A 72,089-nucleotide genomic window follows, 5' to 3' on the forward strand; every position below is an offset into this window, starting at 1 on the left:
TCATTTGCATTTCCTATTATTCACCCAATCAACAATACTTTCACAACCATAACCTTCTGACTTGATTTACGTCAATTTGGCCATGATATCGATCCTCAAAACTCTATCAAAAAATACATGTCATTGAATGCGAATGGGCAACTCGTCGAGCCATTGATGTCACTATTTTTGTATGATGGTGAGTTTGACTCCATGAAAACACCTTTCTCCTCACCTGTTATTCATTCAACCAACACAAGATAAACCCCTAATAGATCAAATCTCGTGCCAAAATGACACTAAAGCCTAACTCTTTTTTAAAAAATCCTCCTGAACAAAGGGATTTATTGTGCAAAATAAAATATGAGCAGGACATGATGGGAAAATACTAGAATTTTGAGGAAGATTCTAGAATGAAGTAGAGTTATGTTTTTAATATTTTTTTGAGTTAAAAACAAATTTACCTTGGAAAAAATTGATATTAATCAATAAGAAATTAGACTAATGTGCACAAATATATTTAACAAATAAAAAACCTCAAACTTTAGAATGTTATATTTATTTTGTTGTAAAAATTAATAGGCAAGGTCTAATGAAAACATAAGTTCCTTAGCATGACTAATAAAGGACAATACATTTTGTACTATATGAAATATGATAGCATATATGTACAATACTACTAATTATGTACAATTATAAAATGTGTGCATCTAATATATAATACAACATATAGGTTAATAATATTCACGATGGTGGAGAGGAAGGGTTCAGGTTTTATGCGGAACAATTGACAATTGCCACAGTTACAGAGTAGGGTCAAGCAAAAAAACAATGGGGGAGGCATTCAGAAAGCATGATGGATACCGTTACAGAAATTGTTATAAGATTAGATGGCCCTATAATCGCAAGAGAAATGATGGGAATGACTTTGAATTGAGGGAAAATACTGCAACGAACGTATCTAAGGAAGTGGGCATTTTACTAGCTGAGAGTGGGCAACATGGGAGCTTTGGGTTTTGCAAATGGGGTTGCAAGCTTTGGGTTTAACTATGGAGGAAACTCCGTAGTTAAGCACGCTCAGGCTGGAGTAGTACTGGGATGGGTGACCTCCCAGGAAGTCCCGGTGCTTCACCCCTGTGAGCATCACCTAGATCCAATGAGTGCTAAGTGTTCCATTTATTCTCATGAGAGATGGATTCATGTTGAATCACTACTCATGAAACATGGGTCATCGAGTTTGACTCAAAATCACACAGTTAAATCCTGATATTCATATCACAATTTGACTAGCTATGAAAATTATCTCCTACTTATCAACATGGGAGCTACCGGAATGGGTGAGTAATGGCACACCCGATGAATAGGTTTGTGTCTTACAATCTAGGAGGGAGGCTTGATTTTGGGCCTATAGCTCAAAATTTCTAGAGACCAAAGTTTGTAAAGGACTAGGAATAGATGACGAAGATGGTGTCTTCTCAGATAAGTTGTAACGTAGTCTTCATGGAGGTAAATGGAAAAATGTGGATGTAAAAGGTAAGTTTTCTCAAAAGTCATGCTTTTTCTAAAATGTGGTGGGGAGTGGCTTGTTGTTTGAAAAATAAAGACATACTGTGATAAAAAAATGGGGGACGGTAGGGAGTTTTAAAACCCTGGAAAATGGGTTTTATCTAATTACGGTTGTATCAGAAGAAGATAGAGATTACATTTTAAATAGTGGTTCGTATAAGCTAGAAGGGAAATGTTTTTTTATGATCCCATAAAATAGGAGATAAAGGCTTACCCGATATGGCATAGGAATACTAGGAATACTGGAATGAATAGTTCTATACAATGATTGGTGATAAACTAGGGATTTGTGTTAGAGTTGTAGAAACGGTGGATGGGGTGACCTTTCAAATGTTCCCCCACATTTGTATTCAATGGCAGTCTTGTCACCTGTTACCAGAGATGATAAATTTGATAACTAAGGATGGTGTATGGTAGCAAGATCTATCAATAGAAGGAGGCTTGATATTTTGCATAGAATGCTTGAGTGAAGAATATGAACTTGAGAATTCTGAAAGTGGAGGAAAAGAGAAGGAGCTGGAGGAAAATAGACTAATGCGGAGGGTTCTATCCTTAACTTAAATTCATTCAAAACAAATGGAGATAACATGCAAGGGTCATTTAATAAGAGTCACTGAGTGGGATTGTGCTTCTCTGAATTGAGTAAAACTAAGAGATTCCTATGTAGATTGAGAGAGGGGGCTTTTTTGGAGCAGATACACTACGGAAGAGGCACAAAAAAAAAAATTAACCAGAAGTATGGGTGGGAAGATAAGCTTGGATTCAGTAGAGGATCTAAATATGGAGCCAAACTTGGAGGAAGCTCTAAATGTAGGAACGTGGATTTTAGCTAAGGCCCTGGAAATTATAGTGAAGCCTTCTGAACAAGGTAAACATGAAAACCAAAAAGATTATCTTGTGAATCAAAATCTAGTCACAAGATTGCATAGTGAACCTTTAAATGGTGATCAATGGTCAAGTAGAATGGAGAAGCCTAATAAAGAGGGTCATAGAGAGGTAGAAAACGGAGTAAATTTAGCAAGGGGTATCTTTAGAAATTATTGTAATGAGGTGGAGGATGGGGTAAAGGATATCCAAATATCCCCTATTAGAAATTTGGACAGCTCCTTTGCATCAGCTCGAGATTTAGGAAGGAATTTGGTTGAATTAGATTCAATTTTTGAGACAAAGGAGGAGCCTAATGAGGATTTTTTTATTGTTGGAGGATGAGATTGTGTTGTATGAAAAAATAAGTTTAACACAAATAGAAACAAAAGTGACAAAGGTGAAGGTTGGGAAAAAAAGAAGTGTGGACGTAAATCAAACCATACTCTGGTTATGCAGGTTGGAAGTGTGACAGGTTAAAGAAAATTACTATCAAGAAGAGGTTATGTCTCTTCCTAGAAAAAATGAAGTTCCTTTTGTGGAATGTCAAGGGCTACAATGTCCCTGACAAGATTTGCTTGATCAAGCGATGTTTTGATCAAGTGAGGTTGGACGTGGTTTTGTTACAAGAAATAAAAATCAAGGAGGATATTTTAAATATGAACAGGTATTTTAGTACATGGAAATGTTCTTATATGGAGTTTCAAGGGGCTTCAGGAGGTTTGGGTGTGTTGTGGAAAGAGGAAGCAGCTATTGTGGATATGATTTAGCAAGACCAAATTTTGCAATGGTTGAGGATTGTTTCAAAACAGCTAGGTGCCTCTTTTTTTCTATTCAATATTTATCGTTCAATGAGTGATAGATTAAAAAAAGAGATTTGGAAGACTCTATTGGGTTAGTTGAATGTTATTGGTGTATTAGGCAAGGACTTTAATGCAATTTTGAATCCTAGTGAAAAGGATGGGGGGAGAAGATGGGTAATGTGTAGTCAACAAGATTTTCATAACTTTGTGATAGACAATGATCAATTTGACATTCCTTTCAAATGAGGTGAGTTCACATGGACCAACATAAGGGCAAATTTTGTTAATATAGCAAAGAAACTTGATCATTTCCTTTTAGTTGTGGATTGGACTAGCCATTATTGGATGTGGGAGGTTGAGATTTTGCCTACCCATGGGTCAGATCAATTTCCTATAAGTTTGAGACTTCAGGAGGATTCCTCCCTGGACAAATGTCTCTTCAAGTTTGAGGCAGTGTGGTTAAGAGAAGGAGGTTTTAAGGAGTTGGTTAAGCAATGGCGGATGATGGGCTCAGTTGAGGAAGGTAATAAGGCTTTCCTCTTCTTTAAGAAATTGTAGCTTTTGAAGGAGAAACTTAAGATTTGGAATAGAGAACACTTGCAGAATATTTTTAATCAGAAATTGAAATTAGAGGAATCTTTGAAGCATGGATTTTGAACAAGAAAAATTGCTAAGGAATATGTTGAAGTTTTGACTAGGGAGGAGATCATTTAGAGACAAAAGTCAAGAAGTGTGGCTAGATGATGGGGATCATAATACAAAAAATTCCCATAATTCAGTCAAAGTTAGAATAACTCATAATAAGATTTTATCTATTCTTGATGAATGAGGTAGAGAGTTGAATATAAAGAAGATAAATGATGAGGTTGTTGACTTTTCAAAAGAAAGGGCAAATGTTGGTTTTATGCACAATAGAGGTGGACATAGTCTTAAGATTGATCAAAAATTGCATTAATCGGGATCAAAACAGGATGCTGGTAGCAAAGATTTCTTTAGATGAAGTTAAAAAGGCATTATGGGGCTTGGGAAAGAATAAGGCTCTGAGTCCTAATGGTTTTCCAGCCTTGTTCTTTCAAACTATTTGGGACAGTGTAGGTTGTGAAATTTGGGAAGTAGTGGAAGAATCTCATAAGGGTGGATTTGTTCTAAAAGATCAAAATAACACTTATATAGCTTTGGTGCCAAAGAAAGATGATGTTTCCAACTTTGAGGATTTATGGCGTATTTCTCTATGCAATATGGTGTATAGAATTATTTCAAAAGTGATAGCAAATAGGTTGAAGATAGTCTTGGATTTAGTCATCTCTAATGAACAGAGTGGGTTTTCACCAGATGGATCCATATATGAAGGGGTTATCATTGCACATGAAATGATTCACTCAATCAAGATTAGGAAATTGGGAAAAATAATGGTAAAGCAGATATAAAAAGAGCATATCATGAGGTGGATAGAGCCTTTCTAGTGAAGGTTTTAATTGTGTTTGGTTCAGCATTGGGTGAAATGTGTGGAAAGTTGCATATCAACTCCACATTTTTCAATATTAGTGAATGGGAATCTATAAGGTTTTTTGCACTAGAAAAAGGCATCTGTCAAGGTATCCTCTTTCCCCGTTTGTTTTGAGCATTATGGTTGAGGTTTTGGGTAGGTTGATGGCAAGAAAGAGAGATGAAGGTTTATGGAAAGGGGTTAAAGTGGCATAAAATTTTGATGTGATATCCCATCTACAATTTGTAGATGACACCTTTTTAGCAAGGGAAACCTCAAAAAGAGAAGCTTGAGTCATGAAGGATATGTTGGATCTGTATGGGCTAATGTCGAGGTAGAAGATTAATTGATAAAAATCTGAGATATTATTTGTTAATACCCTATAAGGAAACAACGAGATATATGTATAATTCTTAATAAAAGTGGAGGTTATTGACCTAGTAAGTACTTAGGAATACCCTTATTTCAAGGAAAGAACATGGCAGAATTTTGGAATGGCCTAGATGAGAAGGGTGTGAGGAGGATGGGGAGTTGGAAAGGCAGGTGCATTTTGATGCTTATGTTTCTAGTCTCAGCAATTCTGATTTTTTCAATGATATCTCTATAGATTATGAAAAAGGTGATTAAGGTTGTGGAGCACAAAATGCGGAAATTCTTTTGAAGTGGTGCAAGCAAGGAAGATAAATTACCTTTACTAGCATGGGAGAAAATTTGTAAAGAAAAGGATCAAGGTGGGGTTGGCTTAAGAGATTGGAACATGATGAATGAGGCTTTTGGAGCCAAGTTGATATAGAGCATGTATAATTGCACAGATCAATTATGGGTAAAAATCTCAAGGGAAAAGTATTTGGATTTGGAAGAAGATGAAAGGATTATGACAATTAGAAATCCCCCAGTGGGATTAGCTATTTGGAATTTTAAGATGTCTTGTAGCATTTAACAACAGACTACATTTCATGGAGGGTGGGTAGTGGCCAAAAGGCCAATTTCTGGATGGACTCGTGGAATGGGTATCTTGTTTTGAATGATAACCCACAATTTCAAGATCTCAAGGAGATCTTGTGTAACAAGTGGGGGGAGAGTGGTGGATTATTTGGAGAGTGTGGATAGCTCTTTAGGTAGGATATGGAAATGGAAAAGTTGGGATGTAGAATGGCTCTCTACTTAATAGGAGGAGTATTTAAGAGATTTTTTCATCATGAGGGAGGTTTGCCTAGGGAATAGGGAGGATAAAGTTTTTTGGTGTGCTTCATAATTTTGTTAGCATAAAGATTGTCTACCAAAGAAAAGTTCCTTTGCATGGTTGGCTTTACAAAGTAGAATTTTGGCAGGGGAGCATAGGAAATGATTGGGGTTTCAAGATCCAACTAGATGTGTTATTATGAGGAGCATGAGGAATCCGCGGACCACCTTCTATTGAATTGTAAGCGGCAACAAAATGTTAGAATATGGTGAGGGGGAAATTGGGGTGGCAGGGCCCTTAGCTACCTAATTTGAAGGAAATTTTTCTTAGTTGGCCTAAGACAGGAGGAAAATCAGTTCTATCTAGTGGGTGGTGGGTGGTAACTTCAATAGTTATTTGGGAGATTTGGAATGAAAGAAATAGACTAATTTTTAGAAAGCAGTCTAAATTATTGTAAAGGTTGTTATGCCAAATTGATCACTTGATAGAAGAAATAATGGGGGCAGCTACCTTCCAAGGATGTTCATCTAAGGTGGCCTTTACAAAGGAGGATAGTAAGATTCAAAAACTTTGGCCAGGGATAAGGATTAAAATTTGAATAATCTTTCAAGTTGGACAACAAAGTTAGTTATGTAAGGAAGAGGTTGGTGTGTGTCAAAAAAGGAAGAGGTTGGTGTATGTCAGAAAAGGATTGGGTAAAGGTCTATTTTGATGGGGCTAATAAAGGGAATCCTAGTCCATCTAGGGTGGTTGTAATTGTGCACAATCATGATGGAGAAACCTTAGTTTTTGGGACAAAAAGATTAGCTAGTGTAACAAATAATTTAGGTGAAGTGAAAGCAGCACTAATGGCGGTGGATTGTGCAAAGCAATTAGGTATAAACAAACTGCATTTACATGGTGATTCTATGGTGGTGGTGGAATCTATTAGACATCAAAAGAGTTTGGTGTGGCATCTGGACAACTACATTTTAAGATTTTGAGAGTGCTTGGATGACTTTGAAGATTTTAATGTAAGTCATGTTTGAAGGGAAGGAAATTAGGAAGTAGGTGTTTTATCTTAGTGGGTGGTTGGCTTTAGGGTAGGGGAGTTGCAATTTTAAATCATAAGGGATCTAGTTATTGATGATTTTGATCGTTAAAGTTTGGTAGGGTAATGGTTTAATGTATTAATTTTCTTAGAAAAGAAATAATCGTGTCTAGTAACATAGATGATGTTTTAAAAATAACAATTCTATTGGAAAATGATTTTGTGTTAGAGCCGACGGCGGTAATCATTAATTGATATGAAATTTTTGTGGGACGAGTGTAAGGAATGCTAGGCCATAAAGTTTCGAAATGGTTATACAATCGACAGAATGGTTGTGTATAGTAATTTATAAATCATTTATAAATTATAATACAATGAGATTGCTAATTTTAATTTCATATTAAATAATAAATCAATGTCAATAAATAGTCATTTTGTCTACTGCGTAGACGCTTCCGTAAATTTTTGTCTTCTTAAAAAGCATGTGGAGTCAAGAGTTGGCAAAGCTTTTTGTTTGAGTGTTTTGGAAGATTTTAGGTGGTGAAGAGTAAGTGTGAAAGTGTAGGAAAATGGAGGCAACCTTCACATTTCGAATGAAGAAACAAGAGAAGACTCTTTATGGGCCAATTGCAAATCACATGTTGAAGCTTTTGTTGAAATGTTTGTCTTCTTGTATGATTCGTGTTGTGCAGAGAATGCTTGGTAGTCTATTCCAAGAGGCGACCCAGCATTGGTAAAATAATGCATACATAGTACCTATGATTGTGGCATGGGGGTTGGAGTTAAATCAGGACATTCCTATGGTGATATGGGTAATGACTTCTATATTCCCTAGTGACTTAATTGTGGGTTTGGAGTCTTTGTTGGAGTGGGCATTCCGTGGTTATGGGTTTAATTACAATGAGTGCTTTGAAAGTGTGTAAGTGGGCAAGGAAATAGGTCGTTATTCATTTTTGTGGTGGCCAAAATGAGTTGACCAGTGAGCCTACAAACTACAAATTGCAAAGGAATGGAAGAAGTTGAATGAGGAGATTAGGATGTTTTAGAATACAGATGCCAAGCGTGTGGTTGGGTTCCTGATTACACACCTATGGGAATAAGCATTCGGCTCTACCTTGGCGTTATAGGATGGTGGTTCAAGTTTTTTACCTGTACACTTAGCAAGTGAAGGTAGCTTTTTGGTGGCAATGTTCCTTTTTGGAATATGTAAGGGGGGTCAAAGTAGATTGTGTTGAACATGGACTTGATGAAAGCAGGAATTTTGAATAGGAATTTTGAAGACAGTTGGAAACAGCGAAAAAATTTGCACAATGAATTTCCTATCAATTTAATAGTCATGTTTTTGTAAAGCTGAGAATAAGGCTTGAAATGATATATGAAAGACTATGGATGGATGTAGTGGGACGAGTGATGTTAAGTTTGTTGTCACAAGGTTCAACCTATCCCTACCACTGCAACTATACTAAAGAACTAGAAGATGCAAGTTATAAGAAAAACTTAACATACACAATACTATAAACTTCTAATAACATGCAAGTTATCAGAAAATATTATAACTAGCAATCGCACCTTAGTGTGCAATAGGTACGTCGTAGAGGTAGGGAAGATCATTTAAGTATTTCTCTTTTTTCAAGTATCTTCCTGCCATACTCTTTATATCTCATTATCTCTTTATCAGTATATCTTACCATCTATATCTCTTCATCGCCATCTCTCCCTCTCTATGTCACCCTCTATATCTCCCTACATCTATTTCTATCTTTACCTCTCAATATATCTCTATCTCTCTATATAGTTTTCTCCCATCCTCACACTATATTCATCTATATCTCTATCTTCTTCTCTCCCTCCATATCAAGATGCATTTCCCTATCTTTATCCATCCACTCTTTGCATCATCCCTTCCCTTTACTTTTAAATCCCTTTATCTTTGTATTTCTTTCCCCATCTCTCCCCCAATATCTATCTCTATCTATATCTTGTTATCTATCCTTCTCTATCCCTATAGGTCTCCCCCTTTCTACATTTTTCTATATTACTTTCTACCTCTCTCATTCTCTCTTCTTTATATGTTTATATTTTCCATCTATACTCACTCCCACTATCCAACTCTTTCTCCCTTTCATATCACTCTTATTCTCAATCTCTATCTCCTTACTCTCTCTTGCTCTTCCCTCTACACCTCCTGCTCTTTCTACCACTATATCTCACTATCTCTCTCCCCTCTCTCTCTCTCTCTCTCTCACACACACACACACACACACACACTCTATACCATCTTTCTTTGTCCCTATAACCCTATCTCTCTATCTCCCTTTATATATATCACTTCTCATCTCTATTTTCATCTTTTGCTCTCTACTACCTCTCTTCAACCCTTACCCCTCTCTTTATCATTCTTTTCTTCTCTCCATATCCCTCTCTTTTATATCCATTCATATTCTTACCTACCAAATATATCTATTTATTATACATGTCATTGTTACAACATAATAAACATCTTACACCCACTATATAATTATATTATATAAAACCGAATTCAAAGATTCATTAGAAAAAGAATTCAGAAAGATAACCCTAAATCACAACGACAAATTATTACAATGAACTCTAGGCAAACAAAATGAAGAGAAATCTCCAAATGCTCAAATTGTGAAAATATCTAATAGAAATCCTAAAACCTAATAATGTCTCAAATGACAAATCACATGAAAATTACATGTAGATACACTTTTTCTCTGCTAGGCAAAATAAAAGTAAGCAAATGCAACAAACCCAATATCAATATCATCATAAAGATAATAATCGATATTACCTTCATGAACTGGAAGTAGCTCCCGATGAAATCCCTTTTTAGCTTTCATTTGGTTCAAATCTTAACCCGCCTAGTTGAAAAGCATCTAGAAGTATCCATCATGTCTTGCAATATTCTCCTTCAATACACAGAAACCTCAGGTTTCAGACCTTTTTTGACTCAGTTGAAAAATTCCACTAAATTGGTATCTATAAGATGGTCAATACACCATTGGATCCATATATAATCATATCTGCCTTTTTCAGGAATATAAATAAAAATTCACGGCCCTTTGTGCCTCTATTTTGGAATGGTTGTCAATCTTCAAGTTTTCTCGAGGACTCAGAAAGTGTGAAAGTGGCTCAACCAGGTCAACCTCGTGAAATGAATGAGAAGAAGATGCATGTTGATAGGAGGTTATGCGGATCACTAGAATTAAAATCGATGGCATGTGATCTTCAGTATCAGGAAATTATGAAGCTCACGACCGTTCATTTACACTGATCGGCCCCCTGATATATCCTCTGGACATTTGCTAGCCACTTCTGCTGGTTTAGCAGCTTCTAGTGCATTCTTGCGCTATTTCCACATAAGAAATTGTCCATTGGAAACGTTTGTGGTAGGTGTTACAAAGCGAGTTCCATTCTCATTGGATCCTTTAACAACATCCTGTGGCAACCCCATTCTTGTGTTTTAATTCTAGAGACACAACGCCAACTCCACAATCGATGACACTTAGATGGGCTTCATCTCATCTCTTCGTATTTTGGGGAGAAGGAAGAAATGTGTTGGTTTTGCACGTCCTTGTGATGAACGTGTCCATAGTCTCGCAAAATGTCATCTACAGCGGCTTCCACATTTACTCCTTTCTTATATCAATCTTATTTTACATTTTCTCCTCCGGTCTCCTCTTGCCACATTTTCTGCACACCGAAGAGTGTTCTGTCATCTGAATCCAATTCCGTCCCTTCCCCTTCCAATTCCATTGCAATACGACACATCACAATGAACTCTAGAGTATGGACATTACCGACTTCTCTCGAGTGTCTGGACATCTCGTTTAATTGTCATAGCGAGGACCCCTCTTGATTTTGCTTCTCCAGTGGATATCATGAATAGTAATCAACAAGTTGTCTTGACAGCTGCCAATCCACACTTCTCTATAAAAAAATATCGTGAACAGCAATAATTTGATCGGGCTAGATGATTTCAATGGTCGTCTACGCTTATCGAAGGCTTTGATTCATTGATCCTCCATGTGAATATTTTCCGGTACTCCAATCCATGATTTGGGTTCATCACTTTTTAACTACAATTGAAGCCTTTGAAGATATGCCATTTTGATTACTGATCTTCCTCTGGTTCCATGCTTGTCATCGGTTTTATGACCATATTGGATTTTTGAACAATTCATAATGTGTCTCTTTCCACCAGGACTGAGCTCGTGCTTGGTTGCGTGACTATCATAGTGAACAGCTACACACAGATCTTGCAATTCACGTATTATTTGATTATGAATGGCATCGTGTTGCATCATTGGATGGCCAAATTGTGTTGACATTTTGTCAAACAGTCTACCTCTGTCCTTTTAGGGACTATTTCTCAGATTGATCTATACACATATTCTAATCCATGGATGATAGACTCAATGTAACAGTATTCAATTGGGAATTGTGATAGTTGAGAACTATCCTTTCCCGAGACATGTAGCTCCTTTTTTGCGATAGTGCCCACCCACAGCTTTATTTGACTTTAGCAAGTGAGAGTCATACATTCACACGTTTAAAACTATGGGATACCCTTGTGGAGCTTCAGATATAAAGCAAACATCCAATAGAATCTGATCAGATAATCGACTGGATTATTATTATTTTTGAACAGTCATATGTCAAATCAAATCAATCAATGCTTAACAATACTTCAATGGTAGTCATTTTGTCTCGAAGATTCTCCACCGTTGGATGAAAATTTTGGCTCCTCACCTTCATATAAGGGAATGCCTTCAGCGTAAACATACACGATTATATAAACTTCTAATAACATACAAAGTTATTAAAAAAAACCTGATAGCATACTTTTTAGTCCTAAAGACCTGCAAGTTATGTCACTCATTTCTATTATTACTTCTCCAACTTGTCTCCATTTCTTTGAAGTGCAAAACAATACAAGAGCCTATTAATATAAGAATTTGATGTTCTTGTTGATTCGGAGGTCTTTATATTGGGCATGTCGGGATCCCTATTAGAGGCACCGGCCATATGCACTTAATCAATGTATAAAAAACTTTCAAACCTCTTCGGAGTACCAATAAACTGAAAACACAATAGCAAATACTTCACCTCTTGTATGTATTTCATCCCTAATTCTAGTTTTTACTATGAGGTTTTAAATGGTGGTATTTAATATAAGAATTTGATGTTCTTGTTGATTCGGAGGTCTTTATATTGGGCATGTCGGGATCCCTATTAGGGGCACCGGCCATATGCACTTAATCAATGTATAAAAAACTTTCAAACCTCTTCGGAGTACCAATAAACTGAAAACACAATAGCAAATACTTCACCTCTTGTATGTATTTCATCCCTAATTCTAGTTTTTACTATGAGGTTTTAAATGGTGGTATTTAATATAAGAATTTGATGTTCTTGTTGATTCGGAGGTCTTTATATTGGGCATGTCGGGATCCCTATTAGGGGCACCGGCCATATGCACTTAATCAATGTATAAAAAACTTTCAAACCTCTTCGGAGTACCAATAAACTGAAAACACAATAGCAAATACTTCACCTCTTGTATGTATTTCATCCCTAATTCTAGTTTTTACTATGAGGTTTTAAATGGTGGTATTTAATATAAGAATTTGATGTTCTTGTTGATTCGGAGGTCTTTATATTGGGCATGTCGGGATCCCTATTAGGGGCACCGGCCATATGCACTTAATCAATGTATAAAAAACTTTCAAACCTCTTCGGAGTACCAATAAACTGAAAACACAATAGCAAATACTTCACCTCTTGTATGTATTTCATCCCTAATTCTAGTTTTTACTATGAGGTTTTAAATGGTGGTATTTAATTAAATAAATAGCCGCCATAAGACCACACCAACTTGAAGTTTAAAACTATGTCAACTTTATAATTAAAGAATACTTAAAACAAAGAGTTTTCTAATAGTCATAATGTTAGAATATAATTAAAACGAAGTAGTCTTCTAATAGTCATAATGTTAGAATTTAGAAGTGAAGGTTTGGAGTAGCACGGCCTTTCAAAGAACGGTTCAATGCTTCAAATAAATGTGAAGAATGTCAAGCCTGTCTCCAATTAACATTTTGGAAAATTCTTCTGGGTACATATAAATTAGGATTAGTTTCAATCAATAATAATATATTCTTCATAAAGTTTTTTAGGGGTTTTGTATTGATTTATTTTAGACAGTTCGTACACACAGAAAGCCAAGAAAAACTAAACTACGTCCCAACAAGGAAAAAGCTAAAATAAAGAAGTACCAACAATATTCAGGAGTTCTGTGAAATACAATAACAGCGAAGGAGGTTCACTCTACAATGGGTGGCGAACCTATCTCTCTTTGAAATTCATTCGTTAAAATGTGTGCCACAGACAGTTGTAAAGCAGCAGAGCATATCTTTTAAACAAGCTTTGCTGATTGGACTGGCTCTATTTATTGATCTTTCTTGATTGCCTTCAATTGTTGAGCTAGGTCCTTAATCACCACGGGAGAATCCTGACTTTAATGTCTGCTCAATTCCCACCTAAACAGACTGTTTGGTAGGAAATTGAGGAACAAAGCTATGATCTCAGCAGCATGTTCACTGACATCACGCCCTAATTTAGGATGGGAAGGTATTTATTTTAAACAAAACCATAAACAGACATCCATGCTCCATTTTGTCCTTGCAAAGCTGTTCAGTATATAACTTAGAATGACAGTTCACACGACAATGAGAATAATTGTTCGATTTAAGATAGTTATCATCGCATAGAACTTACAGAAGCATTAAACTATTTAAACTGAATTTCAAATAAGGAAAAGCTATCCATGCAATTCTCTAAGCACACGTTGGCTGTACATAAATGTATTTCCTGTTCAGAAAATCACCAAAGGTGTGAGGATTAATAATTACACCAGCATGTTCTCCAATACATAAGATATGTTTACACTATAAACCAAATATAACAAATACTTCAACAGCAGATTTTTATCATGAAATTCAAATGAGCTTTCTAGCTGTTCCCATGATTCATGTCAGTCCTAGTAGCCCTAAAGGAGTTTATGGATTTGCATACTCTTCAGATGGCTATGTCGTTGACTGATGCTATCATTCGACATGACACACACTTAGTGTTGTACTCAGTTTGGGGTAGTGCTTCAATGCTTGTACATAGTTTGTACAAGTCCTATTGGACATTTATCCAACTTGGTCATGCTCTCATGATCCTTTCGATTGTAGAATAAAAATCAATCATTTTGAGACATTATAAGAAGTAAATGTTAAAATCCAAGGAAAACTCTCCATTGGAAGGCAATGAAGATCATCTCATGAAATTTGTCACGGACGTCAAGGCCCCCAACAAAAGACATTTAGCAGAGCATGATATTAAAAAAAGATGGTTGATATTATCATGTTTCAAAAGTCTAAGCACAGCATTGAGGAGGGAGAAAAGGTTATTAAATGTTGCAGATAATGGACTCATAGGGGCCATCTCAAGGAAAATATTGAATAAAGAACTGCTCAAACAAGTAGATCACTCATCATCTGTTTTTTAATGTTTTTCAAACAATCTATCTCAAAGAAAGTTTTGGAAACCCCAACAGTCAACCTAGCGGATAATGAATTATACAACATAAGTACAACAATCAGAACCTCTTTAGGTGAACACAAATGTTTATTCCAATTTCAAAAGAGTTATCAATGGCAGTCATCTCAAGTAATAACAGAGTACAAACAGAAATAACAAGTCACTGCATGATCTACTTTTAACTTTCTCAAACAAAATCTGTGTCAAATTTGACATTGAAAAAACGAAGGTACACATACTCAAAGATGGTTAATTTGTAATCCGCCAGTCAAGAATTACATTTAAATAAAGACAACAATCTGCACCCCTGTTGGGGAACCCATTACATAAATAAGTTTGGTCTAGATGCCTTGAAGGTTGTTTTCAACTTTCTTGTTGGTGGCCTAATTTTGCGGTGCACCAAAGGGAACTTGATTTCAGGATCATGAAATTGCTTTGTGTTCTCTCGCTTGCAAAGCTTTGCAGGAATAGTCGCTGTCTTGATAATCTGAATGCAGGGTTGTCGCACTCTGTGACGAGAAGCCATCTCATCATACATTTGCTCAACAGCACCATTCAAAGTGGTGTCTCGATATTCCTTGTACATATTATGATAGCCAGTTCTACTCTGGTAGCGAAGCCAAATACCATAATTCTTGATGGTAGTTGGATTTTTCTCATAAATCTACATATAAAAGATGGACACAATAATAACAGTACTCATAAACTGTTACAGCGTAATAATTTATACCCACAAATTCAATTCAGGAGAATGTGTACCTCATTAATAGCAAGCATTTGTCCATTGCTTTTCTTCACTTTCTTCAGCTTCCTCAGAAAGTACCTTGAGCAAAATAAGTTTCTTTAGTTTTAAAAAGTAAGATTCCTATAAAAAGACTGCACAAATCGAAAACTATAGATTAGAACTAAGGGGAAACTAAAAGCATAAAAAAATTGATCCAAACAAGCGATTGGCTTCTTTAGCTATGTATTTGGGGAGGACTTCAACAGAACAGAAATGGACATACAGAAAACCTTATCATGGGCTTCTGCCTTTGATCACTTCAACTGCATTGCACTAGTGATACTTACCAGAACTTGGACTTAGCACGAACATCATTTGTAGCCCACAGTTTCATCCTGTAGATCTTAGGATTTTCATCAACTGAAGTTGGCAGTGCCCGGCCAACAACCTGATACTGATGGAACTGCCCACAGAAACACAAAAAAGAAAAAAGGAGTCAAAGTCCCGGAATCAAATTATTTGCTCTCAATTTCGGCGCAAGAAGCTGGTTGATAAAAGGTCAACCATTAGCATATATTAATATGTTACAGAAACAGAAATTCATATAGCCTTAATACTTCACAATTAGTGAGTATACGTCCAAAATGAAAATGAAAGGAGTTTGTAGAATGTTACTTATCCTTTGATGTAGCCTTTTTTTTGCCTCACGGAAGACAACGGCAATAAAAACTAATGAAAAGAGATATTGCTCTAGACTATACATTGCATTTTAGACTGACTTATTTCAATAATGCACAGCCATGTAGAAAATAAAAACCACAGAATTTATAATGGTACACCGTACAACCACTGCAGAGGTCATTTTTAAAGTGACCAAAAAAAACACTCTGAACACCAAAATAAATTATTGTATGGTGCTGACAAATCAAAGAGGCCTTTCAGCTCTCAACAAACAGGTGAAGAGGGCTCCAGCAATAAGAAGCCATTTAAAATAAAACACAATTTCATTAAGCATAATACCTGGCACAATGCAGCACCAGTCCACACACGAGCATTACATGAATTTAAGTATAAGAATTAAAATTTAAATTTAAATTTAAAATATAAAAGAATAAAACTAAAACCTAACATAATTAAAATTTAGTTAACGGAATAAAGGCATGAAATAAAAAGTTGCAAGTCTCTCAAAAGAGAGACATAAAAAAGAGAACTTCATTTGAAAGGTAGAGAGAGGAAGGAAGAGGAAAAGCAAGTTGTGAACCAAGTAAGAACTAATGGAAGAGGAAAAATAAATGAGGATAAAATAAGGAAGTGACTCTTTCAAAGGGCAAAGATACAAAGGGTTGTGACTCTTTAAAAAAGTGACAGATATGAAGGGTGAGAATCTTTCGAAGGAAAAAAAATGATGAGCAATTGCCTCTCTAATTGTGAAAGGTTGTGACCATTCCAAAGGAAAGCCATGATGAAGAGGTGTCTATCCCCTACATTGGAAGATATAAAGGCAAGAAGATACCAATTGAGGAAGACATCCAAGAAAGAGCAATTTGGGGAATACATTATTCTCAAAGGCAACAATGAAAAGTGGTGACTCAATTCTTATGAAAGTTGGGTGACACTTTGACCAATAAAGGAGATTTCATTACAAGCACTGAAGAACTTATGCATCAATCATAAATCCCTCAAAAAATTAAGCAAACAATCAAACAGCAAGATCAACCAGACAATCATCAAATCCACATCAATCTTCACTTCATCTTGGGATCAAGATACAATTCAGCAATCAAGCATCACTCTATCAAATCAAACATTTGTTCAATCATCATCTACCACTATCTCAAACTATCTAATAGCATCATATCATCTACAATTACTTGATCATTATTCGCCAATACCTTAAATCATGAAATCAAAGTCATTCATTCAATCAATCAATCATTAACAGCAAATCAAATGAATAACAAATATGATCATATCTATAGCAAGGCAATCTGTTATAATCTCTTAGATTATTGTGGTACAAAGAAGTGGCTATGTATATATATTTTAAATGAAGTAAATGAATGCTTGAATCTCATTGCCCATGGAGTTATCAAATATGCATTTCTGAATACAATAATCAATCATGTTGAGGGGAGTAAGAGAGTGCAAGGAGGGAGAATGACCAAAGATTCCTCAATATGCATGGCACCTCATAAAGATGGTTAAGGACCATAAGGCCAAGGAGGATAAGGTCCTGCTTTTAGGGTTGAGGGTCATTTTAAGAGCACCCTATTATAGCCTCCCAGCCAACCCCGCATTGATCAATTGTTGAAGTGAACTAGAAGGTATCCACAATCATGGGAGGTAAATGGTTAACATGGTGGTGAAGAATGGTGTAAAGATCTCACTAGGTACATCACCTCATAAAAATGGTTAGGGACCACAATGCCAAAGAGGACAAGGTCCTGCTGTTGGACCTAGGGTAGACGATATTTGGGGGCACCTCATCATGTCTTCCAACACAACACTCATCATCATTGAGCTTCCACATAATCATTTAATTTTTGTTATGTGAATTATATATTTCTTACCATAGGTTTGGGATGTATTTCATGAGTTACTTCCACAATGTTACCTAATTGGTTGCAGATCTCCTAAACATATATATCTTATCTTTTTCTTAAGCAAGGATTATATATCTAACTATATTATGCTCTTTAATACATTTGGATATGTGAATTTAGGGCAAAGTAGAATGTGATCCAAGAAAGGGTCATTACATGAATTGCTTACAATAACATGGGACTGAGGATAAACAGAAAATGACACCCTCCTTGTACCAGGAATCAATATAAAAGTAAACTATAATGTTCTACTAGGCCACATGCTAAGTTGCCAATTGGGGTTTGGGTTCAAAGAGCCAGTTTGCTGGTACAACAAAATTTTGAAATGGGGTCTGGGTTCATTAGGAAAAAACATGTAACAATTATATACATATATATGTATAGCCTAGAAGCATGAATTAATAAGATTAGAATGGCACATGGTATCATAAAAACAACAAAAACACTATAAAATTGTAATCATAGTGTCATATCAACATCAAAATATTAATATAATAATATTGAGTTCAAGAATCATTGTTTCGACTTTCAACAATTGGAACTTTATACTAGGTTTCAATCATAATGGATTATTTAAGGGTCCATTTTTCGCTGGAATATAAGAATGATGGAATTTGAAACTTCTGGAAGTTTTAAATCTGAAAAATGGTTTTGGAAATATAACTGGAACCCATTTAATTCACCTAGAAGATGAGTGAGAAGATGCATTTTCTGAGTTAGGGTCCATAAATCTGGAATTGGAATACCACTTGAAAAATGAATCTTTTGCACATTTGTTCTGCTACATATAAAGAGGAGCACCTTTCTCTTTCTCTATTGACCATTCTGCCCAGCCACACTATCAATAGCTGCACCGACCATTATTTGCAGCCCTTGTGGAGATGGAGCAAGCCTAGCCCAAACCACTCATACAAAAGGGAACAAAAGGGCTCATCTTGTGCATCGAGAACACATCAGAATGTAAGAGACTATTATGATCCCCCTAGTAAAGCCTTTGATTCTCTGTAAGAAGGCCAATCATAAGACACGAATGGGATCCTCTTCCTATTGGCAACATATTCAATGGTTGCAAGCATTGGCAGTCTTTCGGTGGCCAAAACAAGATGGACATTAGCATATGCTGCGAGGGGCAGGAAAGAAAACAAAAGAGGGCTAGGGCAACACAATCATGAACTTCAATTTTTTTTTCTAAAATTTGATTTATCGCACATTACAGTCATGTGCAATTGCAATTCATTTTCTAATTCTAGGGTTTCAAGAGGAAGATAAGAGTGTTGGTTTCTGGGTTAAATTAGAATACATAAATATGTAATGTCCCCCATCTTTTAGACCCTCAATGGAGTTCTTAGCTTTTCATTCTCCTAAGGCTAAGTGGAGAAATAAGGAGAAAAATTGAAGTCAATAAATAAATAAATAAATTTAAAGGTAACTTTATATTTAATTAATTTAATTTTCTAGAAGCACAACTAATTATTGTATTGGGAAGGGGGAAACTTCTAGAGAGTGCAATTAAATAATATTTTATTTATTTCTAGAAGGGTGAAGGAAAAGAATAAATAGAGGCGAGAGCTTCATTGTTAGGCATCCGATTATTGTCAATTGCATTTGATATAAACTTGAAAGAAGAAACTAAGGGTTTCTGATTTCAGTTAGCCATTGGAGAGCGTCAATTCTTCAGTGTTGTATCCATTTGAGGTGGTGAAATATCCACTAAATTTGGCATAGAGGAGAGCTTCATTTTGGAGTTCTATTTGTGCTTAAATTGGAGAATACATTTATTGCTGGCTGCTATAGTGCCGTGAACAGTGTCCACGCTACCATACTTGGCTTGATTATGATTGCTATTTCATCTCCTTCATTGGGCGATTTGTATATTAGGTTCTACAATCAATTTGCATCATTTAAATTGGTCATTTGGCATTGTAGAGGTGACTGTCATAAGTAGTTGTAGATGCACATTTTATATCAGATTTATAATGTCATTTCTACTCAGTTTTTTTGGGGGTTGCAAAGTCAAGAGCCTTGGAATATTATGTTAAGCATTGAATTAGAAAATATCTCACTAAAGGAGTGATAAGTTGCAGATCTATATAATTGATGTAATGTGCATATTTATATCTTCCATGATTGACATAATAGTATGCATGCCAAGTGTTTGACACAATACCAATTGGCTGTAAATGCACAATTTTCATTTAGAATTCCTCTGCATTTGAAAAGCCAAAAGATAATTGCATATGCATTTAGTTATTTTCTTAGATATAGTAGTAATCAATTACAGGCTTTTAAATTCTCTTTGATGTCATTTCAAGCAAGCATAATCAGTCTGAAACTCAGAAACAGCAAGCATAGAGATCGTATTGGAAGTGTTTTGACAATTTTCCTTGACCTACAAATCAACAAGTTGAAATTCGAATTGACAATGGATATTACAGTGGCATCAGAGCTTGCTTGCAAGTGTTTGACGAAATGTCAAACAACTGAATTAGTAAAGAATTTGGTGTTTGTTGAAGTTATAACCAGTTGGGGTTATTACAAAATACCTATTCTATTTTGATTGTTTAGAAACAAACATCGCATACGTAAATTCCGATATTTGAAAACTACAATTCCCTCCCAATTCCACCAAACAAGTAGACCCTAAATCTTCATCTTCTTCTTCTCCATCAAAGGCATTAGTTAATTCAAAAACAATGCCATCAGCCCAATAACATTCTCGCTGTCCAAGTCCTCAAACATTTATTACTTTTTCACAGTACAAAGAGCTTGTTTGTTCGTAATTAACAACCTACTGGAAAAATGTTATAAAGGTAACTTGCAACTCCCTTCACCTATTGAAGATATAGTTTAATGTTTTAAATATGATTTATCATTGTAGAGAGCTTCCAATTAATTGAGTTGGGATCATTATCAGCAATTGGATATAAAAATTCCATTTGAAGAAGTCTTGAGGGCTAGTTTAATTCGATGAAATAAATATTTGAACTCCTGCGAATTTTGTTTTGTAATGTTAAAGATCTTGTTCAACTTCTGTAATAATTGTTTTTCGCACTAGATTATCAAATGTTTCTCAATGGAAATGTACTTGGTTCACACCTAGTTTGCTCGGGCCTTCCTTGGGTTTGGCCTAGGTTTGACTTGGACTAACTAGCTTGCCTGGGTTCAAACCTTGGTCGCACTAGACCCAAACCAAGTACCAATTCAAACCCTGGTCTAACTACGGTCCTAGCCAAACAAACCAAACTTCACCAGTACTCTAAAATCCAACATGTTGCTCCATCTTATGCAAGGATTATTGCAAAAGCTAAGTCATCAATGCAAGATTTTGTAATAAAGAATATCCATTCTTGTCAACAGAAAAGGAAATAAAACAATCTTGTTTATAATTATAATAAAAAAGTGATGAAACCTAAGCAACTAAACACAAAACCACAAAGAATATGTGTCTGGCCTTGGAATGTATAAAACTTACAATGTTCAGCCAGATGATTCGTAAAACACATAGAACAAGACCTCAAATCTCAATACATGGCTACCCAAGATTGAAGTCACAAACATCGCATACAAAAAATTGAATCAAAAGGTATAAATTATCATTGTAAGGGATAACTTCATGAAGAGTTTTTGTTTGACAAATAGTCAGTTCTTCCCTAGAACTATGATAACAAAGAACAAAAGCCTAATAAAAATACACCCTCAAATAAGCAAATCATACTTCGTCAACCTAAAGGGAATAGATAAAGGCCTTTAACTCCCTCAACATGAGGGCAATAAATTAATTTTACAACAAAGCTCGATAAAATATAATCCCTCAAACAGATAAAACATGCTCTCACTCCATTACAAGAATAAAGCATGGGCTTAAACCCCTCAAAGTGACAAAAAATACCTATACAAGATTTTCACTCAATAAAATTTGACAAGGTTTTAATTTTTGTCATCATACATTTCAAATGCTTGAGTACTGCATTATAAAACTTCTGGCAGAGAACTACTATAGATAATTAATAATTGTAAATAATAATACAATTATGAATAAATATGACAACTAAACATCTCTTTCCAATACAAATAAGTGATCTTTTTAACTATTTTAAATAATAAAATTCTAGACAAAGATGCAACAACCACGGTCTCAAAATATGTCAGAAGCTTGAGTTCCAAGATTTCTCTAAAATGCAAAAGACAAATGCATTGTACGCATTTTGAAAAAATTGTATCACGTGAAATTATGCAAGAAAAAAATTAAGTTATTATTTGAATTAATATTATTATTTACATTATTATTAGGCCTGTTGATGGACCTCACTGGGCTAATCTAGTGGAACACTAGATGAGGGATGGATTGAGGTGAATTTCATTGATGCATTTAAAGAAAATCCAAGTCCTTCTAGTGCAAGGTTTGTAGCTCACGACTCAGTGCGGAATATTCTGGCAATATGAGCAATAATCAGTCAAAGAGGGTACGAGCCCCTCTAATGCAAGGTTTATGGCTTACGAATCAATTAGGAATAATCTAGCAATAGGAGCAAAAAACACTCAATGAGGGTACAAACAATGAAGCAGAGGTTCACATAGCACTAGTGGCAATAACAAAGGCAAAAAAAAAATCTGTTGAGAAAATCCATTTAAAGAATGAATTGTTGATTATTATTAATGCTTCAAACTCAAGGTGAGGCTATCGCATCCAAATTAAATAATTCTATAAAACCAGTATGCAAAGTGCTTCCACACTCTCTAATCAAGAAATGATTTGGCAAACGTACTTCCCAAATGGATTATACCATTTAATGATGACATTATGATTGAATATTGGAAGGCTTATGGAGATTTAGATTTCAGTGAGCCACTAGAAAGCTGGTGTTTAAATTATTTAGCAAGGGCATATGAAAGATGTTAAGTGTGAAGTCACTCATATTAATGATGACCATCAATTCCTGAGAAATGACAAGATTTAAGGATGTGGGCAGTAACTGAATGGTGAAATTTGAAACTTGGAACTCTCTGAGAACTATGCATGCGGGCTTTACTCTAGTAATGTCGAAGCGACTAGCACTTTTGGGTCAAATTTCTGAAAAAGGGGATGAAACGAGTCTTCAAGATACACGACTCAATTTTCTTCTAAATTATGGATATACGAGAGGAATTTATGCAAAACGAACAACACTAAAGAGTTAATAAGGGCATAGTGTCCATGTTTTTAGCGTACAACTTAGAATTGGGGACCATAGTTGGAAGTTGAATGGATGATACAAGAACACATTGAGGAAGAATAATTGTTAGATCTCTCGTCTCTACTTACAACAACAATCCTGAGGAAGGGATTTAAAGTGGACGAAAGTTACTGGAGGGAAAGGCATGCAGGCCAAAATGGATTCCAACCATTCGTTGTGTGGAGTATAAGAAGATTGATGGAAGGAGAGCAAATAGAGGCGCAAGTGAGTTGGGAATCAATATTGGAATTCCTACATGAGAGGATAATCCTTCTAAGCATGGAAGTGGAGGTAAGCAAGCAAGCATTTGGCTAGCAAATCTATGAGGCTTTTGACTTCTGGTTCAATGGCCTGGTGATATAGCCTACGAAGAAGAAAATGAAGAAATAATGAACAAGGAAGTCCCTATATTTCTTGTATTTAAGGGTCAACAATTTTGTTTTGTTGATATTGTATATGGGGTCTCGTGTCTGGTAGAAGTTTTGTAGCTATGTCATATTATTGGCATTTTTTTTTATCGTGTTTATATGATATATAATTGTATATGGCTTAGGCATGGATGTAATGGTAGGGGTAAGGATGTCTGGTTTTGTCCCCTCATGATTATCTGTAAAAGTTGGAGTAGGTTTTTTTTTATAGCAGTACAAAAATTCTAAATAGTACAGTAATTATGTAATTGTGATGCAATTCCCTTTATTATCAATATAAATCAAATATTTTCATCGATTAAAAAAAGTGCTTTATATTATGTTACCCAAATTTTCTAGAATGGGAAAACGAGTTTCCAGAATGGAGTTTTTGTCATTTTAGGCAACAACGGGGATAGCTATGTAAAAACCAATGCTACATCCACATCTGCGTGTCCTCATTCACATTAATAGCGAACTCTCATCTCATCAAGCCTCCAAGTTGTGTGTTAGGTAACATATATATAAGCATGCAAGAACTAGGACACACCCCATGGTAACACTTGTTATATAAACAAACCATTTCTTGCAAAAACCCATGTATAACTCTTTCTACCATCACTTCATCATAGTGTGATGTTCTCCATTTTTCTGCAACAAAATCTATGTAATGTCACATCAATATCAATAAAATAGAAAGCTAGCAATTACCTGTCAGACTACCGCCAACATTTCCCTTTGAGATTCGTGACATGGCTTAACCACTCGTGTGTTCTATAAGTCTAGTGGTTGTATCAAGCATTAACAAGTCAATCTTTTAGTGCAACGACAACCTTGGCTTATAACAAGTGGTATCAAAGCTTGGTCACAAGTTCGAATCTCCTCGAGTAACACTAAGGAGGGGATTGTTGGACTAACCGCCAATGTTTCCCTTCAAAATTCGTGACATGGCTTAATCGCATCTTGTGTTTTATAAGTCTAGTGGTTGTATCAGGCATTGACAAGTCGATCTTTTGGTGCAACGACAACCCTAGCTTGTAACATTACCTTGGTTGGTAACCACGAGCATCATCTAGTGCACAATGGTGTTCATAATTACGTGGATAATGAATTTAAATATCAGTTCAAATTGCATATATATTTGGTGCACGAGCACCCATGAAGCACAAAGAGGTCCATGAAAGCTAAACTTTGGTTTTTGATTGCTTGTTATGTAATCTTGTCCCTTGGATCATTTCATTTCATTTTGTAAGGTCTCCAGACCAAATTGTGAGGCTATAAGCAACTAGGTTCTTAAAAGGTGTGATATGGTTAAAGTGGTCAAACTTGGTCAAAGGCACAAATAGAGGAAGAAAATGATAAATTTGATGTTTAATCTTGTTGAGGGTCATGTTTGGCCAACAATGATATTTTTATAGAAATGAAAAAGTTGTCAAAGTTGTCAAAATGTTGAAATGCAGCTCTTGAGCAATTTGTGTAACTTTGCTCATAACGGCTATGCAAGTTCAAAAGGTAGTTGCAAATAGTTCCAATTGCCTTGAGACCAGTGTAACACGGGGACGCGTCCCCCCCCCAAAATCTGGGCCGTCTCGGAGACGGGGACGTCCCCGGGACGGGGGGCGGCGTCTCGGCGTTTCGGGCGGCGCCACTCAAAGCGCCGTCGCCGTCGGAGACGGCGAGACGTCTCCGAGACGGGGAGACATCTTCGAGACGGGTGCGGGGGGACGGCAAGGAGTCTCCTTCGTTGTGGGGGGACGCCTGGACGTCTCCCGCGGCAAGCAAAAAAGACCCATAAAAAAACAAAAAGTTGAACGCATTTTTAAAATGTTTTAATGTTTTTTATTTATTGTATTGGATTGTGGGGCCCATCCATTCCTCCTCCTTTGTTTAAAACCCTTCTATTCTTCATTTTGATTCACATTTGTATTTCTCATTGTTTGCAACAGCAAGAAGAAAAAGAGTGAAGAGCTGAGATAAGGGTTTGTGCAAGAGTGAAGAGAGTGTTTGCAAGTGAAAAAGGAGAGCTTAGGAGAAAGAAGAAGAAGAGGAGGGTGGTTCTAGGTTCCGGTTCACCGAATCTTGTTGAAGTTTTTAAAGCAAAAGGTAGGGTTTCTAACTTTCTAACGAATTTGTATGATTTTGAAATGCATGTTTATGAATGTTTTTGTTTGTTTAGACGACCTATGTTGTCATTGAACTCTTTCAAATATCTATTTCCGATTGTTTAAACTGATTACTTCCACTCTGTTCGAACTATATTACAAGACCAGAAAACGGAAAAAAAAAAAAAAAATGAAAATTGACTTCCAATGGTTCCGTAGGATTTGGGCTTTTCTGAGCCGATTTCAGTATGTAAGAATTAACAAAAAAAGTTAAATTTTTTTAACTTTTTTTGTTAATACTGAAATCGGCTCAGAAAAGCCCAAATCCTACGGAACCATTGGAAGTCAATTTTCATTTTTATTTTTTTTTTTTTTTTTTTTTTTTTTTTTAATTTAAATTTTTTTTTAATAAATTTTTTCCAATATAGTTCTAAGAGAGTGGAAGTCGTCGGTTATGATTATCATTTATAAATTATAAATTTCAATAATTTAGCTTTATTAATTTTTGTTTTTTCATTTTGTGAAATGCAGTGTCACAATGAATACTCATAGTGATGATGAGATGGAATTTCATTCAAATAGTGGCAGTGAATCAGAATATGAGCCTGAGCCTGAGGTTGGGGTTGAGGATGATGATAACACTGTTGAGAGGGGTGACCATGAGAGTGACATTGCGATTCCGGTTGGGCCAAATCAGCAAGGGGCCCAAACTAGTTCCACTTCCATGGGTACTGGTTTTATACTATCTGGTACTCCATCTACTGATTGCCCCTCCCCAGCTTTGGCACAGTGGGCTAAGGGTAAGTTTGATCCAAAATCTCCTTTAAAACAATTTGCCACTAGAATAACAAGCGGACAAGGAACAGGTGGCACAAGAAAGTGGAGATGCAATATTTGTGGTGAAGATTGGTATGGTAGCATCACTAGAGTGAATGCACATTTCCTCTTTTGGACAGGTAAAGGTGTCCAACCATGTAAGTTTTTGGGTGAATCCACAAACTTAAAGATTAGAATTGAATTCAACAAGCTTTGGGGAGTTCCAGAGGACTTGGGCCTTCCAGTGCCTACTACTTTGGCTGGTAGGCAACAGATTCAGACTATACAAGAGGTGCATGAGCAACAAATACAGGGGCAACAACACCGACGCATGTCTTCTTCTAGACCACAGCATAGAGCTCCATCTACTTCATTGCCAAGGGCAGCCTCCGTACCTTCCTCTACTTATAGCTCTATAGGTGTAGCAGCAGCTGAGACGAGCAAGGGGAAACGCAGGGCACAGTCTAGTGACAACAACCCTATAGCAGAATTGTTTGCAGCCCAGACGAGAGAGAAGTTAGATGCATACATTGGGAGAATGTTATTTGCCAATGGCGTTCCACTTCACATTGCTCGGTCTCCTTATTTTAAGGAGGCATTTCAGAAAGTAGCGAAGGCGGGATTACCATCATATGTGCCACCAGGTGAGCACAAATTGAGGACTAAAATCTTGGATGATGAGTATGCCAAGATTGGTGAGTCCATGGAGACCATGAGGGCTGTTTGGGAGGAATCGGGGTGTAGCGTTGTCATGGATGGGTGGACGGACATTAGACACCGTCCACTCATCAATGTCATAGTCACATGTACAGAGGGCCCATTCTTTCTTAGGGCGGTTGATTGTTCGGGGCATCGAAAAGATGCTGATTTTCAGTTTCAAATTCTTCAGGAAGCCATTGAGGAGATTGGGCCACAAAATGTGGTCCAAGTAGTGACAGATGCAGCTCGTGTGCAGAGCTGCAGGGAGGCTTATTGAGGCCACATATCGGCATATTTGGTGGACTCCTTGTTGTGTGCATGCTATGAACAATGCTCTAAAGGACATGGGGAAGATTAGTTGGATAAAGGGAGTGGTGACTGATGCTAGAGATGTGCAGATGTATATCTGCAACCACCACACCTCACATGCACTATTTAGGAGCTTCGCCAACAAGGAGTTCTTGAAGCCAGTTGAGACACGATATGCATCCTATTTCATTCTCTTGGAGAGAATGCTTGATTTGCAGGAGCCACTGCAACTAATGGTTATGACAAATGAATGGAATAGGTGGGATGGTTCCAGGTCAGAGCAGGGGATAAGGGTGAAGGATATAGTTAAGAGTGATGTATTTTGGAGCGATGCAAAATACATTGTTTCTATTATTAGGCCAGTCTTTGAGGTGATCAGGTATGGAGATGGGGATGCACCCACACTTGGAGAGGTGTATGAGTGCATTGATTCTATGCTTGGGCAGATGAGGGTAGTTGTGCGAGAGAAGGACCCCACATTAGCCTTCTACAATGATCACATTCGGCCTATTATTCAGCGTAGATGGGACAAACTTAACACACCCTTACACATGGCTGCATATGCATTGAATCCGAGGTGGTACATGACTAGGCCTAGTAGAGTTACACCACTTCACGATGATGAGGTGATTTATATTATTATTATTATATAACACTTTAAGACTTAGATTCTTATCATTTTATGAATTAAAATCATTCACATTACTAGTATCTTGATTCTTCTATTTGCTAATAATTTGTACTTTTTAAATTTTTTCAGGTGAAGGAAGGGTTCTTCAAGTGCATAGACAGGATGTATGACCCTGAGACAGCAGCTAAGGTTCGCATTGAGTGGACCAAATTTGCTACTCTTAGGGGTTACAAACAAGCGGCAAAGGCGGATATCAAGACTATGGCACAAGAGGATCCCATTTTGTGGTGGTCAGCTTATGGACCAAAATCTACAACCACCACACTAGCTATTTGTTTGCTGTCCCAGGTACTTAGTTCCTCAACTTTTAACTTTTCATTGTTTATTGTTCAATGATCATTGTTCAACATCTAATTCCCGAGTCTTACATTAGCCAATTATTTTTCATCTCAGGTTTCTAGTTCCTCAGCTTCTGAGAGGAATTGGTCTACATATAGCTTCATCCACTCTCTTAAGAGGAATAGACTTACCTCTCAAAGAGCAGAGAAGCTAGTGGCTGTACACAGTGTGTTGCGTATCAATGACCGCACCACAATTGTGTACAAGGAAAGCCCAGCATCACGATGGGATGTAGAGCCTGAGGAGCCATCGCAGATTGATGAGGAGGATGCTTTAGATCCAACCACAGGGCTAGTTGGTGTTCCCTTTTCAGCTCTTGATCTTGGAGAGACTGATAGTTCCAGTGGTGATGAGTTTCAACCTCCAGGGGATGATCATTGATCATTGATCATTGATTTGGCATTTTGATTTGGACTCTTGGAGACTTGTAGTTTTTGTTTGCATTATATACTTATTTTGATATCATGGTTCATGGTACATGATACTTAATTGTAATCATCTTTATGTCATGAGTCATGACTGATATGATCATTGATTACTATTAGATAGTAGAATCTAGATACTCATACTATTGATCTGAAGACTGATATATAGACTAATATTTATTATTTCGAATATTTTCTGATGTTCAATGTTCAATGTTCATTGTTTGTTTGTTATAACTTATTTGATCATGAATCATGACGTTCTAGTTGAAAACTTCAATGCAATGTTCAATGTTTTTTACATCTATGTATCTTATATTGTATAATTGTAGTACATCTTTTCATAACTAGCATTTTAAGTATCATATGTATAGTACATACACCCCTGCTCCCTTCGCCACCCCCCCGTCCCCCGCCGCCGTCCCCTCGCCGTCCCCAAATCAAGGTCCCTCTGTCCCCCCGTCTCGGAAACTTGTCCCCCCGTCCCCCCGTCTCCTAGGGCGGTGTAACTATGCTTGAGACATTGTTAAATGCCTCATAAGGTTTGAGACATTCAAATTTGATGAATGCTTGAATAGAATTGATTGAACTATTCTGAGAATTTTGTATTTTTCTTGCAATTATTGTGGTTGTATAGACGAGTACAGATGAAAGGATCAAATCAATGCATATGTCTAAGTACAGTAGTGAGTAACCTTTCTATTGCACTGATTGAAGCGATCTAGTGAAGATTTGAGAAAATTAAAGTAGTTTTTGTAAAAGTAGTTAGCAACCTTCATCCCTCATCATTCTAGGGTTTCATAGAAAATTGCATGGAAACTTGACATCCCATTAACTAGATGGACTATAACTATGGGGAATGTTAGGTTGGCATTGTACTCTAGGATGCAAAAGACCTCAAACTAGTGCCATCAAAGGATGAATTTTAAGTTGATTCCCTAGGCTTGGCATTCCTTATGTGACAAGCCAGGAATACTACGTATTGTGTTGCAAAGATCACAAACAAGAGTTTGAGTGCAATTTGATGGTCGATTAATTGTTTTTAGGGTTGTACAAAGATGTTCCAATAGGTGGTTTGGTGAAAGAACCTAACTAGTGAAGAGTTCTTTTGTAAAACAAGGTATTTTGAGTAGTGTAACGTTGATCAGAACAAAGGAGGAACCCAATATATAAATTTTGCAATATATCTTGTGCCAAGGAAAAAAGCATACAAAAGCATGATTCGTTTAGGTCTTGTTCAGAAGTTTTGGAAGTTAATGCCAAAAAGGTCAATGATGAGGGTTGATTGCTATTAGCTCTCCTATAATGATGAATACCCTAGATGTTGTTGCAGTTTCTTTCCACTGAAGAATAGAGTTATTTTTGCTCAATGTGATCATAAGAGGAATCTACAACATCCAAATCCTCTACGCAATGTGGTGATGAAACGAGCCTTGGGTGCTAGGATTTGATGCAAGGAGGATCTTGAAAAGGGAAAGAAGTTGGTGTGAGAGGTTGTATCTCAAGGAGGGGTGAGATTTGACAAGGTTGATGGTGATTGTGTTGTCTAAGGACAAAACCTAGTGAGTATGGCCCTTTGGGAGGGTCAAGGGAGTTGTAACGTCCAAGAGGGGATTGGTTAGGAGATTGCTAACATAACTGACAAGTTTTTCCTTGCATTGTAATGCCCTCTGCATCAAAATATTGCAAAGACAGATAATAAACTCCATGTTTTAACGTCTTGTTTTATTACTGATTTTATATACAAAGTACGCAACTTCCTGCATAAACCTGTTTTAAAATTTCCACCTTTTTTTTTTGTCACTTTACCACATTCACTCTTTTTCTCTTCTGACAAAATATGGAATATCATATAGATGTCAATGTGAAGGCAGCAAATCCCTTGGAAGATACATGCATCATCTGGACCACTATGGCATTCTCAACTGCATCCATTTCAAGGAAGACTAATTACAAATCTCAAGAATAGATGGCACTAGATAATGCTGATTGTTTGGCACAAATCAGTGTTACCTGGTTTCATTTGTTTTGCACTTTGAAAGGTTCTTTGACTTTTGTCATACAAAGATACAAAGGGTAGGGTAGGCTACAAACAGTTATAAATTTCTCATAAACAATTTGAGAATATCATTATAATCTACAAATGACTTTTTGAATGAAACATTACTTTCAGTCTGAAAAGAAACTCATAAAAAGTTAAAAACTATTTTAAAATACCAATAATGGCCTTTTTGCCATGAATTTATAGCAATTGAAAACGTTCCAAAGATGAAAAAAGATCCCCACATCAAAATGTTCTTTAGCAAAGCCTTGTAAGTTTGTAACTAGTAGAGCAATTGCCATTGGCAATATTCCTTTATAATCTTTATAAATTTGCTTTGGCAACCTGCCTATTTTTTAACCTTCCTGCCAAACTATTCCACTAAATAAAAACGTGTGCTCCTATATGAAACCTAATAATAATAAAAATTGGATAGTTCTTCATGAACATTGAAATGATCACACCAGTAAATTATCTAAAAATTCTCATTAAGAGGTAATAACTATGATATATGTGTGTGTTTGTAGTGTTTGATACAAGACTGCAGCTATAAATGCTTGTTCAATGTTTAATTACAAATATATTAATATGCTTAATTTATTAAACACACACAGAGATATATATATATATATATATATATATACACACTCAGGCACCCATTTGATGCGGGCTGAGTTGCCAGGTACACCTGAGTGCCCTGCTGTACCTGAGCCTGTTCAGTCCAGGTCTCAATCTCAGGACAGGTCTAGCCTGGGGAAGGTGTATCCAGGCCTGTGCATTCACTTCACAAATGTTTCAAATGCACCGATACTGTGCCCAGGAAATGGCCTATACACACTGATTATGAAAGTCAAAATAGTTGAAGGATCACGGCCTTGTCTGCTAAATATCACAAACCATTTTGAATCTTACAAATGTATTGTTGAAACACTTTAGATACAGACCACTAAATTTGACCTTTTTATTCTTCTATAACAATCTTAGATTTACTAAGACAGGTCATCATGTTTTCATCATTCATAATTAGAACGGCAGATAGGAGGAAACCTATGAATATTAATTTCTGAAAGAGCTTCCATGGATTGAAGCTGGGATAACCTAGAAAGGTGGAAATTAATGAAATGAGTTGCTCTTACAAGATAATTATAATATAGTACAAGAAAGTGGTTGATATAGGTATAATTGGTGGAGAATGCAGTGTGTTTCCGTTGCATTTGCAGAGTGAATCAAAATTAATAAATACATTACAGATTATAGCAATCATGTAACAACTACGATATATAATATTTAACTCAGTTAATGCAATGTAGTTTATTCTAAAGAACATGTGAAAAAACGGAGATTTTTTTTGGAGTAACAGGATAGGTAGGTTTGTAGTCAATATATAAAAATTTAGTTATATTGACAGGATCCTGTTATTTGGCAGTCAGATAGGGAAATGAAATTAACTAGTAAAATGGAAAATTAAGGTGAAAGCACTCAGAATTGAATATAACAGAACTACTAGATGCATATCATAGCTGACAAGAAAAGGATCAAACAATGCACCAACATGGGTTCCGTAGCAAAGTTTCGGGTGTAATTTGTTGGGAGACCATTTGAAATTGACTGATAATCTTCAAGCAGCTTTTTATCCAGCAAATCTCACAGATCAAAGCCAGGAATATGAAGAGGGCGATTTTAACACAAAATGGAAACGCCTTGGCCTTCATGTTTAAGTCTAAAGTACAGCAATTTACTAGTAAAACTGCAAAAGGAACATCAACTCAAAATAGTGTCTACAACTATATGATCTAACCGTGTTTAGTCTAACAATGCTTGTAAATGAAACAATAGAAAACACAGTCCTCCAATATGTTTAATAGAAATAAGAAGTCAGTTATACATGTTTGCTTCAAATGAGAATCGTTCAATGGGTCTAATTTGATAAGACATTAAATTGCCTGATAATCTGCAACCAGTTTTGAATCCAGCAGATCTCACAGATGCAAGCCAAGGGCACGAAATGGGTTGATCTTAAAGAATTGAAACACCTCAATCTTGGCATCTCAGTCTAAATTGCAGCATTTCAATAATAAAAGTAATGCTGTAATTAGAAATCAATTCAAAATGATTTCTACAACCCTCAAAACCCCACTTTGATCTACCCATGTTTAGTCTAGTAACAACGCTGTCCTTCAATATGTCTGATAGAAATAAGAAGTCAGTTATACATGCTTGCTTCAAACAAAAACTATTCAATATTTTTAAAAATTAATAACCACTGGAAACTAAAATGGACAAGTAGAAGTGAAAACCTAATCGATAATCTTCCAAGTAACAAAAAATGGGGTAATTCTTTCACTTTATGAAAGTAAGTCCTATAAGTCTCACTTTGCGCATTGAATTTTCAAGCAACCTAATAGACTCGGCTCATGTGGGTCAAGGCCCTAAGATGGTTAAAAAAGTCTATTGGCAATACCATTTTAATGCCAAACCCCTTACTAATTGCTGATATACTAGTCATTTTTAGGGTTGTGTCTAAATTATAATGATGTCAATCTGTAAACAGATATCGGGCACATCCTACAAACAGATTTCTATACGATGCAGATAAATCTCCCCAGACTCAATCGAAAGAGTTGTTAAGCTCAATGGCGCCAATCATATCGCTCATAGAGGAAAACGTACGGAATTCGCCTATCAAATAAATCTTATAACAATGAATCATAAATGTCGCCATTTCAGATGAATCTTGTAACAATTATATTAAAAATGTTGATATTTCAAATGAATCTCGTAAATTGAAATTGAGCATCTGGATGTTTAAAAAAGATTTCAACAGAAAGGCTTTTAAATGTACCACCACTTCACCTGCTACACATGAATACGAAATTCATCTTTCCTCAGAAGAAGTATAAGAATGAAAAGACAAAAAAGAGACTTTTGGCAGATCTTACTAGAATTGTTAAATCTTTATTTTTTTAAATTGCATCCTACTGATTTCTGAAGTCCAGAACGCGTTAAATCGGCTAATCTATAAAACATGTTTTGAGAAAAAGGGATTCTAGAACAATGAGGCATATTTTCATTTCAGCTCACCGAAAGAGGAAAACAAAATACGAGAAACTCCATCCCATTGAGGGAACAAAATAAACGGAATAATAGAAGCAAACTAACCCTGTATTTCACCATGGCTGCCTCGCCTTCAGATTTCCACCTCTGCTGTTGATTCTTCTGATAACTAAAAGGCCTATCGTCCCACGTTCAGATGTTTTTAGCAGTTTAGGGTTTTCAATCCTCGCCCGAATTTATAACCGACAGAATGACCATACTGTCGAGTCCACTAGGGCACTATCAAAGTTAGGGTTTTAGATAATAGGTGAAACATTGTCTAACCCCATATATTTGGGAGGGTTTTAGATTCTAAGGCTTCATTATTAAAACAAGAGACGCAATGCGTCATAGTTCTGCCTAACGCATAATGGTTGTAGAGGTGTAGATGAGTGAGAATAAGGTTAAATAGTTCTAAATTAACATTTTGAATGCATTAATTTTTGCCTAGAAATGCACTTGTGATCTGATAGGATGACTCATATTTTGTTGTTAAATTCTCATCATAGAAATGCACCTGTGATCTGATAGGATGGCTCATATTTTGTTTGTTATTAAATTCTCATCCTAGAAATGCACTTGTGATTTGATAGGATGGCTCATATTTTGTTGTTAAGTTCTTGTGTTATATTATTATATCTTTGGGCATTTACGCCCAAGAATAAGAGGCCAAAGTCCCCAATATGGCACTAAATACTTAATATCATGCTACGATCAATACTTTCTTTAGACAAATTTGCACTTTCTACATTGACAACTTAAAATATGTGCAATGAGGAAAGATATCTATACCAATATTTGAATTAAAGAACTTGAAGAAGTGATGAAGCATTTGGATTATCACATTATATGTTTAAGCATACCATGCATGCTACTAGAGAACCATAAGTAGTTGGAAAAACTCCCCCAACTATGTATTATTCTCGTCTTGATTATCAAATGGAACTCACACTATTTTTAATTATTAGCATTGGACAAGAACTAGGATAGAGATACAGATAGAGATAAATAACAGTATAGAACAATAACAACATAAACATATGTGTAAAGGAAAAAAAGATAGATAATATAGAGGAGGAAGAGGAAAAGAGATAAAATAGTAAGATAAAGTGATACCAACATAAGTTGTGTGTGTGTAAGAGAGAGAGAATTAAATTTAATTAGTTTTCTTAATAAAACAAATAGTGAAAATAAAATCATGGTTATAATAAAAAATTAAAATATATTATATTTTAATTAATGATACTAAGAATTTAATTTTTATATTAAAACTCACATTTCTATAAGAAAAATGAAATATATAAATATTTTATAAGTAAAACTAATTGTTTAATTTTACACAATTAGAGAAGGTTTACTATTTAATGTTTTGTATTTCTAAAATTTTCATAAAATTTAGTAATTTTTTATTATGAAATAATATCTATATAATTTAATATGTATATTTGTAAATAATAAATAGATGTAATGCATATAAATTTGATGTTGATGAATAAATATGATGTAATAAATAAGAAATAGAATATAACTATTTAATTTTAATACATAGTTTATAAAAACTTAATAATAATTTATATATCTTTTATAATTGAATTATTTCTTTTTTGTGGTTATTTCTTTAGTATGCTTTTTTTATATGAAATATAATTATTAATTTAATATTAAAATATATATTTAAGTTTTAAATATATTTCAACTATATTATAAATTGTTTAAATAAAAAATATCAATAATAATAAATGATATAATTTATAAATTGTAACACTTATCAATTATACATATTACAAACACTATTATAAAATATAATTAAAAAATAATATTGTTTAACTTATTTTTATAAAACTAAAATAATAAATAGTAATAATTTAACTACTTTTATTAAAAAACAAAGTTTTAAAAAAAAATAGAAACTCAAATACAAAGATATAATATATTGAAGATATATTAAAAAGGCATATATATATATATAAGAGTATAATTTGAACTGCATTACATGACATTTTAGGAACAAGTCATATCAAATAGTCAAAAATAAACATCAATGTAAAATTATAATAAATATATTTAAAATAAGAAAAATATTTAATAGATTGTGATAATTAATATTGATTAGACATGTTGTGTGAGGTGGAAGATAAAATGATTGAAAAAAAAAATGTTATCAACTTGTCACAAATGTAGAAAAGATAAAGTTTAAATAAATGCATTTATTAATGCATGATGAAGTTGTTAGAAAATATTTGTATTTTTTGTTGAAGAAAATTAATTTTCACCCCCACCAAAAATAGCATGGACCAATAGAATGAATGAAAAATGTGATTTATAAAATAATGAAAAATTATAAAAAGATATAAACATTTGAAGTTTCATATAATCTTTTAAATTTTTTGATTTGATTGGTTAGTGTTAATGTCATATTAGCATTCACATGAATGCATAAGTATTTCTGCCATGGGCAGGAACTTAAAAATAATAGAAGTAATTGTGTAAATTAATTAGTATTTATTATGTGAAATGGTTATGTCCGCAGTTAGGTATACTATGTGGAGCATATCATAATATAAACAAATATTGAAGAAAGAAGGTTGTTTTTGGTAAGATAAACAGGTTTTAAGGGATCCTGAAACTCATAAGTTTTACAAAAAACAAGGCTGATAATAAGCAAAAGAAGCCCAGCCAAAATAGAGGTCCAACAGCTGAAAAAAGCCCGAAGGCCCAACCCAAAACAAAGGCCCACAGAAAGGCCAGAAAACAAACAAACTAAAACAGACTACAGAAAGCCTATCCAAAAGCCAAAAGCCAGAAAGACAAAAATACAAAAGACAAGAAAACTAGTCTTCAGTAATCTTCTCCATTTCCTGCATAGTTTGAGCTGCCTCGACTATCTTTTGTTGCTCCTTTGCCATTTGATCCTAGACCTTCTCCGTGCCTTGATCCATACTGGTGAACGTATTGATTGTGGCCTTGTCATCACCCGGCCTGGCCTTCTCCTTGTTCTATCCTCCCTCCTCCACCAGGAAGCCCCTGTCCTTAAGTTTACCAGCTAGGGATTGGATGTTGTCATTCATCGAACTCAGGAGAGAAATCATCTGACTTGCCAGGTTGTGGTTGTAGTTTTCAAGATTTCTAATTCTCCTTTCATTTAAGCTTTCTCTGTTATCCTAGTCCTCCTGGCTATCAATACCAGTCTTTTTCTTAGTACTTTCCATCTAGGATACCTTTTCTCTAACTTCCTCCAGCTCATGGAAGAGCCATTTGATTGATCTGAAGTTGTCAATCATACTACTGCGAGCATTATTCAAAAGGTTCATTCCAGTCTCCCTTGCATTGTCTGAAATGGCCAGGATAGCTGGGTCTATGAGCTCATTGAGCCTAGGCTCCTCCAGGTTGTCCACCAGGATCTGAGGGTTCATAACTTCCCTAAAAATCCCCATAGTAGCAGTCCTCACATTGAAATTTTTCTAGGCCTTTCTTCTATTATTGACCTGCACTTCCCCCTCGTTCTCACCAGTGATGACATTCACTTTTTCCTCCGAAGGAGGTTGAGACTGGACAGGGGAGAGGGGAAGAGGAATAACATCCGTCCTCTGATTTCTAGTCTCCTCAACTCTCACTACCTCCCTCTTCCATTTTTTCCCAAGTTTCTCCTCTTCCAACTCCTCCTCTGACTCATTGTCAGAATCTTCTGTATCCATTTCCTCCTCCTCCTCAGCATAACTCTCTTTTTCTTGAGCTTGGTCGTGATCCCTAGGGCTTTTCCTGCTGGCAGTAGTAGTTGTGGACTGTTTCCTGCCTTGACCTTTATTCTTCCTTCCTGAGGTAACATTCTCCTCCTCCGAGCTAATGCTCTCAATGTCATCAGAGTCTGAAGAAGAGTTGGAGCTGCCTTTGTCAACATCCTCAACTTGAGGAGGGTTATTGCATATAGACTAAGCTTTGAAATGCTCATGGATGAGGAGCAATAAACCCTCATGCAAAGCAGGGTTAACAGTGGCTTTCTTCTTGAAACTAGAGATAGCCTTGTTCATAGAAGTGAGAAGGTAAAAGGGAATAGAAATTCTACTCTTATGGCGAAAATGATTTAAAATCACAAAATGTTGAGTTCTAACCCGATCAAACCTAGGGTCTAGGGTAGCATAATCAATGAGGGCATATAAAAAATACCTCCAGAACTTCTTTATAGTCTTCGTCACATAGAAAGACTCTTTCTTTTCCAGCTTGTTCATCTCTGCAAAATTTTTCACAAACTCCTTGACTGAATTGGACGAAAGTTTCTTGTCCCTGTAGAATTTGAAACCCTCCATAGGGATACCAGTGACCTCCGCAACCACCTCCTCTGTGATTTGGAAAGAAACCCCGTTCACCTTGACATTGCCATTGTTCCACGAGTTCACCATGTTGTTGGTGACCTCAGGGTCAAAACCATGGAGTTTCTCGAAAAAATTTGCAACCCCGCCCTTTTCTAGTTTTTTCCAGACTTTGCCCATATTCTTCCACTTCTCCATTTCACCCACCGGCTCCTTTTTGCTCCGTTCTCCAGTCATGACATCCATTTTTTCTTCAACTATTCTCATGAGCCCCAATCTCTGCTATTTTTTTCCAGCCAAGATTTTGGCTCTGTTTCTATTATTGGGTTCATGATCATTTGCCTCTCTGATACAATAGCAAGTGAAAATGATAACGATCCTCCAAACCTGTTGAAATGATGAAAAAAATCCCTTGAGATTACGAACACCAAGAAACTTATTATGGCTCGTACCAACATCCAATCTTTCTTTATTAAACATGATAACAGTTAGATTGACCCATACTTCCGTGGATTTTCTCCAGCTCGATTAGTGACTTAGCCTCCATCGAAAAATCTTTTCCAGTATGCCAGGTCATCTCTTTTTCTGCTCCCACCCCTTTGTTAGCGAACCAGTCAGCAACTGGGTTTGCCTCTCTAAACGCATGAGTGACATGAACCTTCTCAAATTTTGTGAGGGTGGCACGTGTCTCATCAATTATATTAGCAATCGACCATGAGGGGGGGGAGATTCCATTAATGTTGTTAATTATGTTTTTCGAGTCCCCTTCAAGCCAAAGTTTGGAAACGCCAGCTTCAAAAGCTAGCTTTACCACACTACACGTGGCTCTGGCTTCGGCCAAATGGTTGGTCTAGGTACCAAGCGGGAGAGCAAAGGCCGCAATCCCCTCGCCAAAACTGTTTCTTATAATTCCACCGCTTCCAGAGGGGCCTGGGTTGCCCTTAGAAGCACCATCAAAGTTGGCTTTTGACCACCCTTCTGGGGGTAGAATCCATCTGGCATCCTGTCTTTTGGGATTCCTGTCTTTTTCTTTAACCATCTTCCTATCCCCTATATCAACTTCCTCCTCCTTCATCACTTGAAGGTTTTCTTTTATGTTTTTCAAAATCTTCCTTCCCAGAATTATTGTCAACTCCTCTCTGTCCCTGAAAATTCTGTTGTTCCTTTCCTTCTAGATGCTCCAGAAGAAGTGAGGCAAAAACCAAGCATAATTATCCTGCCGACCAGCAATTTTACAAAGGCTTTTCCAATGATTGAAGAAGTCGATAAGGTTATCTGACTAGCACCAGAGAATCTCCATATCCTGATTAAGAGAACTCCACACCTCCCTAGCAAAGTTACATTGAATGAAGATATGATTTCCCGACTCAGACTGGTTTTTATAGAGTGGGCATCTGTTGGGCATAACATGGCCTCTCTTCATGAGATTATCTTGCATTAGGATTTTGTTCTGAAGGGCTAGCCAATAAAATATGTTGATCTTTGGGGTGAGGCCCGTGAGCCAAGCATCTGCCCAAGGGGGTTTCTCCTTTAAACCTCAGAGAGAGTTGTAGCCAGAAGCAAGAAAATAACTTCCATTAAGATTATCCCTCCAGACCAGCTCATCCTTATTATTACTAGGGATCGAAGAGTTAAGCATAGTCATTATTGGTTTCAAATCCTCGAAAATGAGGGAAAGGTCTCTCCATTCCTGACCAACCCTGTAATTGCTTACTTTAAACCCATATAGCTCCGTGCATTCTTGCACCCATCTCTCAAATACTAGGTTGTTAGAAAGAGGGCCTTGGCATAACCACTTGTCAGACCAAAATTAAATATCCTCTCCATTGCCTAGTTTCTAAGAGACCCTCGCCTTAGCCAAGTCCCTGGCCTTCAGGATACCATTCCAAATAGTCGACCCTTTAGGGATGTCCTCATTGAATAAAGTAAAATGAAGAGATGGTCTTCTGAGGTATTTATTTTCCAGAATGTCTCTCCATTAACCAGTGTTATTGAAGATTCGCCATATTTGTTTTGCAAGAAGCGCCTTATTAAGATGGGTAAGCTTTCTGATGCCCAGACCTCCATACCTCTTGGGGAGGCAGACCTTCTCCCAGGCAACAAGAGGGTACCTTTTCTTTCCTTCAAGTCTGGTCCATAGAAAGTCTCTTTGGATTTTCTCCATTTTCTCTGCAAATTTCACAGGAATTCCAAAGAGGCTCAGAGCATAAATGGGAAGGTTCTGAAGAGTGGATTTGACCAGTAAACATGTCTTAGCCTGGCTGAGAGAGGCACCTTTCCATCCAACCATCTTCTTGTTGAATTTGTCTAGAATGCCATTCCAGAAAGAGTCAGGGGGAGAGGAGCCCAAGGGGAGCCCTAGATAGGATGAGGGGAGAGAGCCCACCCCACAACCAAGGATTTTGGCAATTTTCCTTTGTCTGACTATAGGGGTGTTAACAAAGAAGGTCGAGCTTTTGTTCCAGTTAATCAGTTGTCCAGTCCCTCTGGAGTAAGTATCAAGAACATCTTTCAAAGTCTTAGCTTCTTTCACAGAAGCTTCCCCCCCATTATAGTGTCGTCCACAAATTGCTGATGAGTGAAGGGGGCATTTCTCGAAGAAGGCTTAATCCCTTTAAGACTCCCTTCAGACTTTTTATGTTCAATAAGCCTCCCAATGCATTCAGCTAAAATAATGAAGAGGATAGGAGAGAGGGGGTCTCCCTGCCTGAGACCTTTAGAAGATTTAAAGAAATCAAAGGGGGCTCCATTAATCAGAACAACAAGAGAGGAGGTAGACACCAATTGAGAAATGAGTTTACACACTTTATTGTCAAAACCAAAGGCCTGAAGAACCTTCCCAAGAAAGGACCAGTCCACCCGCTCATAGGCTTTTGAAAGATCCAGTTTGAGCAACATACCTTCTCGCTTGGAAGCTTCTAAATAATGAATAACCTCATGAACCATCAGCACCGAGTCCAAGATTTGTCTCCCAGGAACAAAGCCAGATTATTGCTACGATATGATCAAATGTAGGATTTTAAGCATTCTGAAAGTGAGAACTTTACAGATGATCTTGTAGAAAGAGTTGCACAAACTGATAGGCCTGAACTTGTCGAAAGAGTCAGCCCCTGGGGATTTAGGGGTGAGAACCAAGAAGGTAGAATTTATCTCCTTAAGAATACTTCTAGCTCTGAAGAACTCCTGAACTACCTTAACCACATCTCCCATGACCACCGGCTAGTACATTTGGAAGAAAAAGGTGGGAAACACGTCCGGACCAGGAGATTTGTCACCAGGTAGGGAGAAAAGGGCCTCTCTAACTTCCAAAGCATTAGGAATAGCATAGAGAAGTTCAATTTGGTGAGGTTAAAAAATCTAAGGAATACAAGAGATGATATCCTCTTCGTCCTCCTTGGAAAGTAGGGGGTCCTCGGAGAGAAGAGAAGAGAAGGAGACCGCTTCAGCCAAGATATCTGGATCTTCAGACAACAACACCTGCCCCTTCCTGATTCCAGAGATCCTATTGTTAGCCCTATGTTTTAGGGTGGAGAGATGAAAGAACTTCGTGTTCTAATCTCCATCCTTAAGCCATGTGATTTGAGATTTTTGCCTCCAGAACTTTTCCTCCCTGTTGATTATGTTATGAAGATCTGACAGGATCAATAGCTCAGCCTCCCTATTACTCTCATTATATCCTTCCTTCTGTATACTATCTTGGATAATAGATAAATTGTCTGACAACTCCTCCTTGTCATGGAAAATATGGCCAAAATTAGACTTGTTCCAAATTTTTACCATCCTCTTCACATTGTTAAGCTTTCTGGTGACTCTGAACATGGTTGAGCCATCAACACCAATCCCCCACCATCTTTTGACATTATCCAATAAGTCGGGGTGAGTAGTCCACATTTTCTCGAACCTAAAAGGGTAATTTCTCCTAGGCTCAAGAGGGGACACCGCAAGAGAAATGGGGGAGTGGTCAGAACCAACTCTAGGAAGCAAAGATAATCTACAGCTAAAAGAGTGCAACCAATCTGGGGATATTAAAGCTCTGTCCAATCTGACCTGAATGCAGTCCTGACCAGCTCTCTTGTTAGACCAGGTAAAGGTACCCCCCAAGAGCTCCAAATCCATTAGGGCCAGGTCATTGATGAAATTAGAAAGATCCTGCTTACTTTCCCAATCTGGGGGCAATCCTCCCATCTTCTCCTTGTCCTCTAACGGAGACTTGAAGTCTCCCAGGATTATGCCTTTCTTAATGTCACTGGTATGCACCAACTTTCCAACTTTGACCCAGTAATTTTTTCTATCTCTCTTGTTGTTGGGAGCATAAATGTTCACTAAAAACTAGCAATCATTAGTTTGCAAATGTTGAACTCTACATAAGAGGATGTTATCCTCATCATACTCGGGCACAATATTGAAATGTCTGTTATTGAATAATAGCAGCAGCCCTCCAGATGCTCCTTCTAAGTTTGAGGCAATTCCATTCATGTTGCTGTTGAATCTAATATTTTCCAGATTTTCTTTCTTCATTTTCGTTTCCTAAATAAGAAATATATCAGGCCTTTGATCCCTTATCATATTCCTTACAACTTCTTGCTTGTGGATTCCATTGAGTCCACAAATATTCCATGAGAGGATCTTCATGCTTTAATTGATGAGCAAGCTTCCTGGATGGTGCACTGTGTTCCATCCATGATGTTTCTTCTTGCTTCCTCCTTCCTGATTTCATTCTTGTTTTTCCTTCCCACCGGGTTGGTTTTATGACCAAGATCTGCCTTGGCCTTGCTTCTAGTTGAAGCAGGAGAGGCAGGAGAGGGGTCCCGACTATTCTTCTTCTTTCTCCTTCTGACTTCTGTCCAGGGTGGCTCTTCTTCTTCTTTACATAAATTAAACAAAGCATCTAGCCTGGCCAGTTGTTCCGATGTTGAAGCAGATAGTCGTTCTAAGATTCTATTCACTATCACAGGGATTTCCCTACTAACCGGGTTTGTGGAGTTTTGAGACATTGGTTCCCCTTCCTTTTGTTCCTCCATAGAGTCCGAGACAGAGGAAAGGTTCGGATCAACCTCCTCAAAACTATCAAGGATTTGAGACTCCTTAATACTCGCCTCTTCTAGATTATCCTTGGTTTCCTTTACATGGGAAGGGTTGGTTTTGACCTCAGTTGTCTCATTCCCTTCTCCTTCCAGTGCATCCACTACAACCTAGAGGTCCCGGGGTTCAGCTTGGTGATCAGGAACAGAATCATTAGCTTATCCTTCAGCCTCTCCATTTTTCTTGACTTGTATTTCTTTCTTCTTCCAAATCTTTTTGGGAACATGAGCAGCTTTCTTCCCACCTTGAGGGCGGGCCTTTCCCCCCATTCCCTTTCCTTTGAATAGTGGGCAGAATCCAGCCTTGTGGTCTATCTTCTTACAATGGAAGCACGCAAAAGGCACACTTTCATAGTCAATCTTTTGGATTCTACTTCCTAATCGAGATTGAAATTCTATAACTTGAGGCATATCCTATCTTTCGGTCACTCCTACACATATCCTTGCATAGGTAAGTCTCTTCTTAGTTGCCGTTACAGGATCAATGGAAAGAAGCTCTCCAAAAGACCTAGCAATGCCATCAAATACGTCCTCATGCCAGTATTCCATGGGCAATTCTGAGAGTCTAATCCAAACTGGAGCCTGGGATAGGAAATCATTATTCAAGTCCAAATTGGAAGACCATTTCTGCAAGATTAAAGTAGATCTCCCCAGAGACCAGTTCCCTACGCACAAGATTCTAGAAAAGTCTTCCGAGCAAGAAAACTGAAAAGTCATGAAACCTTTAGCCATTGTTGTCACCTCTACATGCCCCTTTAAATCCCATTTGTTTCTGGAAAAAACCCTCACAACATCAATGTTGGGCCTTGGCCCTATAAATTTTCCCACTAGAGTATTCGCCATACTGAGGATATTGTGGTCTATAATTTCCTGAGGAACTTCCAGAGCAAAGATACCCTTCTCCCTGTCTGATTTATCAACGACTTTCGGGAATGTCGACTTACCTGATGGTTTGACTCTGAAAAGGTTCGACCAGCGCCCCTAGGCCCCAGGCGGCCCACCACCCGAGTGAAGGGGAATCTTCTCACCTCGGTGAGGTAGCAACTCCCATGGGTCCCCATCCTTTGAGGCGTCTGCATCATTCACCTTTGATTCCTGCCCTGTAGCTGCGGATTGCCCCCCAATGCCCGTGTTCTCCCGATTCCCACCTAGCTGCTGATTCAAAATCCCATTCTCACCTTGCCGCTAATTCAAAAACCCATACCCGCTCGCTCCGCATGCTTCACTCCCCATTCCTTACCGAATACGAATGTAAAACCTAGATATGTTGTAATTTATGAATAAGAAAGAAGGTTGTTATTATTAGTTCTTCTAGGGAATTAATGTTTTCATTAGAATCTTATCTATTGATTTTTTCAATAAAAAGAACGTGACAATCTGAAGTATAAATTGTTTTATTTTTCCAATCTATTTTGTACAGTAATTTATAAATTCTTATTAGCAAGTGTCAATTTTATTGGGGTAAATTTGACTTTATGACACAAAAAACTAAATTTCATGAATATTCCATGTTCTAGTATTATCTACTAGGTCATCTTCCAGTGTCACAACTTGGACCTTTGTCAAACTTAACGAGGGCAGTGTGGTTGGCTCAAAACCTACATACCCATTTTTTTCATCTTCACTTTCAAGCACCAAAGTTGGTCTTAGAGGCACTACAACATCGTGAAATGTGATGAGCAACTGACCGTGGGGAAAGCCCTTTCTTTTAAGGAAAGGGTGTACGTGATCCCAAAGCGCAACTAGCAAGGGCTTCTAATTGAAGGTCCTTAAATGAGAATGCTATGGTAGGAGGTGACATAGGTTGCATCAAAATTCATATGGAGGCATGCATTGTCCACTATTTTCTACATTTGTTTCATTTTATCTTTCATTCTCTTTTCAAGGCTTTTCTTCAAATCATTCCCCATGATTCTCATCTTCATCCTCTATAACACTTACCTAGTACGATGAAGTCATTGAATGAATCTCATACTCAAATGAGGATATCCCAGAAAAGAAAAAATAAATAAAATTTTTAAAAAAAATTATTTACTGATCAATGGCACAAATCGAGGACATTTTTGCTCATTTGGGGGATAATATGATACAGACCATGCCCTTTCTTTCTTTTGTTTAAAATTTTCATTTTGAGTGATTGAGTAATATCATTTACATGTTTATTTGCAGTAGCAAAAAGTAAACCCATTGTAGAGAAGTCAGGAGAGCTAGCCTTTACATCAAAGGCTTATAATGTTGTTGGTGGGGCATCAATCAATATGATTAGATATCAAACAAAATCTTACCAATATTTGCTTGTTTGATTTACCATGATTTATATTTAGATATACTACAAAAAAATACTTGTTCCAAGAAATGAAATACAAAGTTTCCTTGAATGTTTATAAAAAGAGGATATATTGTTTCCTCTTGCTAGTGCAAGACAGCTTCATTGAAATTTTGTAGAGTTTTCATTACATTTTTATAATGAAAACTTGTTACGCTTTGAACTAAAGTTTTATGATGAATATAGGTCAGTTGAATGTTCAATACTAATTGGCATCATGATCTGATGACTCAATCCATCAATACATTGGTTCGAAGTAAATCTATTCTTTTAAGATATCAATACCAACATATAGTTGGATCTATCAGCTTGTCAATCATAACATATAGAACCAATAACAATCTCCAAAGGGGGGTGCTCCCTTACAAGGTTTGATGGTAGAATTATTGATACAAGGGGTATCCCTTAAGGTTATCATTCTGACCTTAAATATATGACTGCATTAATAAAGTATCATGTAAAAATTTGTTTTGAACAGAGATTCATAGTCGTATTGGTTGGAGTGATTTATGTGATAACATCCATAGTCATGTTGGACCTTGAACTCTATTCCTAAGTCAGGGTTACATTATATGATACTCTTGTGATAGGATGGTTTAGGAAGATAATGCATCCATATTCGTCTCTTGTTACTAATCCTAATTACTTATGTTTGATTGATGTGTGTGTGTGTGTGTGTGTGTATGTATATATGTACATATATATGTATATATTATACATATATACATGTATATATGTATGTATACATACATGTATAGATGTATGTATACCTATATATATATATATATATATATATATATATATATATATATATATATATATATATAGGTATGTATGTATGTATGTATGTATGTATGTATGTATGCGTATATATATTTATATATATATATATATATATGTATATATCTATGTATATATATACATATATGTATATACATACATATACACATATATATACATACATATATGCATATATACATACATACACACACACACACACACACACGCACGCACGCACACACACACACACGCACACACACACATAAAATACCTGCCATATGGTTATATAACTTGCCACATAATACTTATTTAATCCACTTAACCATTTAGCTAGTTGCTTAAACTTAGCATTTAGTGTCATCTTCTAACTCAACTATCATTAACTATTCCATTTACTCTAACTACCACTCACTGTTAATTAATAAACACTTACGGTACCCCACCATTAACTAATTACTAGTTTATTTATATTAACTAATAGCCAAAATATATAATTTTACTACCACATTAACTAACTATGCATTAGCCCCTCACTAACTACTATATGATGAACAACATCAAGGTACTATTGATCCCAATTTATGTATACCACTTAATGTGACCATTGTGAATAACATTCTTCCACATAATATATTTATATACATATTATTGGCAATATATAGATTATATACTATAATATTCATTACTAAATATAATTATTATACATGCTACCCTTTACCTTTTATAATTTACTAATTTCATAAAATTAACTACCAACTAAAGATTATCATTAGTTCCCAAAGTCTACCACCCATAATATTAATCCTAACTCCCTAGCATACCTTCTAACACATAAATTTATATTATAATTTATCCCAAAACATTACTAACTACCCCATTTAATAAAGTAACATACCTTACTAACTACCCTCACTTACCTCTTACTTTCCTAAACTTATCTTATTAACTCCCTAACACATACACTCAACAAATCCCAAACCTCCATGTGCTCTTCTCAAAACCCAAATGTTTTTCCTAATCCTAACAACTCCCCACTTAATCAGCCATGTCACTTTCTCAAGCGCTATACCCTAAGCACTCCTCCTTTTCCACATGTAGCTTCCCTATGCACTTGACGCTACCCGTCCATGGTGACGACTTTCTCAATGGCATGGGCGAGTGTGAAGTGTGGTCCCCTTTTCCTCCACGAGATCGGTCTTGTCAAGGTGGTTGGGGTATTGGGAAGAGAGAGGGCCGCCAATCAAAAGGGGCCTCTCTCCTCCAAGTTAAACATATGTCATGTTTTATTTATTTTATATATAAAAACTAAAAGTTCCTCCTTCCTTTTTGTTTTAAAAAGTCAGTTTCACCATGGGAGTGTAATATTATAATATATATTTCTTTTTGATGAGTGTGACTAGATCTCATAAGCCATAGTCACGTGATATTTGATTTACCCTCATTCTTTTCAACTTACTAGTACTATTGTCTACTATATCCTAGGACTATTATTATTATACTATATTTTCTTTTTTATAAAAGTAATGATGGGAATATTTTAATGGTATGTAATAGATAGGGGATTATTTCCTCCATTCCCATACAAAATCTAGAGAGTTATACTTCTAGCTCTCCTCTTACCTTTATTTTTTATTTTTAATGATCTACTCTTGTTTCTATTCTCCTTACTAATACACATTGACTTGAAATTTAGTTGTAGCGTTGAATTTTAATACTATCACTAGCATTCTACTAAATATGTCTAATTGAATGTTTTATGTAATTTTCTGAAGATATCGACATTTTAAAAATAAAAAATAAAAAATAAAGAAAAAAACTTATGAAATCATGTCATACTACTCACTTGCAACAATCAATTTGAATCTATTTTAAATCTACCAATTTTAATCTTTCTCTGCTACATTGAAACTCTAAATGAAATTGCTTATCAACTAATTACAATATGGAACTCCTTTACACGAGAAACCACAATAGAATGTATTTTCCATCTATGATTCAAAAATAGTCATGGCTATTTCTTTACACGAAACTCTCTCCTTTCCTTCATATATGACTATGATGATGGACAACTCTTCCTATTCCAATGCAAACTAGATGCGTGCAAATAGATTCTTACAATGCAACTACAAATGTCCATGTTCCAATTTCTTTAGCCCTTTATCAAGACTATATTCACAATAATATACATTTAAGTGAAGATCCTCCTTTACAACACATTACACAAAACAACAATGGAGGTCTTGTTATCACAACTCAATACATATTGGCTTAAAGGAAGAATGCTCCTTCCAACTACACTACATATTGCCACATCTTTTTCTTTACCAATGCAAAGGGAAAAATCCTTGATTTCTTTCATGGATTCCAAAAGCACAATACGTGCAAAAACATGTACACAAGAACCATGGAGGCTCACCTCCCAACCTAGGCTTCTAAGAAGCCACCCACTGAGCTGGGGGAAACAAGATTCAAACAGGTTACACTCATGTAGTTAACAATGCATACAACAAAACACCATAATACATATATTATCTCTCCAAGGTTTAACACAATGATTCACCATTGGAATCATGAAACAATGGGTGAAGCTGGGCTCTTCAAAGAGGGGAATGCCATATCCATATACACGTATACATTTGCTATTGCATAATGTCTCTTCAAGGTTATCAAAATACATCCTCCTCATCACATCAATACACTTATACCTCCCATAATACAAATGCCTCTTCAAGGCTATCACAATACATCCTTTGTGTTACATCAATACACTTATACCTCCCATAATAACAAACAAAACATGTGGCTTCAATGGAGCCCATACTCCATGAACAACAAAACTCTATCCAAGAGGGAAATATCTCAACTTCAATGTTGAGCCCAACTAACCCCTTCACCCAAGGCATCTCTTCCCTCCCAAGAGTGAGTGAAGCCTTCACACCCATTAACATTCATACACATAAAAGCAAGGAAAAATCTATAAGAGAAATCCATCACAACAATGGCACATACCAACATTCTCAACACAACCACATGACATGAATTTTAACACAATATGAACAAGAACAACATCATTGAGCAAGTGCAATGAGAGTTATGGCATGGGCACCAACCTTGGTCCAAGCTAAAGGCAAAATGAAAGTTGTTACAAAGCTCCCTTCTCCTTAGTCCTTCCTCTCTCCAAAATCCTAATTATCTCTAAAATTAGAGAGCGGGTGAACACCCCACTAGTTTGTCCAAGTCCCCTAAAAAGGCTCTTCCTCTATCTCATTTTTGGCAAAAACATCAAGCCACTGTCCCTTACAAACTTGTCCCTACCAAAATTGTTATTTTGACTAGGTGGAAAGATGGGGATAAACTCATGGAACAAATCAACTTTCGAATTGGTGGAAGAATGCATTGGTTAAGGCCCCCTCTAGGCTAGCTAAGCACTAAATTGGTCAAATTTAGGCCCCTAATGTGTTATGTTAACATATGAGTGGCTTATTTTCACATAAATGGCACTTTGGGACCACATATTGACCCTTGGAAACCCTTGTCGAGTTTGAATTCGAATTTCTCTTGATGGTGACCCATCCCATCCTTTCTGCAAGTGAATTTTCTTAATCTTATGAAAGGTAATTAGTTTAAGGTTAAGTGTAACCATGACCAAAACCCTAGGTGACATGTCATGAACACATAAATAATTACAAGTGTCAAGTGACACATTAAAATACATTACACATTACACATCCCTATTTACTCATGAATTTAAATTTATTACACGCATGCAAACTCACGTTTACAAAATAAACACATCACAACGAGGCTTTGAATCTTCCAAAGATTCTCCTTGGCTATATTGTGTCCACATAAGTTTGGACCTTGTTTCCCTTATTAAATTCCATGGTTCAATTGCCTACACAATAAAATTGAACATTAGTAGCCCAATGAAAAATCATATAAAATGCATGTATATAGGTGCATGCCAAATTTCATATTAAATAATTCACATTAACATACTCAATTGTCATAATCAACTTTTATTTTCTACTCATTTTCATATAAAGCATTTAAAACATTAAAATATCAGAATATGCATATCAACATTAATATCCAATCAAATGATCCAACTAACATTCTAAACCACATCCTAATCCATTTATGATCGTAATGATGAAATGTTGAATCTATACTATTAAATCAACCAACATGAAAATTAGTTTTGAATACATATCTTTGGTCAAAATCACCAAAATATAAACATCACAACTAGTATCCTTTGATTCAATTAAATATAGCTTGATTACTAACAATATCCTATTATCATTATGAGATAATACATTATAAGGTGTATCAATTATGTTAGGTAAATCAAGATGTTTGCATAGTCTCAAAGTTTTCAAAATTAATCATAGAATAAATCCATTACATTTTATTGGGCCATAAAATATTATGAACCCATTGACATAGTTTCAAAGTTATGACATCTTGAGTTTTTATTCCATAGGGTCTCGACTTATCAACCTAGTGTAATTCTAAATAGGGTACTTAGTACAACAATAACTTATATATATATATATATATATATATATATATATATATATATATATATATATATATATATATATATATATATATATATATATATATATATATATATAAAGATCTCAATTTCATTGTTGACAAGGAAAATGCCAATCATGACACGCCTAAATCCCAAAACCTTCTTACCATCGTTCTATCATAAGGTGTATGGTAACAATATATAATTTACATTCTATACACGAGATAAAAACATGACATCTCATCTCATTACTCTTCCTAGGCTTAATCATATTCGTGTTTTTTTAAGTTTTATAATGGGGTACTAGGGAAGGGGCCTTACAATATATTTAATGTGAGGGACTTAATTTAGTTTGTAATGAACTGGGCCAACTTGTGGCTTAGTTGGGTATAAGTAGGGGGTCTTGTAGAGTCTTTAGGAAGATGATTATGAGGATCCATCTTGGAGAAGAGGATGCAAATTTTGAAGGGCTAGTAGCTACGACTTGAGAATCAAAGAATTTCTTGGTGAGCCTAAGCGTACAAGTGTGGATTCTTCTTGATTCAGTTGTGGATCTGGACTAGTTGAGATTTGGATTGACATTGTAAGTTGGATCTTGTGGGATCTTGCAGAACTGATATTGTAATTGTTGTTTGTATTTGGCCCTAACTCGGAAGGCCTTACAACTAGGCATATTGCATGTAATCAGTTATTTTATGAATAAAGAGTTGTGATTTGGTATCAGATCTTGCATTATTGTTATTTTTTTGTTGTGTTTCCATTGTGTTGTTATTTACTAGGGGTTTGGACATCTCCTTTGGGGATTATCCTGTCTCACACAACATCAAGGAGGCAACAAATTTAGATGTTTATCTCCATTTTGCATTTGTTTTCATATTTGTATTCATTTTTTGTATGATTTTGATGAAATATCTTATAGCCTTAGATCTAGACACTCATAAGAAAGCGATGCTTGAGTTTTGTGATTTTAAACATGATCTTGGGTTGTACAAGTAATTGATCCTTCTGAATTATTATCTGACACCGGATCCTATCTCATACGAGACCACATTTATTTGCCTGGTAACACTAAATCACCGCACGAGTTTCATGCCAATTTTCTCTATCATTTCACAAAAAATGATCAATTTTTTAGGGTTTCAAATTTATATTTTGATTATTAGTAATGCTAATCTAGGAATTTTTCTTTGTGGTGATCCAATTTTGAACATCTTAACACATTTTTGTAGGATGTATTATTGAAGACACTCATAGAAACATACTACTCAAGGATTAGTTTTGCAGGTTGCCTGGGACAAATTCAACAAAACATTCTATCTTTTGTATTGCTTTTCATTTTTAGGAATCATAATACCTTGTAAGTTCATTGAATTAAGAAGTCAAGGGATTATGCTCTTGGCTATCTTGGTCCAATCAGAAACCCATAAGCGTTGAATTGAGAGTTCTCATAAGGGGGTTCAACTCATGAATTATTAGATCTATCTAGTGTGTTCTTAAAGAGTCTAAGGATAAGAGAGTATACTCTTGACCTTCTTGGTCCAATCAGAAATCCTAACCCTGAAAAGATTTTTGAGTCTTGTGAGTCTCTTTAGAGGGCTTGTCGTTGAGAAAAAGAGTTTTATGGGAATGACCCAAGTGGGAACAAGTGAACTTGGGTATTCCGACCCACTATAATCAATGAAATCATCCTTGAGATTAGAGCCTCAAGTGGCATAGTTATTTTATTTTGTTTTACTCTAGTGAATGCATGGGGAATTTGGGCTATAATCTCAGTTGCATGACCACCATCATCCTTGTACTTCTAGAGATATAACACAATACATCAGTATTTGTGTAGGGGCTAGAACTCTAAATCTTAATAATGAGATTGCCTTATATTTGAGTACTTGTGAGGGGTGTGAAAAGTCCTTAACCCTGCTTTTGGGGCTACATGAAATAGTTACGAATAAAATCTATATTACAAACTCTGAGATAGAAGCTACCTAAAACACTCCTAAAAGTCTCATAATTTGCATGTAGGAAGGATCCAATGGATTAGTCAGATTCTCCAAAGAGTTTTTACACTCACCATTTGTACTCTATGGTATGCAAACATGCATTGGGTTTCTCTAAATGTGAGGTTCACTCATCCCTCGACCTGTTAGTATTCATGAGATACTTAGTGTGAGCAAAGCTTTTGTGACTAGACCAATTTGTCCTTAGGTACTTATGTGCTTGAAGTGTCTTCAATGTTGTCCACTTGTGGAAATGTTTGAGAACATACACAATTGTGTATTGATCCTTAAGTTAGACTCCCCATATTTTTGTTTCATGAGATTGTTTTGTCTCTTATGGAACTACTTGTGACTACTATCTTATTCACCATACTATTGATAAACCTAGTCCTGGTATATCTGAGAACCATTAACACATCATTATGCTATCAAAATTTATCCATGGAACTATCAAACTATAAAAATATAGGAAGGTTTGTTGTTTACTTACCTTGTTTGTTGAGAATAGTCACATGAATCAGAATCTTAGGACTTGTTACATTTTGTTTTTGTCGTATGGTAACTACCTTATTGTCATATGAGGACCCCTTACCTATCATGTGAGAGATTTCCTAATTATTGCCAAAATATTGTTAAATTGTTGCCTTTATTCGTCTAGTCTAGCATTTACTCGCACAAGTCTAACAAAGTGTAACTTGGGAAAGCATATACTTATACGAGAATATAAAAAAATTGCAAAACAAAGAGCTTTTTTCACCAGTTTGGTCCACTATCTGATCTAGTCTTTTTCTGGTAGTTATTTATGTTGTCCAATGTTTTTAAATTTGAAATATTTAGGTGAAATTATGTTAAACAACTCATTTTTTATCAAACCTAGTCTCTTTTATCTCGTTACATCTATTGTTATCAAACTGTATCATCACATCTATTGCAAGAGTCACCATCTAGACTATTAGTCATTATTGTGATGACTCGTACCTTTTCGTGTGTCGCTTACTATTATCTAGATTCAAACTGAGATGAAATTTGAAATGTGATCTTGGTCTAAACTTATCATATTATTGCTATTTTACATCTTGATGCATGTTGAAACTAGGAGTGCTAGAAAACTAACTACTGAACAATCTAAGAAGGGTAAGCATCCTTCTCGAGTCTTGACATTATTGGGTGAGTTGGACAAATCTTCATCACCAAAGAAATGCTCTTACATAAGATGATTATTCTCTAGAAATATCAACCCACTATTTCAAGAATAATCTATTGATAAGAGTTTTGACAATTCATCTCTTAAACCAAGTATATCAACAAGAGCATAACACATACACTGGTTGGACCTAACATTGAAATACCAATATCATTATCACAATATCACAAATTGAAATACCAGTTAGAAAACCTTCTAAAATGATGTCTGAGCACAATGATGAAAATGATGAACGACATAGGAACACTAGGGATCAGAATGAAAATAATATCCTCAAAGGTTTAGAGGACAAGGAACTACCTCCTAAAGCAATTGAAAATGTTGAAATAGAAAAAACTTTCATAAAATGATGGACATGTTAATGAAACAAGAAAAGGAAAGGTACTTCCTTGAATTTCTCTTGAAGAAGCTAAATTAATTACCTAAACACTTTTATGTTGAAACTCTTGTCACTGAGGAAGAACAAACTCCTATGTCTCTTCTCACTAAACAAATGCAAGCTATACAAGTGCAAATGAAAGAAATAAAGAAAGAAAAAGACAAAATTTTGAAATACTCATTGGTTTCCATTTGTTCATTCCCTTTTGACAAGAACATGTACATATCTCCTTTCCCTAAAGGAGCTGAAATCTCAAAATATAACAAATACTTGCATACATTTGGCCCCCAAGTTCATCAGAGAGAGTTTGGTGCCCTATCTATGTAGTTCATGCATGAACAAACATACCTTATGTGCTTGTTTTTATGAAGCTTAGGTGTACAAGCTATGGAATGGTTTTCCAAGTTACCTCCTAGAATTAAAACTTTTTATGAAATTGAAAATTTATTTGTACAACATTACTCCTACAACATTCAACATATGGTTACTATGAAGGATCTTTGTGACATTAAAAAAAGAATGAGAGAATCTTTCTTGACCTTCCTTTAGAGATGGAGGTGACTATATTTTAAGTATTCTAAAAGGTCCTCGAGGATGAGTGATTGGAAATTCTCATGGGTAATCTCATACCTAATATGGTTTATAAACCACAATTGCAAGGGTCCTCTTCATTTGAAGGCATGATAAAAAAATGTTGTACTGTTAGAGGATTTCATGATCAATAAAGGAAAGATATCCTTACATAAAGAAACTAAACAGGTATCTAGCTCTAACAAAGATGAGCAAATATTGAAAAAATAATCATGATGTTGTAAATGACAGAGTATTTGACAATGTCACTCCTAAGACAACTAAAACTATTTTCAATTTGACGAGTAATATGCAAGTTGGCAAGGTTGCCAAAAAGAGTGCATCAACCTCTAAAACTATCAGAAACGTCTTCAAAGATAGACCCTGGGAACCTAGACCTAAACATGAATTTGCACCCCTAGGAGAACCTCTTGAAGCCATTTTGAAGACTTTATTCCAAAATGACATCATAACCTTATCAGATAATTCAAGGCCATATGATCTGAAAGTGAAATTAAAATGGTGGAACGATAACAATTATTGTAATTTCCATAAGAACAAAGGTCATGAAACAAGAAATTGCATGAAATTTGATATGCGATCTAGAATTTTATAAAATCTGTAGATGTGACCAGTGGTAGATGGACATAACACAAACTGTAATCATAAAGCTTTCAAAGTGACATTTCCCAAATATGAAATAGGGGAAGGATCCAAATCCAAGAACAACCCTAAAGTAGACTACATGTACTCCAACAATGTGATTCACATGCTAGAATTGGTTCAAACATAGTATTGCAACATAATGATTTTGAAAAATCAACCATACTAAGACAAAACAACTATTGTGGCCATAATTAAGACCTCAAATAAAACATCTCCCTCCAATGGAACTAGGTACAATATTCTTGAACAATTACAACACACCAATGCTCAAATCACAATCTTTGAACTATTGAAATCCCACTTGTACACAGGGAAAACTTGGACATCACCCTCACTGAGGAAAACATACTATAGGTGCACTAAAAGTACACCAATTTTTAAAATGTTTAAGTTGCCACCCATGATAAATTCCTGCTAATGTATTCCTTGATTTTAAGAAAGTTTTTGTGAAGGATTGAATTGTTTCTGAGTCCAGATATGGAGATGTGGAAACAAAATGGTGAAAATCTAACAAAAGTTTTAAAGAAGTGGAAAATTCATTTTCTACTATGCATTTTGCAGTCATTTTCAGATTTTCCATTGGAGAAGCAAATATTTTATTTTCCACCAAAGGGAAAAGCATAGTGGAAAACTCATTTTCCACTACGCCTTTCACAATCATTTTCAAATTTTCCATTGGAGAAGCAAATGTTTCATTTTCCACCAAAGGGAAAAGCGTAGTGGAAAACTCATTTTTCGCTATGCCTTTTGCAGTCAAAGTTCAATTTTCCACATGAGGAGAGAAAAGGTAAATCTCAATCCAAAATTAAGATATATGGGGTCTAGTATCAAGATCACTTCAAAAAATTAATTTATGAATCAATCTACATCAGAATTGTGCCCACTACATGGAGGTGGAAAATTGAAGATTGGGTGTGTTTTCTGCACTCAAAAATGGAATTTCCACCAAGCATCAAATCCACAATAGAGAGATGGAAAAGGGCTCTTAATTTATTAAATAAAGAATGATAATCTCACAATTATTTATTGCTTGAATATTTGGACATCAACATGATATTAAATATGAAGTGGAAAATTCATTTTCTGCTATGCCTTTCGTAGTCACTTTGGAGTTTTCCACAAAAGGGAGAAGACAAAAATCAAATTTCCACCAAGAATGAAATTGAGTGTTATATAACCAGTGACACAATAGCAAAGAAGAAGTATTACTTGTTAATTATTTACAAAGTGTAGTTGTTACTAGAATGTGCAAATTTCACCTACAACAAAGAAGTGGAAAACTAAGAACATGGTAAGCTTTTTGACCTCCATTTGGGATTTCCGCCACAAGAGTTCAAGAGAATTACTTTCAAAATTTAGTAGAGAATCAACATGGTAAGCATGGAAGAACATATTGGTAGATTGAAGACATCTGGGTTACAAAGCATTGAAGGAAGAGTGGCAGCAGTATTTATTTTGTTGTCTGCCCAACAAAGGAAAGATTTTGATATTGATTTAACATATTTAAATGTCAATTGTTAAAATATAATTTAAATATGTTAATATATATCATTATTAACTTTAAAATTTAATAAGTATATCAGTTTTCAAAAGGAAAAATATGAGAAGTCAAAGAGACAAGAGTTGGTTACAGAACTGGAAAGTCACCGAAAGAAACCAAACGATTGCTGGAGAATGTATTTATTGTAAAACCTTTTCATTTGCAAAGGGTTCTTCTTTTTTGCAAAAGTAGGCATTGCTGGAGTAGAGGGGAGGGCATTTAATTTCTATATTTTGGTTTATGCATTGGAGATTGATATACAATTTTTGTAATAGATTTGGTTGTAGATTGCAAGCAAATATAATCAGAGCATTGTGTTTGTTGTCTTTAAAACAAGAAAGGTTTTGTTATGAATCAATTAGAGTATTGTTATGGTCAGTTTTGAGCACTTTCTTGCATTCTTAGTCAAATGGTGAATGGGTGATAGATCAGAGTACGGTCATTCATTCTTGTTGTAAAGATTGGGATGTTTAATCTTCATTTTCATTTTGCACTGCATTTGCATACATAGCATTCACATTGTATTACCAATGTTGGGGAGTCATAGGAAGTGTGAATTCCTGGGGTTGGATAGGTATAGAACTAAATTCTCTGCTTGAGTTAGTCCTCTCTAGGGATGGCTTGGTTTTCCTCTTTCATTCTCAGGTTAAGAACGTACCCAGTTAGTTTAGGAATAAAACAAGATTCATTGAATATCATTGATAAGGGAGCTGTACCTTTTAATTCAGAGGAAATCTATCAACCTCATGATAGATTATCCAACTATTGGTATCAAATTGTTTCTCATAGCTTCGGGCATTTAAGAGTTACATTGGAAAGAACAATCTATTTACCAACACATACCTAAATTCTTAGACTTGGACTAGTCTCAGTGTATAGAGGGACACTTAACCTCACCACATTATCTATCCTTCTCTGAAAAAGATGATAACTCTTTGAGTCACCCACATAATCAAGCATTTCATATTGAGGTCATGATCTATAAGTCATGAGTCAATTGTGTATTAACAAATGGAGGAGTTGGTCTTAATATTGTTCTTACAATTTGACTTGACAACTTGGTTTTTTACAAACATGTTATTAACCCTTGCAAAAAAAAATAAAAAATCAAAGCTTATAATGAAGAAGAGAGGGTATAAAAATGATGCAAAGGACTTAAGGTTCCAACTAAACAACCTTTAGTTAAGGTTCAATCTTGAATCTTCCAAATTTTATTTTTATTTTCCTTTCACCAATACAAGCCTCCAAGGCCTCTCTACCAACTTGGCTCCTAGGTATAGTTGATTTGATGTGGACTCAACTTCCTCCTCACGTACTAGTCCAACTAGTCCTCCTCCTAGAACCCTAACCCTTGCTTAGGATCTTAACCTTCCTTGCAGTCTACTAACCATGTAGATACTCCCCTTGGACTTCCTAGCCTCACTTGCCACTTTTGGTCACACCAAAATGCTAAGAAGTTCCAAATACTTCACATAGGCTAAATAGGCCTATGGTCTACTACGTCTAGTGACCCTATTTTGCCTCCATTATTCTATTTTATCCAAACAGTCCCCAAAACCAACTTAGGAATTCGGTAGCTATCCCCTAGCACACCAAGAATCCAACCTTGCAAGGCTCTATGACACCCACAACCCTAATTGATACCAAGCCCTCATTTTTAGCCTTAGCATTAGGCCTTTGGTCTACTCAATAAACAAAAATCACTCCAACTATTCAAACTCCTCAAAAAGAATCCATTCCTTTTGAATCTTCAACCTAAAATCATAGGGCTTCTAGGAAGGCATTGATTTGCCTCAACACAATCATGGGTGTTGCCCTACATTGTCATTTATTAAACTATCCTGGCTCACTGATTCCCAACAGTCAGCCCAGGACTTTACTTCTTGGCTTGGAATCCCATCAAACAAGTACAAAACAAAAAGGAAACATTATGTAAATCTTCTAACCTATCACCTCTCTTGGTTTCATGCATTTTCCACTGTGGGGTGATCAGGTTAGAGGCATTTTTTGCAAACAACATTGTGAACTGATGCCTAAACCAATCAACAAACAAAAGCTTGTAACTTTCAAACCCTAGCACTCCAATACCTAAATGAATATGAAAAAGGACCAGTAAAAACTAATCTACCAAGAGCATGAGTTAGATCTACTATTCCAATTTGTACAAGGCTGTACACCTGCCTAAGAACACAAAGAAACCTGCAGAGATGTTCGTACAAAATTGTCTCACGTGGAAAACTTAATGGTAATTCTTCCAACCCTTCAAAATATCATCTACCATACTCATATACCAAATCATGGGTGGTTGCAACCTCCAAAACTGATAAACGCACTTTCTTGGAAAAAAAACTACAAAAGTTTCTCAAGCAACTTTTGCAATTTTGCAACTTTGAAGCAACTTTTTTGCTCACAATACTTTGTGGCCAAATGGGTCCACCTAAGACCATCCTAGGACCTTAGATAGAATACTTAGGACCTATTTGGATAATCAAAGACCCTATTTACTCATCTCTTCCCAAAATTTCCCTATTTAGCAACTTTGGCTCAATGAGCAATTTTTTAACAATTAAGGCCTAGTGAGCATGTTAGCTCTTACAATTATAGTAGTTGTCTTCCTAGGACATGTGGAAGTCATCAAACACACACTCATACCTAAAAAATCCATAATCATACCAAAAAATAAAGTTTAGGGAGGTTCCCTATACCATACTCCCCTAGGACAAAAAACTCAAGTCCCTTGAGATAGGAGGTCGTCAATGGTGACCCCATGTTTCAGAATGTTTGCTTCAGTCATCCAAGTGGTCTCAGCATTTGGTAGTCCCTTCCATTTCACCAAGTAGTTCTTATAGGTACCCTTACTAGTCTTCTTGATCACCTTGGAATCCACAATACATTACAATTATAAAAGGTTAGGGTGTGGGTAAGTCTTGTACCCAGTCAACCCCTTACACATCTACACGAGTATTGTGATCAGCAGCTGAATGAGTGCCCTCACATGGAAACAAATCACACACATTGAAAATAGGAGATATTCCAATGTTTGGAGGAAGTTCTACTTTATAGGCATCATTACCATACTTGTGGAGGATTTTTAAAGGCCCTATCTTTTTCATTAGTAGCTTAGTTGGATGGCCTTTGGGTAATCTCTCCTTTCTAAGGTAGGCAAGTACTAAATCCCCCATTTTGAATTGAAAATCCATCCTTGTCTTATTTGCCTTTGATTTATACTTGTCCACTTGGCTTTGTAATGTCTTCCTCACTTAGTCATGTAGCTCCTTCACCTATTCAGCAAATGACTCCCCTTAGGAACTCCTTTTGTCATGTAGGTTGAGATCCCTTAATTCCAAGATCCCCCTAGGTTGAGCTCCATATACCACTTCAAATGGAATCTTTCTAGTGCTCATACTGATGGAATCATTATAAGCAAATTCTACCTACTGTATAACATGATCTTAAGTTTGACCATGTTGCTTGGTTAAACACCTCAATAGATTGCCCAAAGATCTATTCACCGCCTCTATTTTCCCATCAAATTGAGGGTGGTAAACTGAAGAGAACAAAAAATTAGTCCCTAACATCTTCCAAAGGGTCCTCCAAAAGTGTCATATGAACTTAGTGTCCCTATTACTCACAATGTTAAGTGGTAAACCATGGATCCTCACTATTTCCCTGAAGAACAGTCTTGCAATATGTGAAGCATCATTTTTTTGTTTGCATGGAATGAAGTGTGCCATCTTGCCGAAATGATCTACAACCACAAACACATGGTCATGTCCTCTAAGTGCTCTAGAAAGTCCTAAAACAAAGTCCATACTCAAGTACTCTCAAGTACTCTAGAAAGTCCTAAAACAAAGTCCATACTCAAGTACTCTCAAGTACTACTATGTCCTTTAGCTCTTTGACACACATGACATTGCTCCACAAACTTCCTCACATCAGTTTGTAATCTAGGCTAATGATAGTGCCTAGAAACCTGCTCCAATATTTTGTCCATTTCAAAATGGCATCCCAAGCTACCTTGATGCTTTTCCTTGAGGATATTCTCCCTCATAGAACATTGAGGAATGCAAAATAGATGTCCCTTAAACAAAAATCCTTCCTACAACATATACTAATAAAATCAATTTTAAAACCTTGTTGAAATTTCACACATACCTCATATGCTTCCTTGAAATCCTTGTTCTTCTTGTAGAGGTCATTGATATCCTTCATCCCCACACTTTGCAACTAAATCTCTTGGATGGATAGAAGTCTTTTGCTAATAGCATCAACAACCTTATTTCTCACATCTTTCTTATGTTTGATTACAAAAGTGAATGCTTGTAGATATTCCACCCATTTGAGATGTCTTTGATTCAATTTCTCTTGCCCATTCATAAAACTAAGGCCATGGTTATCTATATAGACCACAAACTCCTTTGGAAGGAGGTAATGCCTCCACTTCTTCAAGTTCCACACCATTGCATATAAGTGCAAATCATAGGTGGAGTACCTCTTTTTGGCCTCATTTAGCTTTTATAAGAAGAAAGCCACAGGATGCCCCTCTTGGCTTAGAATGGCCCCAATGGCTAGCTTACTAGCATCACATTCCACCACAAACAACTGATTGGAATCAAGAAACCTTAGGGTAGGAATTTTTTCTATCCTCTTCTTCAATATTTCAAATTCCCTATCTATTGCCTCTGTCGACTTGAATTGGTGCTCCATGTCCCCCTTAATGGTGTTCAATATAGGTGCACATATATGGCTAAAACCTCTTACAAACTTCCTATAGTAGGATGCTAACCTATGGAAACTTCTAACATCCCCTATACACTTGGGAGTTGGCCATTCTAGGATGGAATTGACCTTAGCATGATCCATCTTGATACATCCTTAGAAACAACAAAACCAAGGTACACTAGTTCAATTTTTAGGAACTCACACTTGTCTTGATTGATCAATAACTTCTCTTGGTGTAGCCTCCTCAATACCATCTCCAAGTGCTTCATATGCTCCTCTTTGGACCTGCTAAAGATTAGAATGTCATCTAAATACACAATTACAAACTTACCAATAAATTCAACTAGCACCTCATTCATGAGTCTCATAAAGGTACTTGAAGCATTGGATAAGCCAAATGACATTACTTTCCACTTATACAACCCTTCATTTGTCTTGAAGGTTGTCTTCCACTCATCACTAGGCCTCATTCAAATTTGATGATATCCTAAATTAGGTTCACTTTGGAGAAGTAATATGAGCCTCCTAGGTTGTCCAATAGATCCTCAACCCTTGGCATAGGAAACCTATATATGATAGTGATTTTATTTATTGCTCTAGAATATGTACACATCCTCCACTTGCCATCTTTCTTGGGTGCAAGGATTGTAGGAACTACACAAGGACTCAAACTTTTCCTTATGAGCCCTTTCTCGAAAAAATCTTGACTTTGGTTTTTTATCTCTGCATTTTGGTTTAGTGGCATCTTGTAAGCTGCCTTGTTAGGTAGGTTGGCCCCTAGTATCAAGTTTATTTGATGACTCACTTCCCTCATAGGTGGTAGTGTACTAGGCATCCCACTATCCACTATCTCATGGTATCTCTCCAAAAAATACTATACTTCTTGAGGCATGCTAACCTTTGTCTTGGTCCCTTCCTTTGGCTTCATAATCATTGTACAACACACCCCTTTCTTCTTCTTCATGACCTTTAAAAAATATTTGTCACTCAATAACATAACACTACTTGCAACATGCTTCTCTTCACTAGGTTCTATCAAAGGGTCCATTTGATACTTCCTACCCTATTTGATTATAACATAACTATTCCTCTCACCACCATGGATGACCTTTACATCATACTACCATGGACACCCCAACAAGATATGGCATGCATCCATAGGCATAATGTCACATAGGACCTTGTCCTTGTATTCCCCAATCTCAAACTCCATTAAGGCTTGCTCATCCACCATGACTTGTTGACCTTTACTCAACCATGATAGCTTGGATGGTGTGGTATGGGGTACTCTTCTAAGTTTCAAAATTTCCACCATTTCAGTAGATATTGTGTTTTCAATGGAACCTGAATCCACTATTACCTTGCAAATCTTGCCATGTGACCCGCAAGTTGTCTTAAATAAGATTTTCCTTTGTGGTGGCTCAATCACACTAGGTACCTTCAACAAGGTCCTCTTTAACATCATATTTTCACCATCTACTACTGGCTCTACCTTAAAGATAGGTGATGTGACACTTTGAGTGTCATCTTCTTGCACCAATTGAGTCTTCCTTTCTCCCATGGATGAAGAAGAAGCCTTCTCTGGACATCTACCCATTGTATGTCCCACTTGATTATAGTTGTAACATGTGCCAGTAAAAATAGTACTACCCCTACCTTGTGACTCAAAATTTCCTCTTGGTAGTCCCCTTCCCCTAAATCCACCTCTTTGAGATGACCCTATGTATTGGTTGTTCCCACCACTATTAGCAAATGGTATTTCATCAGTCCTATTAGGACTTTTTCCTCTCCCAAAGTTACCTTTGCCTTTGGACCCATTGTTATTGCCTCTTCCTCTTTGATATGATTCACTCCTCCTTTTAGCCTCTTCCTCTACTCTCAAGGCCATTCAGAAGCATTTATACATACTATCTAGAGCCATCATGGTGATCTCATCTTAGATCCCTTGCCTCAAGCCATTAAGGTATCTTGCCACTATTTCCACCTCTTCCTCTTGTCTTCTAGCCCTAAGGCTCAACCTACGAAATTCTTCAATGTAAGCACTTACTATCATATCCCTCTACCTTAGATTCTACAACTTTTGATACATTTGGATCTCATAGTCAGTGGGCAAGAATTGAGCTTTAATTCTAATCTTATCCTCTCCCATGACACTATCTTTCTCTTCCCTACTACTATCCTATCATCTTGCATCATGTTCCACCAAACCAGTGTTGACCCTTTGAGTCTAGCTTTCACATAACTGACCCTTTTCTCCTCTTGTACCTCTTTCTAGTCAAATTGGTTGTCAGTGGCTTTTAATCAATCTGGCAATTCATCCCTATTCAAACTACCACTGTAGTAAGGGATATGTTCTATATTGTCCTTGTTAAAAGACTTGAAGGCTTCCAAAAACACCTTCTTGTCCTGATCCACCTCCTCCTTATTGTCTATTGTCTCCCCTGTAAAGCTTTCATCTTCCTCATCACTTTCATCTCCCTATTCAGTGACCTTTTTCTTGCTCTTGAACTTTGTCTGGTTGGCCTTGGCTAGTAGGTCCTTGACCAAGTCCACTATGGCACCCTTTCTCACTGCCTTGGGTGGCATATTGTCAACTTCTTGACTTCCTTGACTTCCTTCTTCGTCAGACATGTACCAACTTGAAAGTTGGCTCTATTACCACTCTGATGCAGAGGGCTTAAGGTTCCAACTAAACAACCTTTAATTAAGGTTCAATATTTAATCTTCCAAATATTATTGTTCTTGTCCTTTCACCAATACAAGCCTCTGAGGCTTCTCTACCAACTTGCCTCCTAGGTATAGTTGATTTGATGTGTACTCAAATCCCTCCTCAGGCACTAGTCCAAGTAGTCCTCCTAGAACCCTAACCCTTGCTTAGGATCTTAACCTTCCTTGGAGCCTATGGACCATGTAGATACTCCCCTTAGACTTCTTGGCCTCACTTGCCACTTCTGGTTAGATGGAAACACTAAGAAGTTCCAAACACTTCACATAGGCTAAATAGGGCTATTGTCTATTAGGTCTAGTGACCCTATTTTGCCTCCATTCTTTTATTTTATCAAAACAATCCCCAAAACCAACTTAGGAATCTGGAAGCTATCCCCTAGCACACCAAGAATCCAACCTTGCAAGGCTCTATGACACCCACAACCTAACTGATACCAAGCCCTAGTTTTCAGCCTTAACATTAAGCCTCTAGTCCAGTCAGTAAACAAAAATCACCCCAAATATTCAAACTCCTCAACAATACTCCATTCCTTTTGCATCTTCAACCTGACATCCTAGGGCTTCTAGGAAGGCACTAGTTTGCCTCAACACGATCATGGGTGTTGCCCTGCATTGTCATTTGTTAAATTGTCCTGGCTCATTGATTCCCAATAGTCAGCCTAGGGCTTTACTTGTTGGCTTGGAATGCCATCAAAAAAGTACAAAAAAGAAAAAGAAACATTATGTACATCTTCTAACCTATCACCCCCATGGTTTCATGTATTTTCCACCATGGGGTGATTAGGTTAGAGGCATTTTTTGCAAACAACATTGTGAACTAGTGCCTAAACCAGTTAGCAAACAAAAGCTTGTAACTTTCAAACCCTACCACCCTAATACCTAAATGATATGAAAAAGAACCAGTAAAAACTAATCTACCAAGAACATGAGTTGGATCTATTGTGCCAATCTGTACAAGGTCATACAACTGCCTAAGAACACAAATAAACCTGTAGAGATGTCTATACAAAATTGTCTCACGTGCAAAACTTAATGGTAATTCTTCCAACCCTTCAAAATATCATCTACCCTACTCATATACTCAAGCATGGGTAGTTACAACCTCCAAAACTAATAAATGCACTTTCTTGCAAAACATTGCAAAAGTTGCTTAAGTAACTTTTGCAATTTTGCAACTTTGGTGCAACTTTTTTGCTCGCAAGAATTTGTGGCCAAATGGGTCCACCTAGGACCTTAGATAGAATACATAGGACCTATTTGGCTAATCAATGACCCTATTTACTCATCTCTTCCCATATTTTCCCTATTGAGCAACTTTGGTTGAATGAGTAATTTTTGAACAGTTAAGGCCTAGTAAGCATTTTAGCTCTTACAATTGTAGCAGTTGTCTTCCTAGGACATGTGGAAGTTATTAAACACACACTCACACCTAACCAATCCCTAATCATACCAAAAACTGAAGTTTAGGGAGGTGCCCTACACCAAAAAATTACTTGTTATATTACTTATGAGAGTTAGACTCATAGAGAGAGATGTAATTTTCCAAGTGCTAGATCTACCACTGTCATACAATATCTTACTGGGAAGACCCTGGATACATAAAATGCAAGTTGAACCTTCAATGTGCCATCAATGCATAAAGTTTCCCCCATAATGGAGTGTAAGTGGCTGTACCTGTTGACTTTAGCTATGCTTGTAACATGTTAAAACAATATGTTGACATGTTTGTGCCACATAGTAGGGAATCTACTAAGAATCATGATACTAAACTGAAAGTTATTGAGAAGTCTCTAAAACCAAAAGATATAGGAGTGGGGGAGTATTAACTAGAATCAATATTATCTTTGAAATCACTCCTAAAATCTCCTTGGTATCATGGTAGACCTTATGAGGATATGAGTGTAGAACCAGAATCAGTATGCAAAGAACATTAACAAATAAAGTAAACATTCACAAACCAAAAACTAAATTCACATATATGCTTAGACTAAGAAAGAAAATAAGAAGTGCAAACCTCACGAGAGAAAACACTCCATGCTTTCTTGATTCTGTAGATGTGTCCTTTTGCTGTGGATGTATGCTCAAGATGCTCAAAAGTTGCTTCAATGGAGATGGGTAATGGCAAATTGGTAGCTTTGTGAGCTCTCAATTTGGCATTATAAGGGTATGGTTGATGGCTTTGGTTCTCAAAATAGCATGGTAACTTTAGCTCAAAGATTGTTGATGAAATGGCTTGGGATGGGATTCAATTTATAGGCTAAGGGGTAGAGGGATGGAGGGCTTAGATGCAAGGATGGATGAAGGCTTAAGGAGGGCTAAGATGCACTCAAAGGGGAGCACATGGATTGTGCTTGTTTAGCACCAATGGGAAGGTGACACTTGTCACAAGGAGGATGAGTGTGAGAGGGTAGGGTTAAGGGTTGGTTAAAGTCATGATGAGTGGGGTTGAGTATGTAAGAGGGATGTAAGAGGAATGAGTGTGGAAGAGGGAAGAGTGTGGAAGATGGGTGTAAGAGTCATGAGTGGGTTTGTAAGAGTCTTTTATGTTTTGTAAGAGCACTCATGACTTAGTGGTTGGGTTTTTTGAGGGGAGACTTTGTTTTGGATTAGGAAAGTCTTAAACTTGTTTAAGGAATGTGACAACATTAGGGGGTGGATTAGGCTTGGGTTTAGGATTAGATTAGGGATGTTAGAGATGTGCAAGTGGATGGCATTAATGAGGGTGGGTGAGTTAGTGGCTAAGCTTGGTTAGTATGGGTGGATGGGGTGGATTAGGCTAAATGGAGGATTAGAGATAGGTTAGGGGTTTTTGAATTTGAGGATTTCATTTATCAAATAGATTTATTTAATAAATGGGGATTTTTGGAATTAGATAGAAGAATAAGATTTAATTGATAAATAATAGATTATTTGATTTATCAATTAGGACTATAGATGATTAATTAAATTAATCAACTAGGGGATGACAAAGGATTAATTAAATAGAAATTTAATTAATAATGCCTTTTTAGATAACTAAATAGGATTACTAAAATAGTGTAATCAAATTTAGGTGTCTACAATGAGACCGTCAAGGTTTCAAGCCCAAACAATTTTTGGTTGAACCTTTATATAAGCAAAAGTGCCTCTATAGGATGAGGATGAAGAAAGAGTTATTTTGGCTTGGTTATACAAAGGAGAAGAAGAAGAAAAAGGAGTAAAACATTGTGAAATATCACCTAAGAATTATGTAAGAGGTTATAAGTTGATGAAAAGAATGGGATACAAAGGAGAAGGTCATGTTGGTAAGAATAATAAAGGCTTAATTGATCCAACTAAGGCTAAATTTAGGAGCTCTAATGATACAACAAGCCTAGGCTTTAGAAAGACACTGTCATGTCCCCAATTTTTGGTGGCAGTCAGATTAATTAATTTGATTAACTTGGTTGTCCAAAATAATGAATATTTTATGAGGACGACTAATTAATCATTTTAATTAAATAAATAAATGATATTAAGTTAATTGCTTATAAAGTTATCAAATAAATAAATATTAAAAGATACCTTTATATTTAATTAATTTAATAAAGTGACTTGGATTATAAAATATTTAATAAAGTCACTTAAGAGATAAGATCAAAAATGTTCTAGAAGTCTCTGGAGAAGATGGAGAGAAAAGAATAAATAGGCACCCCGGGGCCCCATTCGAATCAAGCAGTTGTTTATCTCTCTTTCGATTTCAGATTGTGATTCAATCACGGGTGCATTGTGGAACCTAGGGTTTCTACAATTGTCACAACTGGCCATTGAGAACGATAATTTTCAATCGGTACGCAATTTTGAGGGTGTGAAATATCATCTGAATTATTGCAGATTGGAGGTGACATTCAGTCATTTCATCAGGGGATAAGGTTAGCCGACATTTCACAAATTATCGCGGAGTTGAGGAGAATTTGAAAGGAATTAACCACAACCAGGGATTTGATTCAGATCATCAGAAGGGGTTCGATCTGTGATGAAAGAGGAAGTGTTTCTATAACTAAGCGAGATTCGAGTGGATGATTCAGAGTCATGATATGCGAAATCTGGAATCTGGGCCAGTCATGGTAGAAGGTTATGCGGTTTGAATGAATTGGCAGTTTCTTTAGAATCTTATCTGGCTCAGACTTGGAACCCATTCACGGCAAACATTCTAGGTCAGATAGCTCATTTCCAGTCAAGCATTCTTCACACTAATTACACAACGTGCTCGGCTTCCGCTCCAATATTTTTGGCAGCAAGATTTCATACACTTGGATTCAGGGCGGTAACTATAACATCTGGGCGTTCATGAAATATTACTGATTAAAATCGCAAGTCACGATAGAACGCACGAACTATGCCAATTTCGGTTCGAACATTGGGCGATCTTCCTTTGAACGTTTAAGAATCAGTTCGAGATGCAATAGCAATTTGTTGTTCTATCGCCCGCCCACCGTCAGCTAATATTTAAAATAGAGGTCGAGGTTTCTTGAGACGCTGTCTGAAGGTTGATGATTATCGCGCAGAATAGATAGATCGGCAGGGGGAGGACTAATCGTCAGTATTCTTCACATAGCCATTCAGACTTGATCCAGCTAGTTCTGTGACATCATAGCAGTTTTTATCAATTAGTGAGTGCGTTGCTGCTCACTTAAGACAGACATTATTTCTGACGTTACAGGAGGACTTCTTAGCCATTTTCAGAGGATGACGAGTTAATGGGGTGCGGATGTTAGTTGAGTATCGACCCAGGATTCATTCGGTCACCATTGAGATAGCAACGTATATTAATTCAGACATTGTTGCATGTAGCGATTAACGGGAATGACAGATGTCAGATTTCTTTCCTGATATTGTAAGTCGAAAATCTCAGTATTCAGATTGTTATTTGCTATACCATAATACTTGCAATAAAATTGTCTTCTTGAAGTTTTTGTTACTTATCCACTGCGTCAAGTTACAACTATGACTAGGTAAAATAGACATATCAAGGATTGATCATGTTTCATGCCAATTGTTCGACGAATTGCCATGGTACGGCATTGGTTTTTAATGACCTTTATAGTGAGGGTTATTTCAGTGGTATCAGAGCTTGATTGCTAATTGTTTGACGAAATGTCAAACCCTTGAAGTTTTAGTATTTTGGTGTTTAAGAAGCAATAATCCTGTCGGGGTTATTTCAGTGGTATCAGAGCGATTTTCTTGCCATCCTATGGGGTGAGAACCGAATTACATGAGTGATCAGCACTCTACTTCAATCAAGATGTACAGGTACAACACAAAGTCTCCAAGGACACAATCTTGGACAAGTAATAGACATAGTATGCAGAGTCAGAACTGTGGAAAGGAGAGCTATTCAGACATTCAGGATGAGCTCAGAAAAATCAGACATAACATGTCTGAACTGATGGTTAAGCACCACCATATGATTGATAGGCTGTCCGACCCAACTAAGGTGAATAAGTTAACTGGATTTCGATTCGGAAAATCTTCTCGCAAAGCACTAGCTGATACAGTTGGTGATGTTACTAGGAACCTTAATGAGGAGTTCGAGAAACAAGTGTGCAACCGGTCAGAGGTTTCAGTTCGGTCACAGGAAGAAGTGGTGAAGGATATTACGCTGATGGATAGTAACTGTCAACTTGATACTCAAGATGAGACAGTTGAATACGAGTTTCCGAAGGGTGATGTCTCAGGTACTCAGGGTAGTTTGGTTCTGACAAGCAATGATTACAGTGAAGTGAGTTCAAATGATGATAAGGATGTTGATGGTGAGATACCAGGTAGAAATGAGAAAACACTGAGTATTCATGATTTTGCTAAGAGAGAGTACCAGGCTCAGTTAGATGCTTCGTCACATGAGGATGAGAATGGCAGTACTTCACATGATTTGTCCAGCTAGCTGAAGGTAAGCAAAGATAGTATTGTGGCTTCTTTATCTCATCATGACAGGATGCGGGAGATGTTAGAAAAGCACATCCAGATGATTCAGTTACGAGGAAGACATAAGGGAGTTCAGGCAAATTCTTCTTGCTGTGACTTACATGCAATTGGTGAAGGAATGGGGATGACGAAGTTGAGCTATTTACATCTTCTATCAGATCGTGACCATCTTCTAAGCCTTTCCAAAGATTATTCAGATGCCTTGAGGAGGAAGGAGGAGGAAGTTGTTAAGCTTTCTTGTGAGCTTGAGGACACTCGAGCAACTTTGGCATTACTGGACTAGGAGAAACATGGGAATGAGCATGGTATGGAGCTAAGCTTAATTTCATCTGGCACGTCTGACACTCAGTTTTTTGCAGCAGGCTGTTCAAATGTGGTTGCTGATAATGAGAAGACGATATCAGACAGGTATATGAAGTTAGCTGGTATTGGTCACATTACTCAGGTAAGTGGTTTGCTTGAGTTACCAGCTGTTTCTTGTATATGGATTCGGGAATGTTTTAGCAGCATTTGGGATTTAGTTGACTGGAGAGCACTTTATGGTAGCCATGATTATTTGGATGCTATCGTGGATTTGATCAGCAGAGTATACGGTGTTGTCTTCCCTTGTGCCAACAGAACATCCGATGTTGGTATTAGTTTTTATACACCGGTGTTAGGTTTGGTCTATATATGCAGACAACCGTTCTTGCTAGAAGGTGTTGAAGATTTTTCATATTTGGAAGCATGTACAGATGAGTCCCAGGATCATTTTGGCCTTGATGACATCCGAGAGAATGAAGTGAACAGTTTTGAAGATTCAGCTTCCTTGACAAATTCTTTGGGTACAGGGGAGTTTAACAACAACACTACAGATTTTGACACTTCAGATGAGGATATGAATTTTGGAGAGAATTCGCAAGATATGGATGACAATATTCTAGAAACCAGTAAACTGGAGGATACCCCTATAGACAACGCACCAGAAGAGGTTTATGGGAGACAGTTCAGCCAGAGCCATCATGTGACTAGCCAGTTGAAAGTTAGTAAGCAAGACATTGCTATCGCTTGTGAACATTTTGATACTGCTTGTCAGTTGTTGGCCGTCACTGGTTGGGGTACTTCTATGATGGATGAGTCTAGCGGTGGTTACTTTTCTTTGGCAGAGATTCATGCCTTGCGTGAAGCTGTTCGGATTTTGAAGCAGGATTACTTACGATTGGTAGCTGACCGTGATCACCTGGTTGAGTGGGGGAGTACAGCCTATGAGGCACTCTTGGATCGTGAAGAGGAGGTGAGTGAGCTTTCCTAGGAGCTCATAGCGACTACTGAGGCTTTAGAGGA

At 36.4% G+C, this 72,089-nt stretch overlaps 1 protein-coding gene across 1 annotated transcript; it reads right to left on the reverse strand.

Annotated features, from left to right (window-relative positions):
* Positions 1-14,675: 14,675 nt before the first annotated feature.
* LOC149549151 (large ribosomal subunit protein eL20y-like) lies at positions 14,676-34,152 on the reverse strand. The gene is made up of 4 exons (XM_089792576.1): positions 34,051-34,152; positions 15,594-15,709; positions 15,282-15,345; positions 14,676-15,186 (listed from the first exon to the last, which is right to left on the reverse strand). The coding sequence occupies exons 1-4, from the start codon at positions 34,063-34,065 to the stop codon at positions 14,845-14,847; spliced, it is 537 nt and encodes a 178-aa protein (XP_089648702.1). The 5' UTR covers positions 34,066-34,152; the 3' UTR covers positions 14,676-14,844.
* Between the last annotated feature and the right edge of the window lie 37,937 nt (positions 34,153-72,089).

The sequence above is a fragment of the Cupressus sempervirens genome, chromosome 7 (assembly GCF_028749045.1).
Source record: "Cupressus sempervirens isolate cs-2001-9-10 chromosome 7, ASM2874904v1, whole genome shotgun sequence".
Taxonomy (NCBI): Eukaryota; Viridiplantae; Streptophyta; class Pinopsida; order Cupressales; family Cupressaceae; genus Cupressus; species Cupressus sempervirens.

What these genes read in the sequence shown, in the direction of transcription:
- LOC149549151 (XM_089792576.1), bottom strand. An exon ending in CGTGCTAAGTCCAAGTTCTG is followed by an intron (nt 15,346 to 15,593) that starts GTAAGTATCACT and finishes ATTTTGCTCAAG; the next exon opens with GTACTTTCTGAGGAAGCTGA. An exon ending in AAATGCTTGCTATTAATGAG is followed by an intron (nt 15,187 to 15,281) that starts GTACACATTCTC and finishes TTTTATATGTAG; the next exon opens with ATTTATGAGAAAAATCCAAC.